Source organism: Lactuca sativa, chromosome 6, assembly GCF_002870075.4.
Source record: "Lactuca sativa cultivar Salinas chromosome 6, Lsat_Salinas_v11, whole genome shotgun sequence".
NCBI classification, from domain to species: Eukaryota; Viridiplantae; Streptophyta; class Magnoliopsida; order Asterales; family Asteraceae; genus Lactuca; species Lactuca sativa.
In genome coordinates, this window is record NC_056628.2 from 84,772,995 (window position 1) to 84,845,083 (window position 72,089).

General features: G+C 38.8%; 1 protein-coding gene and 2 long non-coding RNA genes across 3 annotated transcripts; 2 read left to right on the forward strand and 1 right to left on the reverse strand.

Annotated features, from left to right (window-relative positions):
• The first annotated feature begins 22,269 nt into the window (after window positions 1-22,269).
• Window positions 22,270-23,520, forward strand: LOC128126688 (uncharacterized). Its single transcript, XR_008224695.1, has 3 exons — window positions 22,270-22,402; window positions 22,527-22,574; window positions 23,400-23,520. It is a non-coding gene; the product is annotated as an uncharacterized LOC128126688 (long non-coding RNA).
• A 2,287-nt stretch (window positions 23,521-25,807) lies between these two features.
• Window positions 25,808-29,675, reverse strand: LOC111921896 (uncharacterized). Its single transcript, XR_006183926.2, has 3 exons — window positions 28,985-29,675; window positions 28,074-28,168; window positions 25,808-26,173 (listed from the first exon to the last, which is right to left on the reverse strand). It is a non-coding gene; the product is annotated as an uncharacterized LOC111921896 (long non-coding RNA).
• Window positions 29,676-32,066: 2,391 nt separating this feature from the next.
• LOC111921897 (F-box/kelch-repeat protein At3g06240) lies at window positions 32,067-36,330 on the forward strand. The gene is made up of 2 exons (XM_023917468.3): window positions 32,067-35,925; window positions 36,094-36,330. The coding sequence occupies exons 1-2, from the start codon at window positions 34,897-34,899 to the stop codon at window positions 36,139-36,141; spliced, it is 1,077 nt and encodes a 358-aa protein (XP_023773236.1). The 5' UTR covers window positions 32,067-34,896; the 3' UTR covers window positions 36,142-36,330.
• Window positions 36,331-72,089: the final 35,759 nt, after the last annotated feature.

Genomic DNA, 72,089 nt, shown 5'->3' on the forward strand with positions numbered 1-72,089 from the left:
ATTCGAGAAGCTAAAGAAGAAGTTATGCGAGGCACCGATACTTTCTTTACCCGGTGGAGTTGAAGACTTCGTTGCTTATAGTGATGCGTCTGGGGTTGGATTGGGTTGTGTTTTGACCCAAAAAGAAAAGGTGATAGCATATGCATCTCGACAGCTGAACGAGCATGAAAAGAATTACCCGACTCATGATTTGGAGTTGGCAGCGGTAGTTTTCGCTCTGAAAATATGGAGGCATTACCTCTATGGCACGAAGTGCAAACTTTTTACTGATCATAAGAGTCTCCAATATCTCTTTAATCAGAAAGAGTTAAATATGAGGCAACAACGCTGGCTAGAGTTACTCAAGGACTACGACTGTGAGATACTTTACCACCCCGGTAAAGCTAATGTTGTTGCTGATGCTTTTAGTCGGAAAGTCAATCTTGAAAGGAAAAGGCCAAGAGCGTGGAGAATTGAAGTTGTCTTGACTATTGTGGAGAGTATAAAGAAAGCTCAAGAGGAAGCTTCTGAGAAGAATGACCGAAAGGAGGAACGTTTGGGTAAAACGTTAGTGTTCAGTATAAACAGTCATGGACTGAAGGTGTTCCAAGATCGGATTTGGATACCTAAGACAGGAGGAGTCAGAGATCTTCTGATGGAAGAAGCTCACAAAACCATGTACTCGATTCATCCCGGTAGCACTAAAATGTATAGGGACCTGAAACCCTACTACTGGTGGCCGACGATGAAGCTTGATGTTGCAAAGTATGTGGCCGAGTGTGTGACTTGTGCGAGAGTCAAGACACAACATCAGAAACCGTACGGGAGTTTAGAACCATTGCCTATGCCTATGGGTAAGTGGGAAGACATTGCTATGGATTTTGTCACTAAACTACCCAGAACAAAGAATGGTCACGACATGATTTGGGTGGTCGTTGATCGATTCACTAAGAGTGCGCATTTCATAGCAGCCAAGGAGAAATGGTCTATGGAGAAGCTTGCGAATTCTTACGTGAAGGAAATTGTGAGGCTTCATGGTGTTCCGTTAACGATTGTGTCGGATCGTGATAGCCGTTTCACCTCGAGGTTTTGGAAAAGTCTACAAGAGGAAATGGGTACCAAGTTATGTTTAAGTACAGCTTACCATCCGCAGACTGATGGTCAGAGTGAAAGAACAATACAAACACTTGAAGATATGCTGAGAGCATGTACCTTGGAATTCCTAGGTAACTTGGATGAACATTTACCTTTGGTAGAATTTTCCTACAATAATAGTTTTCACTCGAGCATTAAGATGGCACCTTATCAAGCTTTGTACGGACAGAAGTGTCATACGCCGTCTTGTTGGCTTGAGGCTGGAGAAAAGCAGTTTACGGGTCCCGAAATGGTCTATCAAACCGCTGAAAAGTTGAAAATAATTAGAGAAAGAATGTTAGCAGCTCAAGATCGTCAAAAGAGCTATGCTGACAAGAAGCGAAGACCGATGACTTTTGAAATTGGAGATTTGGTTTTGCTTAAAGTCTCGCCATGGAAGGGACTTATAAGATTTGGTAAAAGGGGAAAGTTAAGTCCAAGGTTTATTGGACCATTTAAAGTTCTTCAGAGAATTGGGAACCAAGCTTACAAGCTCGAACTACCAAAAGAACTGAATGGAATTCACAACACTTTTCATGTGTGTTATTTGAGGAAGTTCACGGGAGAAGTTCCCGACATAATTCCAATTTCTGAATTGAGAATTGATGAGAACAAAAGGTTGATTGAAGAACTAGAGGCAATTGTTGACCGAAAGACTAAGAAGTTGCGACGCAAAATGGTTGGGTTAGTGCTTGTCTGATGGAAACACACGAATGGGCCGAATCTCACCTGGGAGATGGAGAGTGACATGTTGAGTCGCTATCCACATTTGTTTGTTGATGTGTGATTCCGAGGACAGAATCATTCTAAGGTGGAGAGAATTGTAACGTCTGTGTTTCCGGGCTTGCCATTTTTAGCGATGTAATAGTCTAGCTTAACCTTTGTAACCCGTTTTGAAATAATAGAAGTATATTATTTGAGTATTATGTGTTTTGTGCTTAATTGCTTAATTATGTGGTTTGATTAATTAAGAATAAAAATAAGCATCAAAATTTAAGTGTAAAATAAACTTGATATCTTTGGATAATGTTGTAGTAGTTGAAACAAAGGTTTCCGAATATATATAGAACGCCCAAATCTGACTTCGTATGAAGAAGTTATGATTTATTGAAGTTTCGGCTTAGCGGTGTGCAGCCCGAATTACTCGATTTGAGATCGAGCGGTTTTTAGTCGAATCGATCTAAACGAGGATCGAAGGTCTCATTGTTGGTATCGAAGCGATGAAAAGTTAGGCGAGAACGGACGTCAAACGAAGAAGTGATGAATTTATAACGAAGTTTTTCTGTCCCGGCCTATTAAAAAAATAAATAATAAAAATAAATTTAAAATTAGCCAACGGAGTCTAAACGAAAGTTGTAGAGCGTAGTCTCACCTACGCGTGGATATAAAGAACGTCGAAAACGGAGTTCGTATGAAGAAGTTATGAATTTCCAAAGTTTATTAAATAATTTGTATTTAAATTTAATCTTTAATTCGGATGATTATCCGAAGGAGTCACCGATCTGATCCGAGTTACGCCCCGCGTACACCGAGGAATGTCGACACTCGCACTCGAGCACTTCGGATACGTAAGCAATGACGATTTCGGAGCAGTACGCCCCGCGTACTCCGAGGCTCCAGCCTCCTATAAATAGGATGCAAGGGCAGCCGAGTTCTTTTGCTCTTTTCTCTCTTCTCTCTCCCGTTTTGCATCGATTTGCGTGCCAAAAATACCTCGAAGCCCCGGTAATATTCCCGAAGTCCCGAGATCCCGAAGATCCCGAGAAGTGCGGTTCCCGAGCCGAAGCTCTGCCCGCGAGAAGTTCGATTTTTGTGAAGATCTTCCAGATCTGCTGAGGATTACTACTTCTGCAAGTCGTAGTGCTGTCCGATCATCTTCTGATCAAGTGAGTGTATACTACCATTCATAAACACGATAATAATACAAGTATGGTTTGAGTGTATTAAGTATATTGTTGTTTATATGTGTGAATGTGTATTCACTTTCTTTTATCTCATAGATATGATTTATTCTCTATGAAATACGTGTTATGTGTGTGTGTGCCTCATCTGTTATGTGGAATATGTATTAATTAAAGCATGGTATACAGGTTTTCAAAACTATGTATAAAAATGTATATTTTATCTACTAATATGTTGGGTAGAACATGGGTAGATAGTTGGTGTGTAATAAACAGATGAGAGGCCTCGTTGTTGTTTGATTTAGTCATTTAGCGGAGTTTAGATGACGACCATGGACTTTTCTAGACAGTCTCGTGGAAACTTTAGCAGGTATGCCACCTGTAGGTGTTAATGAACTTGGGTGTTCATTCGCTGTACTCCATCCCCCTCATGGTTTCCTTATTTGACTTATATTGCTGAGGAACCCCCGAAGCATGTGTTGTCGCCCCGATGAAATATTCTTAGACTAGGTCCCTTATGTTAGTTGTTTTAGGGACATAAAGTGAGAATAACGGGAATGGGTAATTGGGTTATTGTTGGTTGGTGGAAATTAAATATGATTATTTATTGTGGGTTGAAAACCCTATATGCTCACCAGGCTCACAAGCCTGACCCACTCAGTTTTAATTTGTATTACAAGAAGTGGCGCGAGGGCATAAGATGGATGAACCATCAAGTTGTTTTGTTTACAAGTCTGTATATGTATATATTTGTTGAATGACTTGTAATGTTATCGTTTATGCTTATTGGTCTGTATCGGAACATGACACCCCGAGTTTTGATTATATAATGAAAAATACATTTCTTTCATGAAATGCTTTGGTAAACATTGTTTTATCATGTTTTGTTTTTGGGAACAAATTCCGCAACTCTTTCAAATCAAAAGGATTTACTCTGAAATTATTTTAAAAGCATAAATGAAAATCGGTCTTTTCTGGCCGAGATTTTGGGGATGTCACAGGAGACCTTTAACAGGACACGATCTCCTAATTGGAATTCTAATGGTTTTCGTCGTTTATCATCGTAACCCTTCTATCGGTCTCGTGAATCTTTCAATCGTTCTCAGATATGGATCTTCTCGGTGATTTCGTTGATGATTTCAATACTAGGGGAAGTATTATTGGGAATTTAACTCTCTACGTACCATCTAGGGTCTGAATAGTTCTCACACTCTGTCCATTTGTCTGAGAATGATATGTCATCCTCAAGTCCAACTTAGTTCTGAGAGCTTTCTGAAGGGACTGCCAAAACCTTAACGTAAATCGGCAATCTCGTTCGGAGATAATGGATGCAGGTACACCGTGCAGTTGGATTATTTCTTGGATGTAGGTTCGCGTGAGTCTTTCCATCTTGAATGATTCTTTAATCAGAATGAAGTGAGCGGATTTTGTCAAACGATCGACACTTACTTAAATGGTATTGTACTCACTCGAAGATTTGGGTAACTTGGTGATGAAATCCATAATAATCATCTCTCATTTCCATTCAGGTATCTCGGGCTGCTGGAGCAGACCCGAGGATTCCTAATTGGGCTTCTCGGATCTGTACGGATAAGTGGGAATGGATGGTCATTGTTAATATCTTCACCATGCAACTTGAACTCTCTTTTTGGCTCAGGGCATCTGCTACCACATTGGCTTTGCCGGAATGGTAGTGGATTTCACACTCATAAACACTGCGCATCTTTACCCATTGCCGTTGCCTCATGTTTAAGTCTTTCTGTGTCAGAGTGGTTAAGGGTTTAGCGATTTTGGAAAAATTTTGGATGAACTTGTGATAGTAGCCAGCGAGGCCAAGAATTGACGGATTTATGTGGGTGTCTTCGGTGCTGACCAATTCTCTATCGTCTTGAATTTTGGACGGGTCCACGTGTATGCCTTCCTTGCTTACCACATGACCAAGGAAAGTGATTAGGTCGAAGGGTATCACTACGAACTCGTAGTGTCCATATCGAGTCCTGAATGCTGTCTTGGAAACATCATTCTCGTGAACTCGAAGCTGATGGTACTCTGATCTAAGGTCTATCTTCGAGAAGTAGCTGGCTCCTCAAAGTTGATCGAAAAGGTCGTCTATTCAAGGAAGAGGATACCGTTTTTTTTACTGTCAATTTTTTCAACTCGCGGTAGTCTATGCACATCCGAAAGAATCCATCTTTCTTCTCTACAACAATATCGGGCTCCCCAGGGTGAGGAGCTTGGTCTGATGAATCCTTTGCTGAGTAGCTCATTAAACTGACTGGATAACTCCTGCATTTCTACTGGCGCTAATCGATACGGGGGCTTGACTACGAGGGTAGGTCTAGGAATTAGGTCGATGCGAAAAGGAATGATCGTTCAGGGTAAGGGTACAGCCTATGAATCTATCGTTGGCGTATTCTTTCTCACCGTTAGCCCTCTCGACGGTAAATGTTTCGGTTACTAGACAAGGACTATGTTTAAGAAGACGTTTGAATGAACGACTAATAAAATTTCTTTGGCACTAGATTCAAAAAGGATGCGAGTATAAGAATTTTCGAGAAGAAAAATACTCGCGACATCGGTGGGATCGGCGGCTGCCTCCTCCTGCTTTATAGCCAGAGCTATCTTAGCGTTGCTAGTTGTTGCTGCTTTGGGGCAGTTTCTCTTGTAATGCCCGACTTCGCCGCAACCATAGCAGGCCTGACTGAGGCCTGCTCCGTAAGCTTGATGGGTTGATTGGGTTGGTGTTCTGCAACTTCGCGCGAGGTGACCCTTCTGGCCACAGTTTTTACAAAACTTCTCACGACAAGGACTAGGGATACGATGGTGGTAATTGCATCTGTTGCACCAAGGGAGGTTACCAGCATGCCCAGTGATAGGTGCTTGAGCTGTAGACGCAGCAACAGGAGTAGTGGCAGCTTGAACTGCCACAGATTCATGCCTCTTGGAGGGTCCTTGTGAACTCTGACCCTTTCGCTTTTTCCAGATAACCTTCTTACTCTTATCACACTCATTCAGGTGCTCCTGATCATCTTCATGGTTTTGAGGATAGATGTTACTTCCTGGTCCACTGGACCTGCTAGGGTTTAACAGTGTCATTGCAGCTGTCACTACAGCAGTAACAGCTGCCAGAAATAAGACAGGGTCGAACGGAGGAGAATATGGTGGCGGAGAGTTGTTGTTCCTAGAGATGGGTCCTTTCTTTGGAGGCATGATGATCTAAAATGATTAGGAAAAAGAGGATCGTAAGTCCTCTGAATTGAATCAAGAGATATGAAACAGGGGATATCCCATTATGACAGATATAGGGTTCCATAAGCGATAAGCAAGAAAGAGTTATCAAAGCAGATAAACTATCGCTAAAGAAGGAATGAGTACCAATACTCAGACTGAATTTCTACAACATACTCGGCTTTGGCTAAAATACTCCCATAGTATTTCATGTTTCGCTGCGACAACGACTCGTTGTTTAGGTATTGGGTAACTTTTAGGCATGCTGGACACCGCAGTCACTCCCAAGCACATGTTGGCCGTGTCTCGAATGAATATAGTTGATCAAGCTATATTGACCCTAGACACGACTACATAACTGCCCAGGTTTAACCGCAGCGTACAGCACCCAATTACTTATGTTTTGTTCTACTCGAGGTTACGGATTCCGGCGGTTAGGTATACTTGTATATTTTTCAAAAATACTTATATTTTAAAGTATACTTTTAGTTCAGAGCACTTCGTCCCCTTAGTCTTTATAGTCTTATACCATGTAAGGTTTGGTATACTAGTTCACTATAAACAAGGGCTCTGATACCAATCTGTCACACCCCGAAACCGAAGGCGGAAACGTTCCGGGGCGGAGGACGCCATGAAGTATCGTAACCAATGTACATAGTAAGCATAGTAAACACAAAACATTACATTACATAGATTCATTACATTTGTTTGAAAGTAAAGTAATACAAGTTTTGTAGTTACATAAGTTAATCAAAATAAGACGAGACTTCCATACGCTCCGTCTTCTACAAAAGAACGCGGGATACCTGTCTAAGGAGGACCTGAGAATACAAGCAGTTTAAAAATCAGCATAAAGCTAGTGAGTTCATAAGCTATTTGTTTATATAAAAGATCATGTTTTCTTTTGGTTTTCTGAAAAGTTGTTATCCAAGAAAATCCCATATTTTCTTATAAAGACAGTTTAGTTAAAACTTCTGAATTCCGTTCGGTACAACAATAGATAGTTTAATACGTAAAACTATAGATTGAAAACCACTGGGAATACCATCCAGTACAATAGTAGATATTTTTAATACATAAAAATATAGATTGAAAACCATGGGAATACCATCCCGTACTATAGTAGATATAATGACTATAGATCAAAGATAGATATAAAATCCGTGAATAAACTATATTTTAATATGTATTGTGAGTCGTATAATGACTATATATTTCCTTTACCGTAATTGAAATCCATGTAATTATATTCAATAAAACATCCCTTATGCTCCGCATAATACATAAGGGGTATAGATATCTAAAAGTTAGCCAGATATTTATAGAATTACATCAGTTTTAAGTTTTGAAAACATTTATAATTTGCTTGTATTCCCCCCCCCCCCTGAAAACATTGAAAAACACGGAAAAAGGCGTAGGGGTATGAACTCACCAGACGAGAGATGTGCCGGTTGGATGCTAATTGTCAGTTCGGGGCTTGAAAACACGCGAGGTTCCTATGTAATACGAAGAGATACATAATTTGTATCTAATTAGACCTTGATCTATTAATTAAATAAGGATAAACACTTCTAGAAGCGAAAACACTTCAATTCAAGTGTTTGGAGTGACCCGGGTGACATCTAAGGGGGTGTATGGCTTATGCATGGAGTTTACTCTTCAAGAGTAAACTCTTAGAGGATTTTTCGGCCCTAAACACCACATCCCCATGATTTTACGGCCGTAAACTCATGGGTGGTGCTCTTGGGTGCTAATTGGCCTTATAACATTTGAGGGATGATGCTAGGTTTGGTTCTAGGGCATTGAAAAGGGATTAAACCAACACATGGACCACTTTAAGGAGTCTACGGCAGTAAACTAAGAGTTTACGGCCGTAAGCTCCCTCATACCCATTCCTTTGGTGTTTTGGTGGTCCTAGGTCAATCACATGTGATTCTAACTCATTTTACAAGCCTCGAATGGAATTTAGGGCATCATTTGACCATGTTTTAGGAGTTTACAGCCCAGGACCCTATCCTTGGGGGGTTTACGGTCGTGAACTCCTAAGGGAGTGGTTTTTATCAAGTTTAAAGCCTCTAACTCATGTGTGGTTGCTTCTAGACATTAATTCAAGGCTTAGGAGGTGTTTAAGGTGCATCTTAACACCTTAAAAGGTGTTTACTGCCCATGAATGGGTGTTTATGGTCCAAGCATGATCTTGGGACGTAAACTCTTATTTACCCCCTAAATGATGAGTTTATGGTGTTCCTAGTCCATTCCAATAAGTCCTTAAGTCATTTCCAGGCTCCATAAGTGATTTGGGAGGGTTTTGGGGCTCAAAAACCCCTTTTATGTGTGTTTGCAGCCCAAGACTGTTCTAGGGCTGTAAACACATGATGTTGGTCCTATTCCATGATTTGAACACGAATTTGAAGGCTAAGGATGCTAATCTATGAGTTAGGGTAGTTACCTTATCTATTTGGAGCTTGAATTGAGTGATTTGGGATCTAGAACTTGGATTGAGGGGAGAGAGAGTAGAGAGAGGTTGAAAGCTTCAAAATGAATTGATTTCAACTTTATATATGGTTTAAGTTTGGGACAAGATGGAATTCTACCCGATACTGACTTTAAACGAGGCTTTTGGTCGCACCCGATTAAGTTGTTGTAAGCCGACGTGGTCGAAACTATAAATTTTCTAAATAATAGTTTGGGATGCTTTCATGTGTTTCTAACGCATTTGGATACTTACGAGGTCATTCTAAAAAGTCTTAAATTAAATAACCTAATCCAAAATGTTAACGGGAAAATTGAAAGACAAACGGGTTTTACTAACGGGAATGGGTTACAACGACGGAACAATTTACGGGTTGTCACAACGATCCTCATTAACCGTGACCATCCATTCACTTCACCATATAGGACGCAAAGGCAGAATACCTTTGTGTTGGGCTGAGATGACCAACACCCAACTAGCCTAAGGGCAAGTACCCCGATGACACTGTTACCTGCCCTGAAAACACCAGGGAGGCAACCGAAGAGATCAACCAAACCCGAGCATGACTAAAGGCATCTAGGAACTGACAAAAGAACTATGCAAGTAAGCGACAAAAGCCCTTGGGATCCCAAGTCAATGGCCTTGTACTACTAACACCCCATTTGGAAAGAGATAATATGCTTTGGGAAATTATAGGAAAGCGAACCCGAGATACCCGCATCTTTTCCCTAGTACCTGAAAGCAGCTTGAGAAAAAAATTTGGGAGGAAATTCCCTTTAATGGAGGATGATGTCACAACAAGCAAATTAGGGTTATTATGTTGATGCTTGTACAAAAAAAGTCTCCTTGTGCCATCTTGTAACATTTCATTTAATGAAATTCAAACTTCAATGCTATTAGGATTCTACTTCCATACGTTGATATTTAGCTTGAAACAACCTCATATAAGCCCGAAACTCAACCCATAAGGCATGGTCCAATCATTTTTGGGCCTTAAACATAAATTCTCAACTAGAAACCCACTTTTGGGCCACAATTGGGCAATAAAATCTTTATTTAACACTATTTTGGGCCATAAGACCCTTATTGGGCCTTATTGGACCATGGATAATTATTTCAAGCTTCTTGGGCCGAAAACCCTTTCACTTAACCTCATTGGGCAGAAAACCCATATATGGGCTCTAATGGGTCGAAAATCTTTATTAGGCCCAATATATTCTCGGTTGCCTTCTAGCCCAAAAATCCTTTTTCTCCTTCCTCCTGTGGGCTGATAGCTTAGCCCATATATATAAAAAATAAAAAAAAATAATAAAAAGAAGAGAAAAGAAGAATTAATCTATGCATGCCACCTCAATAATACACCACAAATAACAAGGTTATGTCCTACATACATCCATGAAAATGATTATTTGTCCAACATATATCCAAGCCACCACTCTCCTCCATCTTCTCCCTTATCTCAGCCAACCACCACCATCTCTCCCACTTTTCATTTCAAACTCACCCAAGATTCTCTCATCTCTCTCTCTCAATCCTCAAGAAAATTCTCTCACTCTTGCCTTCTTACTCCAAAAATCGTGAGTTGAGAGGGTGTGTTCATGAAGGTTTCTTCAAAGATCATACATTTGGTAAGTGTATATCCCTCTCTAGATGTTCTATTTCCATCTTATACTAAGATTATTCCTCATAACCACCTCATTTACGTGTTTATACTCTTAGAACCACCACCATTTCGAGATCTCTCCAAGAACTCAAGCTAGGTTCAAAGTTTCATCTTCTTCTTCATCTAACTCTCAAAAACCCTCAAGGTGAGCTTCATACCCCCACTATTTTTCATGTTTTCATACTCTTTTGGGGGGGGGGGGGGGGGGGACACAAGTCAAAGTTTCGGTTAACCATTGGATAATTGCATGGACCATTGTGTTATGTGTTTAACTTTTGGGTTACTACTTGAACATGAAGTTTATCACATAGATCTTCATAAAAATCATGAGAAAAGTATGTGTTATCATATATGTTACATGTAAAACTGTAAATGTGGGTTATATACTCAAATATAGCAAAAATGAGTGTTGTATTCAAACATGCATAACCAAAAACTGATTCACAGCCTTCCACAGAAAAGTTATAGTCCATTTGTGGACTGTTTTGACCACCTTACATGTAATATTTTTCAAAACTGTTTTACTTGCGAATAGATCAGGTTTGTACCTTTCTAATGACTACTCTCACACATTCATACAATTTGTATACAATTTTTGATGATTTTTACAAAATAGTCTATCGTTTCAGGAATAATCACGGACCAGCCTGTGCAGATGAGCATTTTCACACTGGTTTGAGGCTATTAAAAATTATGAGAAAAATTGTGAACAAAGTTGACTCAATTTCCAAACTTCTAGAGATTACGGATACAGATTTCGACTTACGATGATTTTTCTATTATTTTTTTAAAACCAGGGACAGAAAAGTCAAAAAACCAGAAAATTGTTTGAACATACTAAAAGTGCGTATACTTGTCTTTAGATGTAGTTTACAAGGTTGTAACCTTTTGAAAACATCCGGACATGATAACTTGCATGTGATTATATACTTGTTTATATAAATATTTCCAATTACACTAGATACACTCAAGTCGTTTTACAAGAAAGAGAAGTCATAGTTTACGTAAATCGGTTAAGGCTCTTATGAGACTCTCCTTTAGTCGTACCTACCTAGTGTATGTTGTAAGTCCTGTTAGATATAACCAGAGTCTCCTAGAGGGAGAACGGGAGTTTGTGTATAGATCTTTACGGGGTTGACATCCCACACCTAAGTTGATCGCTACAGCTAGATAGGCCAGTCTAGGGTGACAAATATCTTCTCAGAATCCGATGCCTGGAAACGTCAAGACAGGTACTCTGTCATATTAGTATGTTTATAGCGACTCAAATAGGGATTAACATCACCATTTGGTTTACAGGAAGCTTTACTTCGTTAGTTTATTACAAAGAAATACCAAGCCATGTTTCGTATACTTTGTAAACTGATTTCACCACTCGAGTCTTAGGGTTTTAAGACCACAACACCTTTATATACAGGAAATATAGGATTTTCTAGATACATTCAGTATTACTCTACAAGGAAAAGACACATAGAGAGTAACAACATTATTTGGATTTTTAAAGAATTTACACTCTACTAGTTTGTACAAATTACCAAATCATGTTTCGTATACTTTGTGAACCGATTTCACCACTCGGGTCTTAGGGTTTTAAGACCACGACACTTTTATATACAAAAAATATAGGATTTTATGGGGATACACTCTTTTCAATTACAAAAAAAAAGGTAATAAGGGACGTGCATGCAATTATACATGGTTTTGGAACGAAACTTACAAACTACTTTTTATAGAAAATCTTGGATTTTCTGAAGTTTTACACTTATTATAAGAAAAGATATTACAAAGTTTTTCCTACAAACAAGCTTATGAACTCACCAACATTCTATGTTGACGCTTTTCAAAACAACTTGTAATCAAACCTTGAATTGGGATTATTTTACTACATTTTGAGCAACCATACTTTATGTTATTTTAGTGTAATTGATAAACAAGAATAATTTGTAAGTCAAAGGATGTTGGTATATTGTAATGTATGATGTTTGGTTGCTATGTTTAATTCATATTCAATTTTTATGATATATAAAGATGAAGTCACCCGCCCCCGGACGTTTCCATCGTCCCGGTTCGGGGTGTGACGGTAGCGGCGGTGGTTGTGGAGGTTGTGGTGTTGGGGAAGGTAGCGGGGCAAAAGGAAAAAAGCAGTGTTGAATAAACATTTATGACTATAACTCTCCCACCACGCTGGTACAACGATGCGCTAGAGCGGCAAATAAGAAATATATGGGCGTGTTTGAATCTCAAGATTTTATTTTTTTTTCGAAATCTCAACGGCAACTTCATATATATATATATATATATATATATATATATATATATATATATATATATATATATATATATATATATATATATATATATATATATATATATATATATATATATATATAGTAGTAAGTTCAAATAAAAACATTAAATAGTGTGAGAACGTAAAATCATTATGTTTATGTTATTATTCAGTAATAAATATTGTATATGTGTAATGTTGAAGTAATTATAATATCAATATTAACATTTGATTAGTCATATATTCATTACAATGTTATTATTCTATTATAAGCTTATCTATGTGCATTTTGGTAGTAAATTTTAATTTTAGTTTTAATTTGTAACTATTCATTTATTCATTACTGAATAATGACATAAAACTATTGATACAAAATTCATTGCAGTATAATAACATAAAAATAGTGTTTTACGTTCTCACATTATTTACTGTTTTTATTTGAACTATCCCATATATATATATATATATATATATATATATATATATATATATATATATATATATATATATATATATATATATATATATATATATAGGTTTAAGTTCTATGGAAAACAAAAAACCCTAAAAATCATAAAAATGCATAAAAAATAATTAGAAATCACAAACTTTTTTTTTTGAATTTTTTTATAAAAAAATCGTAGGTTTTTGTAAAAATTCACTGAAAAAAAAAAATAAAAAATCAGTTTTTTTTCTGTAAAATAAAAAAAAAAAATTCAAAATTTTTTTCACCGATTTTGTATAAAAAGCTGCGATTTTTTCAAAACAATTTTCAAAAAAAAATTTGTGATCTCTAAGTATTTTTTTATGCATTTTTATGATTTTTAGGATTTTTTTGTTTTCCAAAGAACCCTTCCACATATATATATATATATATATATATATATATATATATATATATATATATATATATATATATATATAACACCAAGAATTTTGAAAATAATTTTTCAAATTTAATAAAGACAACTTCATTTAATATTCATAAAAACATCATGTTTGTAATTCATTTAATAACATATATAAAATCCCCAAGATCATATAATATAAAAATCCCGCGTGTGTGCACTGATCAGGCCGGCACCTTCCCGCGATCCTCACTAGTACCTGAAACAAATAACACCAACACTGTAAGCATAAAGCTTAGTGAGTTCCCCAAAATACTATATAACACATATTAGCCACTCGAGGCTATAACTCTGTGGGTCCGTGCACCCATACTCTGTGAACCCTCAGGTTCTAACTCTGTACACAAGCATAGCATAAATCATATAGAAGAATGCAATGCAACACATAACATACATAGCATACAAATACTCTATCATATAACTCTGGTTACCTACTCAAGGTAAAGTATAGTGAGAAGACTCACCTCGCGTGTCTCGATATCTCACAACCTGGAAATCCCTCGTGCCCGATTCTCCGAGCTCTAATCCTCCTATAACATCATAATGTCCCTAGTTAACACTTTATATCTCTAATGTTGACTATCCCTAAGAAGTCAACACAGGTCCATTCTGGTCAACGGTCAACGGTCAACTTTGACCGGACTCGGCGAGTGCTAGGGCGACTCGGCGAGTCTAGACGTCCTCACCAATTCTCTAAAATTCCCTTTCTACTCGTCGAGTATCTCCCCTGACTCAACGAGTTCCTCCTGGAAGAATCGCGGGGCCACCCCGACTCAACTCGCCGAGTCTGAAGAACAACTCGACGAGTCCCAGTTAATCTTCAAGCTACTTGTCGAGTCTGTTCATCGGACTCGGCGAGTCCATGCCATGCAACCGCTCAAACTGCTTCCTAAGGTCAGGACTGCTCCGACAACTCATAGGTCTGGCCTTCCTAAACTGGTTCATCACGTAAAGGCCTCATTTCGGTGCTCATAATACACCCCAAGACTCATAACTTACATTTTGACCTAAGGCATAAGGATTCCAATCCAAAACCTCCATTGATTCACGAAATGCTCAGGCATGGGACATTCTGGACTTCCAAAGATCCCAATACAGGGTTCCAATCGTTTAGGGGACCAAGGTAACACTCAATCTAGCCACAAAAGGGTCCAATAAACCCTAAATCCATATATACATCAATCATAGAAGGATGCAAATTCGAAATATTACCTGAATAATGTGATCTCTGTGTCCCCAATTCTCATAACGTGGCTTCCCTTGTTGATCCCTTAACCAAGTCTTCTCTTCCTTGCAAAACAACACTTCCAAAATCAACAATGGTCTTCTACCTTGCTCCAGATGCTCACAAACGACTTAGGGTTTCTCTCAGAGGACTAGGGTGAACAATGACGGCCATAAGGTCCCTCATATACGTCCCAAACCTGAACGGTTAGGGTTTTCGCTAAACAGCGCAGACTCGCCAAGTCCATATCCGGACTCGTCGAGTCCAGTCGCGAACCCGCGGCCAGATCCGCGATCCTACTCGGCGAGTCTGAGCTCCAACTCGCCGAGTCCCCTCTTAAAACTCCCAAAACTCATAAATATAATGATACCTGGAATTCCGGGCTGTTACAACTCTCCCCCACTAGGACTAGACTTCGCCCTCGAAGTCTCACTCTGAAAATAGCTTCGGATGCTGCTCCCGCATCTCACGCTCCGGCTCCCAGGTCATTTCCGATTCCTTCCGGTGCTGCCACTGAACTAACACCAGAGGTATCTCCTTATTCCTCAGAACCTTGATCTTCTGATCTCTGATGGCCACTGGTCTCTCGGCATAATTTAGGCTCGCGTCCACCTGAATATCCTCTAATGGAACCATTGCCGACTCGTCGGCTATACACTTCCTCAATTGCGACACATGAAAAGTGTCGTGGATCTGCCCCAACTCTGCTGGCAACTCCAACCGATAGGCTACCCGGCCTATCCTCGCAATCACACGAAATGGCCCAATGTACCGGGGTCCCAACTTGCCCCTCTTCCTGAATCGAATCACTCCTTTCCAAGGAGAGACCTTCAGGAGAACGAAGTCGCCGACTTGGAACTCAAGCTCGGTTCGGCGTCTGTCCGCATAACTCTTCTGTCGGCTCTGGGCAGTCAATAACCTCTGTCTAACCTGTTGAATCTGCTCTGTCGTCTGAAGCACGATCTCTGTACTGCCCATCACTCTCTGCCCCACCTCTCCCCAGCAAATGGGGGTCCGACACCTCCTACCATACAACAGCTCAAAGGGTGGCATACCAATGCTCGAATGATGGCTGTTGTTGTAGGAAAACTCTGCCAAGGGTAAATACGCATCCCAGCTACCCCCAAAATCCAATACACACGCCCGAAGCATGTCCTCGAGCGTCTGAATCGTCCGCTCACTCTGACCGTCTGTCTGGGGATGATATGCGGTACTAAAATGCAATCTAGTACCCAACTCCTCATGAAATTTCTTCCAGAACCTAGAAGTGAAACGCACATCACGATCTGAAACAATCGAGATCGGCACCCCATGCCGAGATACTACTTCTCTCACATACACCTCCGCCAATTTCTCTGCTGAAGAACTCTCACTAATGGCAAGGAAGTGAGCGCTCTTCGTCAGTCTGTCTACAATCACCCAAATTGCATCAACTCCTCTGGCAGTCCTCGGCAATTTGGTGATGAAATCCATAGTGATCTGTTCCCACTTCCACTCGGGAACCTCCAATGGCTGCAACTTGCCATGTGGTCTCTGGTGCTCGGCCTTAACCCTACGACAGGTTAAGCACCTCTCAACAAACCACGCGACATCCCTCTTCATGCAGGGCCACCAATATTCTCTCCTCAAATCCAAATACATCTTTGTAGCCCCGGGATGGATCGAGAATTTCGATCGATGTGCCTCCTCCATCAAAGTAGTACGCGTACCGCCCACAAACGGTACCCAAATCCGACCCTGAAAGGTCATCAACCCTCGATCATCAGTAACGAACTCTGAAACCAAACCAACGACCCATTCCCTCTTCTGCATCTCCGGTTGCATAGCCTCAGACTGTGCCCCACGAATGGCATCCAGTACTGGAGCTATCACGGTCAACCTCAAACATACATTTCGTAGTGGAGTGCTCTCCCCCTTACGGCTCAACGCATCTGCTACCACATTAGCTTTGCCCGGGTGGTACAGGATCTCGCAATCATAATCCTTGACCACATCCAACCACCTCCTCTGACGCATGTTTAGGTTGGGCTGGTCCATCAAGTACTTCAAACTCTTATGGTCAGTGTATATCGTGCAACGAACTCCATACAAGTAATGACGCCAAATCTTGAGGGCGAACACTACTGCCCCCAGCTCTAGATCATGCGTGGGATATCTCGTCTCGTGAGGCTTCAGCTGCCTCGATGCATATGCTATTACATGCCCTCTTTGCATCAGAACTGCACCCAACCCCGAAATAGATGCATCACAATAAACTACAAAATCCTCCATCCCTTCCGGGAGAGCTAACACCGGGGCTTCGCACAATCTCTGGCGAAGTGTCTCAAAAGAGGTCTGCTACTCGGGTCCCCATGAGAATGCAACCCCCTTCCGGGTCAAACTAGTGAATGGCACTGCAATTCTGGAGAAGTCCTTAATAAATCTCCGATAGTACCCTGCCAATCCAAGGAAACTCCTGATCTCAGAAGGTGACTTCGGTACCTCCCAACTCATCACCGCCTCAACCTTAGCCGGATCGACCAATATCCCTTCCTGATTAACAACATGCCCTAGGAATTGAACCTCCCACAACCAGAAGTCACACTTGGAGAACTTTGCATAAAGCTTCTCCGATCTCAACACCCCAAGGACCTCCCTCAAATGTTCCTCATGCTGCTCTCTAGATCTCGAATACACCAAAATATCATCGATAAATACAATCACCGACCGATCCAACATCGGCCTACATACCCTGTTCATGAGATCCATGAATACAGCCGGGGCATTGGTGAGCCCAAAAGGCATCACCACAAACTCATAATGCCCATATCGCGTCCTGAATGCTGTCTTCTGAACGTCCTCATCCTGCACTTTCACTTGATGATATCCCGACCTCAAATCGATCTTGGAAAACCAAGATGCTCCCTGCAACTGATCAAATAAATCGTTGATCCTCGGTAATGGGTAACGGTTCTTGACCGTCAACTTGTTCAACTCCCGGTAATCAATGCACATCCGGTGTGAACCATCTTTCTTCTTGACGAACAGAATAGGTGCTCCCCACGGCGAGCTGCTCGGCCGAATGAATCCCTTTCTCAGCAACTCCTGAAGCTGCGAGGATAACTCTTGCATCTCTGGAGGTGCAAGACGATAAGGCACCTTAGCGACAGGCGCGGCTCCCGGAATCAAATCAATACCAAACTCCACTTGCCTCACAGGAGGTACTCCCGGCAGATCCTCGGGAAAGACATCTGGGAACTCACGCACCACCGGTACCTCCTCAACTGAACTCGGTCTCTCGGAAGTCGCTCGCGTATCCATCACATACGCCACAAAACCCTTACAGCCCTGCTGTAGACACTGCCTCGCTCTGGCGGCCGAACAAAAGGCTGATCCCGAACGCGTACCCTCGCCGTACACCGAAAGAACTCCCCCACTAGGGTCTCGTATAGTCACCAACTGACGCTTGCAGTCGATGACTGCGCCGAATCGGCTCAGCCAGTCCATTCCCACAATGACACAGACATCACCCATCGCGATAGGAATTAGGTCAATCGGAAACTCCACCCCAAAAATCTCTAACATACATCCCCGGAAAACCCCCATGGCACAAATCACTCTATCATCAGCTATGGAAACTCTCAGAGGCCGACTCAATGCCTCACGACTAGCACTGATATGCTGACTAAAGGCCAGAGATACAAAAGACCGACTCGCACCCGAGTCAAATAACACTAAAGCAGGCACAGAATTCACAAGGAAGGTACCTACGCATAACCTAATATAAGCATAATATTTCAACATCAATATAAATATATGAAAGGAAACGTACCAGCCACCACATCGGGCGCAGCGCGGACTTCCTCCGCAGTCAGCTGGAAGGCTCTCCCTCGAGCTCTCGGTGCCTCGATCTTCATAGGCCGACTCTCTGTAGCTCTGATGGCGGCAGGAGCAGGTCCCTAAGGTGCTCCGCGCAGCTGCGGACACTCAGCCTTCCGGTGTCCAGTCTGGTTGCAGTGAAAGCACACTGCAAATCCCTTGGGGCAGTCCTTGGCCATGTGCCCCTCCTTGCCACATTTGTAGCAAGACCCCGCTCGGCAAACTCCGTCATGCCCCTTGCCGCACTTTCCGCAAGTGCGGCCCTTCTGGCTCCCTGGTCTGGGATCAGCAGGCTTGGCCCGCTTGGCGGCCGGCTGCGACTGTGCCGGTCGCCGATCCCTCCCCTGAGACTCCGCCTCCTCCCTGGCCTGAGTCTCAAGCTCGATCTCCCTCTTCCGAGCATTTGCCTGAAGCTCGGCAAATGTCCGGTACGAGGAGTTTGCAGCGAACTCCCAAATATCCCGCCTCAAGACACTCAAGTAGCGGCTCATACGAGCCTGCTCAGTGGGCATGTGCTCAGGGCAGAACATCGCCCTCTCGTGGAACATCCTCGTGATTGCTGTAACAGACTCAGTACCCTGCTTGAGGGTCAGAAACTCCTGTGCTAAACGCTCCCTCTCCACCTAGGGAACGTACTCATCTCAAAACATGGTGGTGAACCTCTCCCAGGTCACCGCAGCAAGCTCGGCAGGCGTATAATGCGCCGTTACAAACTTCCACCAGTCCTTCGCTCCCAAGCGAAGCTGGTTCAGCGTGAATCGGACCTTCAAATGCTCAGGAGACGAGCAAGTGAAGAAGCACCCCTCAATATCAGATATCCACCTCATTGCTGCCACCGGACCCGGGGTCCCATCGAACTCTGGTGGTTTCGTGTTGCTGAATTCCCGGAATAGTGACGCGTCCCCACCCTGCGGCCTTGCAGCAGTCATCGCTACGGTAGCCGCTGCAGCAGCAGCCTCAGTAAGAGCGGCATAACGCTCGTCGAACGTCTCGATCAGTGTGGTCTTTATGGACCCAAACATCTCCGGAATCTCTGCCCTGATGGCTGCAGCTACCTCCTCCTGGATGATCCGGCGGATATCCTCCTCACTGGTACCACTGCTCTCGGACGTGAAACGTGTCCTCACCATGATCTACCGCTGAAATACGACATACAATAAATTTAGAATCCCCACGAACACACTCACACTCACCAACTCTTTCCTCCTTGATTCTTGGCATTCCAAAGATTCTTACTTGAGCTGTACCCCGCTCCGGTGCTTCCAGTAGTACGGGCCCAATACTACTATCCACACCGCACCAGAATACACCCCAAGTCCTCCTCTTCGGATTCCAGGTCTCAAGTACTCTATCATGCGTAGACCACTCTCTAATAGATCTCTCATAAGTCCCTCGTTGCTACCTACTCACTCTCAAGTATCTCATAGCAGCTCACCTCTCCCTAGGCTAAGGCAACACAATCAGGCCAATCTAGTTCTAATAGCAATGCCTAGCCTACTCTAGCATGCAGATACATCATATCAATATTATCATCACATAATGTAAGGGTATTTTGGGAAATCACCGTTCGGGCACGGGCTGATCATACACACATCTCTTGCTCTGCGTCTTTTAAAATCTTTTAATCTTTTGAAAATTACATCTAATTCCTCAGTTTGAGTCCAAATACGCCCGAAGGTGTACTCGAATCCCTCAAACCAAGGCTCTAATACCAAATTGTAACACCAAGAATTTTGAAAATAATTTTTCAAATTTAATAAAGACAACTTCATTTAATATTCATAAAAACATCATGTTTGTAATTCATTTAATAACATATATAAAATCCCCAAGATCATATAATATAAAAATCCCACGTGTGTGCACTGATCAGGCCGGCACCTTCCCGCGATCCTCACTAGTACCTGAAATAAATAACACCAACACTGTAAGCATAAAGCTTAGTGAGTTCCCCAAAATACTATATAACACATATTAGCCACTCGAGGCTATAACTCTGTGGGTCCGTGCACCCATACTCTGTGAACCCTCAGGTTCTAACTCTGTACACAAGCATAGCATAAATCACATAGAAGAATGCAATGCAACACATAACATACATAGCATACAAATACTCTATCATATAACTCTGGTTACCTACTCAAGGTAAAGTATAGTGAGAAGACTCACCTCACGTGTCTCGATATCTCACAACCTGGAAATCCCTCGTGCCCGATTCTCCGAGCTCTAATCCTCCTATAACATCATAATGTCCTTAGTTAACACTTTATATCTCTAATGTTGACTATCCCTAAGAAGTCAACACAGGTCCATTCTGGTCAACGGTCAACGGTCAACTTTGACCGGACTCGGCGAGTGCTAGGGCGACTCGGCGAGTATAGACGTCCTCACCAATTCTCTAAAATTCCCTTTCTACTCGTCGAGTATCTCCCCTGACTCAACGAGTTCCTCCTGGAAGAATCGCGGGGCCACCCCGACTCAACTCGCCGAGTCTGAAGAACAACTCGACGAGTCCCAGTTAATCTTCAAGCTACTCGCCGAGTCTGTTCATCGGACTCGGCGAGTCCATGCCATGCAACCGCTCAAACTGCTTCCTAAGGTCAGGACTGCTCCGACAACTCACAGGTCTGGCCTTCCTAAACTGGTTCATCACGTAAAGGCCTCATTTCGGTGCTCATAATACACCCCAAGACTCATAACTTACATTTTGACCTAAGGCATAAGGATTCCAATCCAAAACCTCCATTGATTCACGAAATGCTCAGGCATGGGACATTCTGGACTTCCAAAGATCCCAATACAGGGTTCCAATCGTTTAGGGGACCAAGGTAATACTCAATCTAGCCACAAAAGGGTCCAATAAACCCTAAATCCATATATACATCAATCATAGAAGGATGCAAATTCGAAATATTACCTGAATAATGTGCTCTCTGTGTCCCCAATTCTCATAACGTGGCTTCCCTTGTTGATCCCTTAACCAAGTCTTCTCTTCCTTGCAAAACAACACTTCCAAAATCAACAATGGTCTTCTACCTTGCTCCAGATGCTCACAAACGACTTAGGGTTTCTCTCAGAGGACTAGGGTGAACAATGACGGCCATAAGGTCCCTCATATACGTCCCAAACCTGAACGGTTAGGGTTTTCGCTAAACAGCGCAGACTCGCCAAGTCCATATCCGGACTCGTCGAGTCCAGTCGCGAACTCGCGGCCAGATCCGCGATCCTACTCGGCGAGTCTGAGCTCCAACTCGCCGAGTCCCCTCTTAAAACTCCCAAAACTCATAAATATAATGATACCTGGAATTCCGGGCTGTTACAATATATATATATATATATATATATATATATATATATATATATATATATATATATATATATATATATATATATATATATATAGAGAGAGAGAGAGAGAGAGAGAGAGAAAGAGAGAGTTAGGTTCATATGTATAACCAATTCTGGACCAATCAATACATAAAGGTATTATAGTAAATTGAATAATTAATTAACTCAATAACCAAAATTATAAGCCTATGCTTATGGAATGAAACCCTTTATTTTTATTGCTCTTCATCCCTCCCTTTTATCGATCGTCCTCACCAGCCGTTTTCTTTCTCTCATTGCTCGTCGATCTTTTTTGCAAAATCCAACACCTTCATCCAGAATCCATGGTTGTCGCCATCAACCTAATGTAATCTATAGATATTGGTTTTTTGTGGTGATTGGTGAAATATTCGATTGTGGTATGTTCCTTTCGTCATAACAATTTTTTTTGGTTATGATTTAAGGTTAGATATGATTGGATGAATTGTTATTATCTACACAACTATCACTTTTTATTCTTTTTGTTTAATGTGATGTGTGTAGGTAGGCTAATAGAGCAAGGAAAATGAAATTCATGGAGATGACCTGGAGGTATTTTTCTATCAATTCTATTGGATGACTTTTCTTCTCAGTTTGGTTTTGTACAAAATAGCACAACGTATTTACTTATTTTGTGGTTACCTTGGCGGGATTTTTTGAAACATTTTTCGTTTACCTCATAGCAAATTTTGCCATATATTTCTCTCAAGAATGTTGAGTTGCCATTGGAATATATAATATTATTCACTTGGTTTTTTCTAATATTTATGTGATTGGTATTGATTTTTGCTCTTTGACACTACAGTTTTGTCCCTAACATTGGAATAATGTGTTAATAATTGCATCTTACATAAATTCTCTTTTAGATAAGGCAAACAAATTGTAGTGTGGAGTTATCAGTTTTGGCTTTGGAATTGAAACCAATAAATGGTTTTAGATGTGTACTTCACATATTATTACATTTTAGAGAAAGTAAACAAATTGCAAGGAGTGATGGTATGTGTTGTAATATAGTTTATATCGATAAGTTATCATTTTTTGATGTATATAAGTCTCTACTGTGTTGAAATTTTAATCTTGTTTATATCAACATAGGTTTGTCAAATTGTTGTCTAATGTTTAATCATTTTAATGTCTTTTAAATTTTTTGTTTAATCTATTTTTTATGATTCGTTTCTTTATTACACTCATCTATCTCTCTCTCTCTCTCTCTCTCTCTCTCTTAGGTATGATCAAAAATTGATGACTGCGTATGTTTTGGATGATCAAGAGCACTTAGAAAAGAAGATGATGACTAGAATTTATAGATTTATTCTCTTAGAATGCACTGAATTTTTTAATATTTGAAGGTTGATTATGTTTTTTTTGTGGATTAAGGTTATGAAGAGGTTGTAATTGATGCGGAAAAGGAAGAAAATATTGAGAACAATAGCGTATTCTAGCATAATGTATTCTATCAAAATGTATAAAATGATTATCTTCTCTTATTTGATTCGACATCATTCTTTTGAATGTTCTTGAGCTATATTACATTATATGATCTCTAATGTTCGTTTGTGTGTTTTAACCGAATAATTTGTATGTTTAGGTTCAAACATGAAGAGGTAATGATAGTGGCATGGAAAAACCATAAAAAATAAAGACAAATTCTTCAAGAATAATGACGGATTCTTAAAGAATGTATTATATATCATAATTTTTTTGTATATCTTGAAAAATTGATGACTTATTCTTGAAAAATATAGTGTACAAAGTTGTATATATTCTTTAAAATGTTGTATATATAATCGTTTTTTTATGTTACTTACTCTCATTCTTAACCATTATTTCTCACTTTTTCTTATTCTCATAATATATGCTATGACGAATAAAAAACATGCTCCTATTCTCATAGAATACTCCATGATTTTTGAAATTTTATGTTATTATCCGGAAAATATGTCAACTTTGCAATAAGATTTTTTATTATTTTGATGCAAATTGTTAATATTGAAAAATATATACAAGCGTATTCTTTAAGAATTTATATTTACAAACAATCATTAGTGCATTCTTTAAGAATGAACGGTTTGTTGATATGGATTTGAAAAAACAAAAAGTAACTCTCTAATTAATAGAAACTTCCGTACTTAGAGTTGAATAAAATGTCTTTAATGCCCTTATATACAAGTGTTTTTAAATAAAGCATTATTAGTGTGTGATGTATGACACAATAAGTATGGTATACCATAAGAATCTTAGTCATTAAGAATTATAATCTAATGGTTCATATCTAGTCATAAAATCACACAATATTTATGATTCATATTAAATCTTAACCTATATATATATATATATATATATATATATATATATATATATATATATATATATACATATATATATATATGGAAAGTTCAATAGAGAACCATTATTAGGGCATGTTCGGCATGCAACGTTTGAGAGCTTCTGGCTTCTAGCCTTTAAGAAAACGCTAGTAGAAAAGAAAAAACTTTGTTCGGAGACAGGAGCGTTTAGCTTTTAACCTAAACAAAATGTTTCAAAATCAAAAGTTATATGGAGTAGCTTTCAACAAAACATTTCAAAATCAAACGCTGTCAGCTACCCGTTAACCGCTACTCGCTATCAACTAGTTTTGGTAAACAAGCCCTTAATCAAGGAACCAAGAAACCAATCCAAAGCGTCGAAATTTAAAGCGATCAACGACAAAAGGAAAGGTTGTAGACTTTTACAATGGACGCACATGCACCAGATTATAACAAAATCCACTTACTTTTTTTTGTTTAAAATTATTTTATGCCATGTTTTTTATCAAAAAAAAAACCGAACATACCGTTGTTCACGATTTTTTGTCCTCTTTCCATAGAGATCCATGATGATATATAAAAAACAAACTTTTTTTTTTCGAAATAAACTCACTTCATTTTTTTTTGTTGAAAAGTTAAGGTCTATTTTTTATAGAAAAAAAAATTAATAAATAAATCAAAATTCATACTTTTTAGTTTTTAAACATAGATTCATATTCATGTTAAAAAAAATATTTCAGTTCAGATTAATATTGTGAACGTGTTCAGATTCATATTGTTAACTTGTTTAGATCACATTGTGAACTTTCTCAGATTCACAGTCTGCATAATACTAAGTCAAATTCATAATGTGAATACTGATCGAACTTTTTCACATTATGAATGTTAAAAATTGAAATATTTACAGTTTAGATTCACAGTGTGAATCTACATTGATCAAAGTTTTTTTTAGTCGGTGTTGTTGTTTATTAACAGAGTATAAAAAATTAATTTTTTTTGGTATAATTAATTTTTTGTTTTGTTAAAAATAAACTTAAATATTGAAAAAACCAACAAAATGAAGTGAGTTTTTTTCGAAAAAAAATATCGTTTTTTATATATCAACATGGATCTCTATGGAAAGAGGACGAAAAATCGAAAACAACGCTATATTCGTTTTTTTCGATAAAAAATGTGGCTTAAAAAAATTTAAACGAAAAAAAAAGGTGAATTTTTTGGTAAGGAGGTGGATTTTTTAGTATAATCCGGTGTGTGTGCGTCCAATATACAAGTGTACATCTATTTCCTTGGCCGTTGATCATTATGATTTCCGACGCTCACAATTAGTTCCTTGGTTCCTTGTTAATTATGATTCTCTATTGAACCTCTCTCTCTCTCTCTCTCTATATATATATATATATATATATATATATATATATATATATAACTTAGGGTATGTGAGACGTTTCTACAATAGATAAAGTTACAAGATACATAATGTACAACTAGAAAAGTGACTCTGCACTACATGGTTGATTGATTATTCAGGAGGAAAAAATGTTTGAATAGCAATGTATTTTCAGTTGAGCAAGAACATGGTCCGCTGCGGGTTTCCTGGATCTAATTTTGTTGCCTAATATTCAACATCAAAGGTAGGAAATAAATTTGGCATTCTCCAAGTCCTCCTCTTCCAGTGAAGTCTACCGGGAACAAATTTGTAAATTTCTCCTTTTTTTTCATTTTTAAGGTCTATCCCATCTGCTGCTTTGTCCTCAGAAGCAGTTGTTTATTCTTTCATACCAACATCGAAATCATTCATTCCAGGGTCACACTCGGTCGTGTGTATTGGCGACCCGACCACATCTCCTGCTTGTTATTCAAAAAAATGATATAAAAGAAACCATTAATTAATGTCTATAAAAATTGGCGAATTCAGTTTTACATATTTCTGTATCATCCTCACCTTTGAACAAACAAATTTGAGTTCCAGATAGGGGTGCAAATGAGCCAAGCTACTCGTGAGCTACTCAGGATCGGATCGTTAAAAGCTCGACTCGAAACCGATTTTAAACAGCCTGAGCCGATCTCGAGCTCGAGCCTATGTCACTAAGCTAGATTAGGCTCGCGAGCCTAAACGAGCCTTTATATAAAATACTTTATTATTATTTTTATATATTGAAATAAAAACATATTTGGGGATTAGGGATTTAGGGTATTAGTAAACGAGCTTCTTAACGAGCTCGAGCCGAGCTTAAGCTTATTTAGGCACGTTAGACCAAAAACGAGCCGAGCCCGAGCCAAAGACGAGCTTGTATAATTATTTACGAGCTCGAGCCGAGCTTAGTACAAGAAGCTCAAATCGAGCCGAGCTCGAGCTCGAGCCTCATATAATTTAAACGAGCCCGAGCCGAGCCTGACCAAGATCGGGCTCGGCTCGGCTCGTTTGCACCCCTAATTCCAGATTTCATTACATTGCAATTCCAACACGCTGGGCTATCCACGAAGCAAGTAAAAAACAAAAATAAATAAAGATAAACCCGGATTACATTCAGTTTGATAGTTTACATATGGATTTCCTAAAACGAAATTGTATTGTATCTCTTTCGCCTCTCATTACCATCAAAAATAAGATTGGATACTGGCATCAACAGAGCCCAAACTTTCAGCAGTTTTTTATACAACTCAAAATAACTTATTAGAAAAAAAATAGCAACTTACTTTCATTTTTTTTTTTTATATATAGTCACATCTATGGTATCTAGTATAATATTAATTTAGTAGTCACATCTATGGTATACAGGTGCCAACCAAAAGGGAATGTCAATATTAAGGTCCTGTAACATCAAAAAGAGATTAATGACTTCCATGAAACCTTGTAATAATATTAAAGTAAACAAAAAGTGCCAATCCATTGATCAATTGATATAGAAGATTAGATTTGCACCAACTGATAAACTGTTAAAATCAGTAACTTTTACCAAAAAAACTGTATGGAGGGGTAGTTTGGTCAAAAACTATAAAATCATTAATTTTTTACCCAAAAAACATTATATAGGGGCATTTTGGACAAATAACGTTAAAATCATTATTATTTAATAAAAAGTAAAAGTATGTAGGGGCATTTTCATCAAAAACTCTTAAAATAACTATTTTTTAACAAAAGAAAACTATGTAAGGGCAGTTTGGTCAAAAGTTTTTAAAATCATTGTTTTTATCAAAAAAACAGTATGCAGGGGCATTTTGGACAAAAAAATGTTATAATCCCAATTTTTTTTACTAAAAGAACGGTATGTAGTGACATTTTGGTCAAAACTGTTACAGTTATTATTATTTTTTTATCAAAAAAAAATATGCATGGGCATTTTGGACAAAAACTGTTAAAATCACTATTTAGTGATTTGTTGTGTTCGCTTTGATAAAAAAAACTGTTAAAATTAAACATACACATTCAGAAGATCTTCTACGCAGTCATAAACTACATATAAGGGAGTCATAAACTACATATAAGGGACACTTATAACGTTTCCGTTCAAAATAAATCACACCAGAAAATGAAAGAAACATAGGTGGAACTTTTAGCAAACACACCTCCACCATTGATTCAATTGTATGGATAAAACTTTTTACAAATACCTAAATTTCAACTATGCATTTTGTCGAACATGTCGTGTGCTTCCTCAGTTTCTTTAAAATTTTCTAATGAAAGTCTTACCAATTCAATTTGTGAGATATGAATGATGGTTTTGATAGTAAATATTATAATTACCATTGTATTGTTTGGCATTGTGAAGCCCGTAGTTTCAAGTCTCCCAAACATGTTCATAAGCATATTTGATTTCAAGTGCACATTGTCAGGCCCACCTGCTACACAAAAAATATGATTATTATTAATATAATAATATTTATTATGATCTAGTTGTAAATTTGCATATATAAAAAGTGTTAACCAAATAGAAAATGTATATCAAACAATGAAGTACATTGTTAACTGAAAGTCAACAGTTAACTTGACCAATAAAAAAAAGATAGATTTTTTCCCAAGTGGGTGGTTGTGTACCAGAGAAAAAAGACTACTGCAGTGTTGTCATTTGCTGTAAATTGTAACAGTAAACGTGATAAAATAGCAAAAGATGATAATAAAATAAAATATAAGTATAAAACTAAGAAACCAATGGATTACTATTACATTCTTACTAATCGCAAATATACCGATTTTCCACATGACATTTAATAACATGAACATTAAACTTGGACCTTTACAACAAAACATCAATAGGCTGATAAGCATATCTATGACATCATGAAAATATTTTTAAGAATAAAATGGGATAAAGAGGATGAAAATATAATTTATAATGCTGTAAAGAAAGCTGAAACAATCACACTCTTAGAAAAAGGACTACAAATCATACAGACAATCTACTATTTAGGAAAACTTTATGCGTATTTGTCGCGTTGAATTGACCATAACCTAACAAATTTTCAAAATACATTTTACGTGCTTGTGTTACGACAGTTGAAATATCATTTGTTTCCGCTTTGATTGGCAATATAGAGACAACAAACATAACAAACACAAAGAAGACAAATATAGGGGATAACTTGCAATTAGGGAGATAAGTCAGGTGGGAAATAAAAAAATAAAATAAAAAGTCGGGTTTAAATCTTGGTTTGCACCTTCACAAAGCCATCTAAAGCAACTGCCCTATTTCTAGTAGTGATTCTGCAAGGTCTCTTTAACGCTTTATCTCATTCAATTCTATCTCCATCTGCAAAGAGATTCAAGGTTATAAAATTATGTTATACTTAATAAGCAACCATGGTAATCTAATGTCAATACATGTTCGATTTTCTGCTCTTTTTCCAACTTACAAACTTACCCTAAGTTAAACCTCAAATTATGGTTTACAAAAAACAAAATCGTTGTTAATACTTTAAAACCCAACCCCAAAATCTGCATCAAGGTTAACAACGATTATCAATCCAATACGCTATGCAAAATGAAGAAACACCCAATGAAGATTTTTTTGAAGAGTCGAACCAATTTTATTGAATCAAACAGAGAGGGAGAAAGAAAGAAGAAAAAGAAGAAAATTGGAGACATCAACTGAACTGTAGGGACAATCGGTGGTGGAGAGCGAGGGTGGGTTGTAGGGGTGGGAATTATTTGGTCCGGAACCAAAAAACCCGAAAACCAAATCGAACCGAAATCGATTTCAGACCGAACCATATTCAAATTCGGTTTTTGGTTTGGTTTGAGACCAAACCGAATTGTAAATTTGATTTTTGGTTCGAGTTTTGGTCTCATGAAGTTTAAACCAAACCGAACCAAAAAACCGAATTTCATAAGTCAATTAATTAAAACAAATATTTTATATTTTATATTAAATAAAAGTATTAACTATAAAGTAAAAATCATTTTAACATATTTATTTTTTGGATCATTTTGTATGAAACTTTAGATCTTTCTGTTTGCAACTTTAGTTTTCTATGTTAAAAATATTTTAATTTATGTTTGAAATTTTTTTAGTTTAATATTTGGTTTCCTCGGTTTTCAAACCTAACCAAATCGAATTAGAATTCGGTTTGGTCTAGAGAATTTGAATTCGATTTGGTTCAGTTTTCAAATTGGACTAAAAAAAATTTCAAACCGAGGAAACTGAAAACCCAAAAAACCGAACCGATTCCTACCCCTAGTGGGTTGGACCATGGTGGAGAGCGATGTTTTCTAATGCAAAATTGAGAATCGGCATCTAAAAAAAGAAGACTCACCCATGAAGCATGCTTTCGAGGGTCGGTGATGGAAGGTGTTAGGAACGAATAAAGTTAAAATCCTCAAATTTAACTCATGTTGTAAAGACCTAAAACAGATGCTTCCCCATTGGGTCACATCCAAGATCTACACCTCACTCATTCTTTTCCACTGGAAAGTTGAAACAAAGAAGATTAGGGCAAACCAGACACGAAACGAGGATGCACAATAAAGGATGAATCGATCGACTCCTAATGCCGACATCGATTGGAATGGGAAGCAAATAGAGTGAGAAGTAGATGAAGAGGGTTTTCAGGCGGTGAATCGATTAACACAATGAACAGTTGTTGGATGAAACATACTCCACAATGTTCCAAATGAGAGGTGAGCCGTGGGAAGCATCGACAACAGCAAGATGACTGAGGGTTTGGATGGAATCTGGAGTAGAGATAAAAGGAAGACGGTGGAGCGTTGAGGGAAGATAAAATGAGCAACGGAAGATCGACATCAGCGTGTAATCGAACTGGGTGTCGTCGGAAATCAGAAGGCGGCGGTGAGGAAAACGGAGAATCAGAAAACGAATATATATATATATATATATATATATATATATATATATATATATATATATATATATATATATATATATAGAGAGAGAGAGAGAGAGAGAGAGAGAGAGAGAGAAATAGAGTAATAGGTAAGTTTTGAGATGCTTCCATGGAAGACCGCTGGAGTAGATGCGAATAGAGCAAACAGAGGGAAGATGGTCAGGGGAGAAGAGGAGAAGAGGCAGTGTATTTTGGGGATCAATTCCATTTACCAGAAAAGCATGTGAATTCAACATTTAAGAAAAACCTCTGAAAATAGAAGATGAGACAGTGAAAAAAGAGAAGAAGACACGTATGTTGGTGGTGTTAGAATGACTACGTCGTACGAAAAAAAACGACACGTGTCCACTAACAATATAGATAATGACAAAAGGACTCATCATGAATACAGATAATGACATAAAAGCATCCAAGACAGAAAAAAGACGTTTTTTTTTTTTTTTTTTAACATTTATACATAAAAAGGGGACCAGATGTGCCAACTCCTAAGAAACTTTAGTGTTGCTAAGGGTGGACATTATATATATATATATATATATATATATATATATATATATATATATATATATATATATATATATATATATATATATATATATATATATATATATATATATATATATATATATATATATCTCGATGCATGAAGTGTAATTTCAATCCCTCAACTTTATATAATTTGTCACTTGTAACCCTTTTTGTTTTGTAAAATAATATTTTCCGTCCCTTCACTTTTAAAAATATTACTTTCACCTTTGCACTTTCCATTTTGTAAAATATCACTTTCATCATTTGTTTTCTAAACTTTCATGTTTATCTCGTAGTATATATGATACGATATTCCCGCTTCTACTTTGTAAAATGTATTTTTCATCAATCTCTTTCTTAAAAACAATTAGTTACTTCGTGAAATACAATTGCAATCCCCCAAATTTATATAATCTGTCACTTTTAACTCTTCTGTTTTATAAAATGATATTTTCCATCCAATTACTTTTGAAAATATCAGTTTACCTCTTCACTTTCAATTTTGTAAAATATCACTTTCATCCATTCGTTTTCCAAACTTTCGTGTTTATCTTGTAGTATATATGTATAATACAACTTTCCCTCCTCTACCTTGTAAAATGCATGTTCCACCTCTTTTTTTTTTTTTTTTTAAATGTTACTTTGACCATCTCAATTTTAAACTTTGTAAATCAGTTCTAATAATAAACAACAAAAACATATAAAAATTGCCGCAAAAAGCTGAATTACTAATATTCTTCTATAATCTAAAAAAAACATAGTTGGGCGGTGAACACTACCGGATTTATATCTTGCATAAGCCTGGTCCAGTCGTCAACTGATCTTGGCCCCTACTTTCGAGGGGTCCAAACTCCAAATACGAGCCCAAATAGATATAACGTTTCTTGATGCCACACTAAACAGGTTTCCTCCCTCTTCCTGATATCTATGCGCTTATCAAAAATTATTTCTAAAATCGAATCGTCCCTCTGCCGCTCTACGCCTACTATGCCGCAATCGATGATGGAAGACTTTGTATTCACAAGGTTACAAAGGTCGAACACTTTAAGGTTGTCTTCCTCAACGTTCAACTAATCCATCCTATCGTTCAGAAAGTTTTCTTGTCTTCTTGAATCTTAGATAGTAAGAAACATCCACATCTCAGTTTCTATTCGGTAAACTCAAATTCGATTCTCTCCCTCTCTCATTATCTGATTTTTGCTTGTTTTAGTTTGTAAAAATCACAGTTTTTTTTTTTTTTTTTTTTTTTTTTTTTTTTTTTTTTTTTTTTAACTCTTGGAATCTGGTTTTTTCTGATTTTTGTTAGAACTCAGAATTTAGATTTCGGTTTGGAATCTGATTTCCTTTTGAAATGACTATCTGTTTTCTGATTTTTCTTGGAACTTAGAAATCTGATTTCTGTTTTTAAAGTTTTAAAGGTTTTTGTTTTGGAATCTGGTTGTTGTTTTGAATTTTGATTTTTTTTTTTCATTCGTTAGTGACTATTTGCATTTCTGATATAGAGAAATATAATTTAGTACAACAAGAATTTTGGGAACGAGCATCATAAGTCTTACCATATTCAACCTTTTCAATTTCAATTTATATAGTATTTTCTTGTAACTTTTTTTATTTTATTTTATTTTTTTTTTTTTACTTTTTTTTTTCATCACAATTTAAGTAATTCATTGAATCAACATTATCCTAAGTCCAAGGAATAGGCTCTTCCCTAACCTTTTGTTTTGCAATCCTCTTCATTGCATTGAAAATTTTGAAACAATTACAAATAAATAACTCGTGAACTGATTGGAATTTTTTTTAATTAAATATAGTATTAAATTGATGAAGAACTCTTACATTTTGTTATTGATGCCTTTAGAATTCGATTGAGAAACGTGATCTTTTGAGTTTGTCAGCCTTGAGATGGAATAAGATATTGTTTGCTCTGATTATTTTATTTGCTTAAACGTACATCTTTATCATTGCTTATTTTGTTGACAGAGTTGACATTATCCACTAATACTTTTGGGGTTTTGCGGATTGGTTTCGTTGATTGGGGGTTTTTGTGGATTGGTTACTTACTGTTCCTCAACTTGACAAAATCAAGATCATAAAACCAATCAGGGATTTGAGGTTTTTTTAGAGTTATCAAGAATCTTAAGAATGTTTGAATTGGGGGGTTGAAGGTAAAAGTAAAGATCATCAAACCAGTCCACAAAAAACCCTAATCCACAAAATCAATCACTAAAACCCCCCTAATTCAAAAGCATCTATAGTGAATGTGTCAACAAAAAGTAAACAGATAAAGATGTATGCTCAAGCAAAAAATCAGGGTCAACAATATCTTATTCCACCGCCAATAAAATCAGAAGATCACAATTTCAAAATCTAATTCTAAAGGCTTCAGTGGCAAGGGTTCTTCATCAATTTAATATTATGTTTAATTACAAAAATATCAAATAGTTCACGAGTTATTTATTTGTTTCAAAAGCTTCGGTGATACATTAAAGAAGATTTTGAAACAAAAAGCTAGGGAAGAGCGTATTTCTTCGATTTCAGATAATGTTGATTCTATGCATTACTTAACGTGTGATGAAAAAGAAGAAAGAGGTTGGAAGGAAATAATGATAAGTTGAAAATCTATCCGTAGAGTTATTCCAAACACCGTTTATAGTCGAGCTCCATGACTTCAGGTTCAACTATTCTAGCTTTTAACTTTTAAGTTGTTTTTGTTTGATAATTTTATTACTGCTTATGTTTGTTAATAGTTATCAAAAATCATAATATTGCGATGTTTCCTAATAAATCATTTATTCTGAAGCAAAAAGAGGAAAAAACACTAAGTTGTTGAAAATTTAATACAATCTCAAAAAGGATCTATGGATAGGTATGTTAAAAACTTTTGTTCTTTTATGTCAAAATAACATGATAATTTGAATGAACAAGATAATAATTTCTATGATCAAGAAAAGAATTTGAATTTCTCAATGCATATAGAATTTTATAACTGTTCTTTTCGCCTTCCGTATACATTATGCTTTGGCCTTTTGTGATAAGAAGTAGTATGCAACTCTGAAATTTGGTTTGGCCTAGTAACTTCGGGACCAAGTCTTCCATCACGAGCCCGCATATGTAGGTGATGATAAAGGCCCATGGGCTCCAGTGTAGAAGAACTTAGGTCAAAGTCCTTACTCCTTAAGCCTAACATAAGTTTCTTCCAATTTTGATGTGAAACATCATTTAATTGAGTGAAGCGCTCTTAATCCTAAGATACCAATTCTACTGATAAAGGTAATATAGTGCACGTCCCCAATAACTTTCCATTAATTTTATTTCAAAACTAACATTGCACCGATGCTTGCTTTATGCATATTTAAAGGGCCGAATAGACTGGATTTTTATGGTGGAAGGCTAGGTTTACAAGGTTTACTTTAAAATAAAGGCTGAGTAATGAGTAATCTAAAATAAAAAGAATTACTGGTAACAAAGTAATTATTGAAGATCATGATGATCTTATGGGTATTGAAGGACTAATCATACATGGCAGATGAGCAAAAGTCAATCTCTCTATATGGTAAAAATATCATGGTACATGTTTGGTATTTATGAGTGTTGGTTGCCAAAGTCCCTAATAAATACACTATAGAAATAAAAATATCTCACTTCCGTGCGGATATCTCCATCTCTTCTTTCCTTTCGGTGTCACCGACTCTAGGGTTTCAATGGCAGAGCTTCATAGCGATGTCCTTGAGGAAATAATGAAAAGATTGGATATGAGCAATCTAATCAAATGCAAAAGCGTATGTAAGTCATGGAAAACTTTCATCTCTAGCACTAGTTTTGTAAACTTCCATATGAACCTTAATTATCATCTTGATTGCAACGAAAGTTATATAGATAGGAGAATTGTTATGGGAAGAATCGCTTCTCCTTATGAGTCTCGTCACTATGAATTTGATGATAGATTCTTTGATCATCGTGATTGTCATCTTTTTGGTTCTTCCCTTGGCCTCGTATGCATCTCTCCATCCCCTTCTGAAATTTTAGTAGCCAATCCCGCAACTAGAGAGGCACAAAGAATAAAAGAGCATGATATCACTGACGCCAAGTTGTTATGTTGGGGTTTTGGCTATGATTCATTTGCAGATGATTTCAAGGTTGTGATAGGATTCACTAAAGGTGATGGCTTGACGTGTTTTCAAGTATTAGCTTCGAAATCAAATGAATGGAAAGTGATTGGGGATGTGAACTATTCTATTGATAGTAGGATTGGTATCTTATGCAATGGAGCACTTCACTGGGTTATGAAAAAAAATAACAAGAAAGTGATTCTTTCGTTTTGTTTATCCGAAGAGGAATTTAAAGAAATTCCTCAACCTGATAATGAGGAGTATGAATCTGAATCTACTAATGCTAGCCTTCCAACTATGCGTTTAGGGGTTTTGGATGAATGTTTATGTGTATTTCATTATGATAAGGTTATTGATAAAATATGGATGATGACGAGCTACAATGTAAAGCAGTCTTGGGGAATAGTTGGAAAGGATTGTGAGAGAAGAGTAGTTTTACACTCCTTGAAGACGTTGAAGCATTACATTCGTTACAAAAAGTCATGGTATCGTGATATTTTCCTTTTCAGGAATAGGGATTTTATTGGTGCCCCTATCTATGTGGAAACTCTTGTATCTCCTTATGTTAATGGGAGTCCAATGAAAAAGAGGCATCTAGGTGATATCAAGAAACGTTGTAAGGTATGTTTCTACAAACTGTAGACTTTCATGTTTTCTTTCGTTTATCACATAATACAAACTAAAGGAATACATCTGGCTTCTGAATTATTATTAATGTTTATGTACTATATACTCTTTGCTTATAGTATAATATTTATTGTTTTACTGATTTCCCATTTGATTTCTCAGTTGCTTAAGGGAGATCCTTCAGTTGCAGGACCAAGTTCCAGAGTTTGAGGCTGTTGAAGATAATTTCTTATGGATTTTAGTATCTTTTGTTTTATGGTTCTGAATAATTTGGATTTGGTGGATTTCAATAACTTATGTTTGATGGATCGTATAAGTGTTATTAACTGTTACTTTCTTGTGATATATTGTGTCTGATAGTGTTAACAATGTTTTAAATACTATTGCTTTTAGTTTTAAGTATCTAGTTGGCTAGTTTTCAAAAAGGAAAAAAATGCAAGTATTTCTCATTAACGCATATGTTTTCATTTAGATTTCAGTATTTCTTCATAACATATTTTTATAATTGATGCTTGTCATTGGTATGATTCTTCTAGGTTCCTCCTTGTACTTCTACTTTTGTGTGCTTTATATGATTGAAATGGTTTGCCTAAATAACATCTTCCTCTTTATATAACATTGCACCTCCTCAGCAGTAGCTGAGATTAATCTAAACTAACTGCTACAATTTCTCTTAGAATAAAACTTTGTGACATAATATAAGTACATGGTGTAGGCAGATTCTTCAAGATACTTCCACTATCTTCATAAGAACTCTTAAAATCTGTAGAAAGCTTTTGATGTGCATACAATATTCGTCAATGATGGTGTATGACACCAGAGGTGCACAAGAAAATTGGTTTGTGGTGTGAAACAGGTTTTAGAACCAATCCGCATCCGATAAACATACTGGTCCGGTTTCGACATAAACCATACCAGTTTCAGTTTTTCTAGACGTTGAAACCAGTTTGTTCTTGCAAGTAGCTGTTAGAAAATGTTTGTTTATTTGTTTTTTTTTTTTTTGACATAACTGTGGTTTTGATCATTTCGATGATGCAGAAGTCATTTTGATATACGATTTAATCTTGTTCTATTTTATTTATTATCTCTAATCTGGAAGTCATATTTTCCTTTCCTTGGGCAGTACCTCCCAAAAAGATTGATCCCTTTGGATCTTGGTCCATAAGGACCTCTTTATTCTTTTTATTGATTTTGACGATTGGATCTCCTTATGAATGGAAAAGGGGAGCTTCGGATCAAGAGTAAACACTAGTTATATTACATAAGTAAACACTAGTTATATTACAGGGGAAAAATCAGGGTGAAGGACAAAAGAAAGGAAGAACGACTTATGCCAACATTAAATCAATTAATTCATCATGGTAAAGAAGAAAAACGGCGCACGAACCGTACTACATATTAGTGTGCCCATAAGCAAAGAGTAAGCATGCGTGTACCAACGACGACCCATTTACCTTCATTTGCTAATGTAAATATGTGTTGGATGTGTTAGCTTTGTCACACCTCTCAAAAACTACTTACTAGCTTTCTTTATTTCTCCTTGTGACCAATAGCATCCCAATATGTAACATCCATAAAATTCATGAAAAATTTAAACTTTTCAAACAATTCCACAAACCACCATCGTTTACAAAATAGTTTTCAAAACATGTTTTTTATCAGAGTTTTCCCAAAATCATAAAACAAAACACGAGGAGGTACATGATCACGCCTTTGCCTTCCCGTGATCATCTGAGGTACCACCTGAAACATAACTCAAAATTGTAAGCCCAAACCTTAATGAGTTCCCCCAAAATACCAACCCAACACAAAACCAGAATAATAACAATAAACATGTATACAAAGCCTTCAGTAACAGGAACACCCTACCGGCCTGCAATGCACTCACAGAACCTACAACATGACTGGCATGCCACACTGGGCCTTCAACCTATCTGGAATGTTCTCCGGCCCTTCGCCCTGACTGGTACTCCCCACTGGCCTTCAGTCTATCCGGGACGCCCCGGGTCTGTTGGCCTTCAGTACAAAGTCGGACCATCTCAACCCAACCATACATAAACCGTGTCGACACACATATATAACAGATACTCATACAATTAACCAGACAATAACAAGCAAATAGATCTTACAGATCACTAAGCATAGCATCATCCTATCTACCAGGATACAAATCTAACAGATTAGGACTGTACTCAATCATATGATAATCAGGATAACAATCCAAAGGGCCGGCCTTGGTGCCTTCCACCCATAAGTATAGTGAGGAAAACTCACCTCGCACTGTTGAATCACACTGAAAGTCTTTGGTTGCTGGCTTACTAAAATCTCCGTGCTATCATAACAAAATAATCATCCAATTAATAATTGGATTACAACCAAGGCTAATAGTCCATCATTAGGGTAAAAAGGTCACTTTACCCTTTCCTTAGTTGGGCTAAGACCCAGGCCCAAATCTTAATCCAAAAGGCCCAAAACTAAGTAATCACACAAGGCCCACAATCTGCTAATTTACCAAATTAGGCCCAAACTCCTAATTGGGCCTTACCCTAAGGTCCATCTCTTTACATAGCCCAAAACACCCATACTCAGATGGTCCAATAAGGGTCCAAGAATCCAAGCCCAAAAGGTGGCCCAAAACTTGAAGCCCAAACTCCTAAACCCAACAGAATGAGTATGCAGGGCGTACCTATTTGTATGCTTAGTGTACTCGGCCTTGACCAAGAACGCGATGCCGACCACCTACGCCCAGCGTACGTGGTGGCCATGCAAAACTTCGAAAAAGAGCTTATTCCATTCAGTCCAAATGTCCAATAACAAGATCCAAGTCCAAGAAGGCGCTCTTAACCAAAAAGTTTCCAACTTTATGGTTATGCATGCATCATTAAGACCCAAAAGCAACCTCCTAGTTGGTCTTAACCACTAAGGACCTCTACACATTTCATGCAAGCACTAAATGAGTCAAGAGAGAATTTTTATGACTTAACACAACTCAAATCTTCTAAAATGGTAGCTCCTTTGGTCTTAGAGTAGCATTTACTCATCAAGTCCGAAAAAGGGGACAAACTTATAAAACTCCAAATGGCTAGATTTCTAAGAAATACAAGTAAAGTTCAAGACTTTATACTTTCTGGAGCTTCCCAAAGCGATGAAGATCTAAAATCTACAAGCTTAAATCCTACACCAAAGCTTCTCAAAGAATCCCTTCTTCTTTCTTCAACACTAAGAACACATACACACACACACTCAAGCTCAACACACACAAGGGCTAGGGCTTGAAAAATCGACTCAAAGAGGGTGGAGGCTGAAAGGGTGAGGGAAATAAGGTTATAAAGGGGATTATATGGGGATCAACCCTAAAAATTAGGGTTTTCAATGTTTGATGAGTACGCCCCATGTACTAGGCCGCACCCTAGTACGCTAAGCGTACATACGTACACACGACGTATTCCTATCCTTTCAAAATTATGGTTTCACCACTAGGTCTTCTCATGGCTACTTCTTCTATCACAGGGACCAAAATGACATAAATAAAAACCATAAGGATAACTTTGGAGATAGTTGCATATCAGGATGTTAAACCCCCCCCCCCCCCCCCCACCTACTTGAACTAGACTTTGTCCTCGAAGTCTGCTACAATGAACAACTCGGTATAACGCTCCCGCATCTCAGCCTCCGGCTCCCAGGTCCACTCAGAGCCCCTCCGGTGTTGCCACTGTATGTCACACCACCAAACCAAGGATGGCGGAAACGTCCGGGGGTGGAGGACTTCATGTATAGTATCACAACAACGTGTATAATAGTGCTCAAAGTAAATACAACCATCATAAATATAATTGAAAATTTTACACCAAAGTATATGTTTACATGTTTCAAAATCAATTACATTATGATGACAAAAGTAAATTGTTGACGGTTTAACGTCCCATCCTCAAAGCGCTGAAGTTTTTCTTGTTTCACTGATTTCCTGAGAATACAAGTAGTTTTGAAAAAGTGTCAACAATTAAGTTGGTGAGTTTATAAGAGTTTTGTTTGAAGTAGAAATCGTTTTCCTCGTAAAATCGATAGAGTTTGATTTCCAGAAAATCCAATATTTTCTTAGTTAAGTGTGAATAGAATATTCCTATATGATGTATTAATGAACCCTAGAATGACCCGTAGATTTCTCCTATAATCGTCCAGCGTATATAAGTTATATAAGATTTAAGTTAGATAAAACGTTGAATATAGTGGGTCTGCCCTAGGTCCACAACCAAACAAGGAACAGGAGATGAGGCGGACCCACCAATTCTAAGCCAATCGAGACTAAATTCTTATACGACTCAAGCATATACGCTCAGCGATTATAGTTGAAGTCTAACAATTCTAGATGAAATATAGTTTTAATATCGTAATAACTATTTTATGTGAACCTGGTACTTTGGACTGTACCCCATTTATATGAAAACTCGGTACTTTGGAATGTACCCCATTTATATGAAGACCCGGTACTTTGGAATGTACCCCATTTATATGAAAACCCAGTACTTTGGAATGTACCCCCTTATATGAAAACCCGGTACTTTGGAATGTACCCTATTTATATGAAAACCCGGTACTTTGGAATGTACCCCATTTGTATGAAAACCCGGTACTTTGGAATGTACCCCATTCGTGTGAAAACCTTTTGTAATGTAAATGATCATAAACTATACCTATTATAGTTTATCAAAATGTTTGAAATGTATATGCAACCTAACTATACTTATTATAGTTTAGTATGTTTATTTGTGGTGTATAAGAACCCTTTCTATGTAAGTCAAAAGTATAGTACAATATAGCTATGTTTATCTTGCTTTGTTTTGTACTAATGATTATGATAGAGGATTCTTATGATTCAGTGAGTGTTTTCTATTATATAATTGTACCACTACAAGAAATACTTGTAATATATGAAGTTATCAAAGATTTAACACTTTGCTTAACATGTTACAAAGTGTTTTGAAAGTTGTAAGCTGATAACTAGTTTTTAACCTTTCTGCGCTGTTTTAGAAAAGTCAAAGAAAAATCATACGAAGTTGAAAACTAAATCCGTAAATTCTGAGAGTTCCTAAAATGAGTCTAGTTTACTCATAATTTTTATCATGATTTTTGGAAGCCTTTAACTTGCATTAAAATGCTCATATTCACAGACTGGTCTGGATTTGTGTTTGAAAAGACAGGCTGTTTTGTAAAAATCACCATAAATTGTAGAAAAATCATGTAGAGATGTGCAAGTATTCATTTTAAAGCTAAGAACTGGAACTACTTGCAACTAAAACAGTTTTGAAAACTAAAATATTTAAGTTGTCCAAAACAGTCTGTGAATGGAGTTGAACGTTTCTGATGAAGGCTGTTAGAAAAGTTTAGTTATGTTCTTGGTGTTTTAACTTGTATTCCCCCCCCCCCCCTAAAAACTTGAGAAAACATGAAAATGTGGGGGTATGAACTCACCTTGAGTGATTTCAGTAGATGGATGATGGAGAAAAGAAGTGTTCAACTTAAGAACACTTGAAGGTTCGAAGATCTAACAAGAATGTGATGATGTTTGTGTAAGAAGTCAATGATTTGAGTAGAAAGAAGTGTAATAATCACAAGGAGGATGAATTATACTTACCAATGGAAGAATAAAGCTTGAAAATCAGCCTTGGAGTCTTGAAATTGAGAGAAAAAGTTTGAGAGAAAAGTTGTGTTGTATTTTTGGTGAAATGAGAGCAAGTGAAAGAAATGAGGAGAGAGGATGAATGTCCAGCTCTCAAAAACGTGGGAATGACTTGTGAGTGAGTTAAAAAGGACAAGGAAGTGACAAGGTATGGTGGGGAGGAGTGTGGGTTAGTCATGGAGTGGGTATGGTGGTTGCTTGTGTCATAGAATAAAGGAAAGTCAACACTCCACCTCTTGTACTTCAACCACTCTTTTTGGATAAGGTTTTATCCTTAAAAACGTGATAAATTAATAATTATGGGTCCTTATATGTTAAAATAAAGTTTTGGGTGAAAATCCCGCGTTAAAACAATTAAAAATGAAGCTAAAATGAAGTCGTAGTCGAAAACCAGGAGAAAAGACATTACAGCGAGGCTTCTCGGAAGGGGGCCGAAGGTTCGGTCCCTTTTGATGCTGGGTCCGAAGCGAGGCGATGCAAAACAGGAGGCTCAGTCCGAAGTCATCAGAAGCGAACTAGACCGAGGGCAATACGGAGCGAAATGGACCGAATGAACAGTAGCTTCAGGTTCGGGTCTTGTGCGAGGTTCGGGCCTGAGAGGACCCTTCGGGTTCGGTTCAGCAGCCTTCGGCTCAGAAGGGTTCGGTCCCTAAGAGGACTTTCGGGCCTAAGACGGGTTTCGGCTCCTTAAGAGGGGTTTCGGGTCCTTAAGCCTATTTTACTCGTTCTTACCCCGTTTCAAGCCGTTTTTGACCCGGTTAAGGGTCGGAATGACCCGAATGACTTCAAAAAGTTACGGAAACTTTTGAGAGAGATTTGGGAGAGATTTCACATTCTTAGAGAGATTTCTCATACAAAGAGAGATTTGGGAGAGATTTCACATTCTTGGAGAGATTTCTCGTACAAAGAGAGATTTGGGAGAGATTTCACATTCTTGGAGAGATTTCTCATACAAAGAGAGATTTGGGAGAGATTTCACATTCTTGGAGAGATTTCTCATACAAAGAGAGATTTGGGAGAGATTTCACATTCTTGGAGAGATTTCTCATACAAAGAGAGATTTGGGAGAGATTTCACATTTTTGGAGACATTTCTCATACAAAGAGAGATTTGGGAGAGATTTCACATGCTTGGAGAGATTTGGGAGAGATTCTCGATTAAAATGAGATAAAGTGAAAACGACTGAGAGAAGTTTCGTTTGTGACCTTTTTGAGTGTCCGACTTCGCAATGCAAGGTCCGTAAACCCTGTTAAGCCTTGTTTAAGGATCTTACACACTCCCCATGAGTATGCAACATTGTTTTATCGGTTTGAGCTTGTCACTTACCGCAGTTTTAGGTTAAGGAGATCTAGATGTACGTACTTTTCAATTTATGATCTCTCATTAGAATAGCGAGTTGTTTAGGAATTACATAACGTAAGCCCTAGTACACAAGGGTTAGTTGAGTTGACCGGTTTGACTTGTTGACTTAATTTGACTTTGGAATTGACCAGAATTTGACGGTTGTCACACTGTACCTTTTACCAAAGGTACTTCCTTGCTACGCAAAACCATTACCTTCTTTTCCAGGATAGCTACTGGCCTCTCAACATAGTCCATGCACTCATCAACCTGAATATCATCAAATGAAACCACCACATCCTCATCCAATACGCACTTCCGCATCTGCGAAACATGGAAAGTGATGTGAATCTAACTGAGCTCCTTAGCAAGATACAATCTATTAGTAACCTTTCCAACCCTGGCGAACACTCAAAACGGCCCAATATACAGGGGAACCAATTTTCCCCTCTTCCTGAAGCGTATCACACATTTCCAAGGTGAGACCTTCAGTAACACCATGTCGCCACCTAAAACTCCAACTCGGATCTACACCGGTGGGCATAACTCTTCATCCGACTCCGAGCAGTATGCAATCTCTATCTGATCTGCTAAAATATCTCTGTGGTCTAGAGGACCACTTCGGTCCACCCCATAACCCTATGAAAAACCTAGCCCCAAAAAATTGGGGTACGAAATATCCACCCATACAAGAGCTCAAAAGGCGGAGCACCAACGTTGGAGTGATAACTGTTGTTGCAAGACAACTCTGCAAGAGGTAGGTAGGAGTCCCAACTCCCACCAAAATTGATAACACAGGCCCGCAACATATCCTCAAGGGTCTGTATCATCCACTCACTCTGGCTGTCGGTCTGCAGAAGATAAGCTGTGTTGAAGTGCAACCTTGTAACATCCATAAAATTCAAAAAAAAAAAACTCAACTTTTCAAGCATCCAAAAACCATTAATTATTACAATTTTTTTTCAAAATAGTTTCATTTTATAGTATCCCAGAAACCAAAATCATAAAATGTCAGGAGGTGCAAGATCAAGCCTTCGCCTTCCCGCGATCATCCGAAGTACCTGTAACAAAATCCAAAACTGTAAGCCCGAAGCTTAGTGAATTCCCCTAAAATACCAATGCCATACAAACCAGAACAATATCATAACAAACATCATGCATATAGAGTCTACAGTATGACTGGACCGCCCTCACCGGGCCTTCAATCTGTCTGGTCCACTCTTAGAACCTTCAGCAAGTCTGGTCTGCCCTACCATGCCTTCAACCTCCGCGCCTTCGGCCTGACTATCCGGCCCACCCTAGGTCTGTTGGCTTAGAGCACAAAGTAGGTCCGCCTCAACCCACCCCCAAACACATAATCAACACATAGGTATCAAACGCTAGCTAGCATGTAAAACAGTCAGACATATCTAACAGATTACTAATCATAGCAACATCCTATATACCAAGATACGACCTAACAGGTCACTAAACATATTATCATCCTATATACCATGATACAGATCTAACAGATCACTAAGCATATTATCATGCAATAACCATGATAACAATCCAAAAGGGCCTACATTGGTGCCTTCGACCCTGTTAGTATAGTGAGGAAAACTCGCCTTACAAGTAGTGCCGACCGATAAAATCGAATCCCAACTCACAGCTCCAAACTCAACTTCCTGTAACTACCATATGACTGATTCCATTAGAATCCCAAATTACCGAAATACCCTCAGAAGTCAAACTTGGTCAACTATTGTCAAAGTCAAAGTCAACGGTCAAGGTCAACAGTCCATGTTGACCCAACTCGTCGAGTTCATCTACTAACGTGTCAAGTTCTTTCACATCTCAGAAGATCTTGAAAAGGTCGAGACAACTCGTCGAGTTCTTTAGTGTTCTGAAGACCGGGAAAACACTAGTCAACTCGCCAAGTCATCTCACCCACTCGTTGAGTTCACTCAGTATCCAGAAGGCAGGTAAACCCTATCCAACTCGTCGAGTTGGCTAAGCAACTCGTTGAGTTTTCCTATTTTAACGTGTTCAACCCTTTCCAGTTGACTCCAATGCCCTAACCTACAGATCTAGCCCCTTAGGACTGAGATACCATGTAAAGTTGCTAACTTTACGTGCATGCAATGCATCAAAGGGATTAAAACACTAAAACTAAGCTTAATAAGATTTTTAGGGTATGGAGGAGGGCCAAGACTAGATAAAGTGGGCAACTTTATATCCATGGAGGCCTAGAGGTGTCCAGATCTGACACCACATCCTCTTGACAAGCTCAAATCCAAGAATGACTCCATTTTGCACAAAAAATGACCATATACTTTCACAAGAGGAGAGCTAAGCAATAAGAAGTCAAGGTATCAAATTTATGCCTCAAGATGGTTGCCAAAACAAAGTAGATGTCGGATCTAAAGCCTCATCCTCACTCCAGTCTCTTCAATCTTAAAGTTTCCTTCTAAAAGAGCACCAAAAGTCACCATCCAAGCTTTCATACACACACATAATGAGATAAGATGCACAAAATAAGGTTTCTTTGGGTGATAAATGATGGGTTTAAGCCAAAAGAACATCCTATGTGCTCATGCAAACCCTAATGCTTGGATCTAGTTTTCTCTATTATACATGCAATTCATCCAAGACTTAAGAACCCTAATCTAGCATATGCATTTTGAAATTATCACATAAGAGCAGATCTAGATGATTAGCTCTTCTTCAATGGCTAGAATCTTCTTGTCTTTGTAGCTTAGAGTCACAAGTGTCACTCCTCTAATGGCTTACAAACACCACAAGCAAGAGAATCACTTATGATAAAGAGGATGATCACCAAAAACGTCCTAGGGTTCTTCCAAAAGAGTTCACTTCGTTTTTGGGGCAATAAGGGTCTTTATATAGTGAGGCTATTAGGGTTTTCAACCAGGAAACCCTAATTTGAATGCTTAGGCCCTAAGCAACCCATAGACTCCCTTTAGAACACCCTTTGGACGATTTTTTTATGGGCTTCCCATAAAATTCGTCCAACTTATATTCCAAGGTGATCCATAGCCCAATTGCAATTATCTTATAATTAGAATTTCAGTCCCCTAAGTTTAATTAATGTCTTTTAGTCACAAAACTAACTATCAATTAATTCTTGACTAATATTAATTAAACAATATGATTTCTCCTTTAATATATTATTCATATAATATATTAATAAATCTAAATTAATCCTCTTTGTCCATAAATCATCCTATCAAGTTGCTTTGGTGAAGGTAACCCAAAAGGACCATGCACAACCGGGTCGAGTACATACCAAATATAGTTATGGGCTTAGACACTAATCCAACAGTCTCCCACTTGGATAAGTCTAGTAACTATAATGTAAGTACAATCTGATTAGCAATCGTAGCTCTTAAAGACGTTGTCGAACTCTGATCTTATCAGTAACTTGTCCTTTAGATAAGGGATCATATATTCTTCCATTCAAAATATCGCATGAACTGAGACATGGATTTTAATCATACTCTTTGTTCATGTGTTGTTTCTCGATTTCCGATTTATGACGACTGACAACTGGCTACAATTAAACACATCAACTTAGTCCCGGCTTGGCCAAGCGCTTAGGGGGTCATCACTAGGGATGAACAGCGGAAGCGGGTACCTGCTTTCGGAACCGGAACCGCCTCGGAACTGCCAGTTCTGGAACCGGAACTGCCTTAGGCAGTTCCGGTTCCGGTTCCTAAAGTCTCAGAACCGCCTTAGGCAGTTCCGGTTCCAATTCTCATTTTTAAAAAACCGATACCCGCTGGATACCTGCCGGTTCTGGTTCCAATACCCGGTACCCGGAGCCGGCGATTAACCGGAACCGGTACCGCTGGGTACCCGCCTCTTTAATATATATATATATATATATATATATATATATATATATATATATATATATAACATTTATATTTTGGAAAACGAAGTGGCATAAAGCGTAATTGCCTTATTATTTTTAGGGTTTGTGACTGAGAATTCATTCTTACCAAAAAAATGCAGACACTCACACTCCCCTCTCGGCTCTCACAAATTGTAATCGTAAGATGCCGACACTTGGATTCGTTATGAAACTCACTATTTCTCGAGAATTTTACTCGTTTGATTTGCTGGAGTAGAAGATGAATGTGGACTCGTTCGATTCTTAGACCCCTGCTAAGTCACTGATCGCCCAAGTTGTTCCCGCTGTTCAATCGACGAACGAAGAAAGTCAGAAACCCAGTTGCCGACCCAATCGCCGACCATTGCTGCAAGCCTGTAACTATAAGTCTTCATCTTCAAGGTTAGATTCTCGAAGTCTCAAACTGTTACCCTATCTATTAATCTCTCGAAACCTGCAACTAAAATGTCAATTTTTTGACTGGTACCTCCATGACTGGTACCATCTGTTCTCTATAATATATGTTCTGTTGATTTTCCTCCATCTATAAATTTCGAAATTGTAACTATCGATTTACCTTCATCTATCAAAATTGTAACTATTGAAACTGTAATATATGTTCTATTGATTTTCCTCCATCTATAATCTGTTATATCTATATTGTAAGTTGTAACTATCGATTTACCTGTTGATTGTAACTAGTCTGTACGAAATTGCATTTATTGTAATCTGTATTATGTAATCTATTATATCTATATTATGTAATCTATTACTACATTAAGTAATCTGTTACTGAACCAGATGTTGAAGGTACAATTATCAGAAGTTCAATAATCAGAAATTCCCTGTTTTTTGTGTTTTGTGGTCTCAAAAGTTCATTGTTGTCTTTTGGTTGTCTGAAAGTTCATTGATGCTCCACCCGAAAAAATGAATAATGAAACAATTGATATTTTGAAGTGGTGGAGTGAAAAATGCACATCATACAAGGTGTTGGCATCAATGGCAAAGGACATTCTAGCCATTCCGGTTTCTACGGTTGCTAGTGAGTCCACTTTTAGTACATCCGACCGTGTGGTTGATGACTTTCGTAGTAATTTGCTTCCAAAGATGGTGGAAGATTTGATTTGTACTCAAGATTGGTTGAGGGCATCAAATGTTTGTATTAACCTTGAACAGTTATTGGAAGATGTGGAAAAATATGAGGAAGGTAATATGGAAGATACACTTTTTTTTATGTTTCTTGTATAATATTTAGTATTCTAATTTGAATTTTTATGTTTAATTCCATTGCAGAAATCAGTCGCAATATGGAAGATACACGTGGAGGGAATTAGTACTTGCTGTTTTTGATGTTGGGATGTTGCTGTTTTTGCTGCCTGCTGTTTGCTATTGTTACTGTTTGCTATTTTGCTGTTGCTGTTTGGTGTTGTTTTGCTGTTTTTTTGCTTGCTGTTGGTGCTGTTTTGGTGTTGCTGTTTGGCTGTTTTATGTTTCCTGATGAATCTGTTTTCCTGCTTTTATGCTGTTTTGAAATTTGATAAAAAGTGTTTGCTGTTTTACTATTTTGTTGTTGCTGTTTTGACTTTTATAAGTTTGTTATTGCTGAAAATTATCATTTTGTTATATTACTTGATAAAATCCAGTTGTGTTTTGAGATCAAGTTTTTATGATTATTTTAGTTTTATATATTGCAGTCCTAGTTTTCTATTGTTTATAAAAGTTTATTTCAATGAAATGTATACAATAAAAGATGTAAATTATCAAGAAGCCGGGTACCCAGAACCGGAACCGGTTCTGGTGGTTCCGGGAGCGGTTTCAATTTTCTAGGAACCGGTGTAGGCGGTTCCGGTTACAATACCCAAAAACTAAGAACCACCGGTTTCGGGAGCGGTTCCGGTTCTGGCTAAAATAGGCGGGTACCCGGTTATGCTCATCCCTAGTCATCACTAAATTGTTGAGGGGCCCACATATATCGCTTTTATCCAACTTTGGGTAAAAGGAATAGATAAACTTTGACTCAATGCTCGCTTGTACTCACTCACCAAATCACACACAACAATACGTTTTATAACACCAAGTTACTGGTGCATTTACATATTATCAATGTGTAACTGACTCGTAAGATACAACTCACACATCTCTATTTCAAGAATATAAGATATTATCATCTCACCAATCACTCATGATAAAATCCATGAAGCGATCCAAGTGAGTGTGAGTTTAATCCAATACTCTAATCTTATAGCAGCACTCATGAATTCTGCAGCAAACTTGTGCTATGTCTAAACACTTTAGACAATCTACAAACGGATTCATGATAGTCTTCATTCATTCCTACTTCCAAAGAATGAGCGACTGTGGAGGGTTTGGATAATCTTATTATTCGGGAAGTCAAAACATGCAAAGTGAAACACAAGAATAATACTAATCCTATATGGCCCCAAAGTTTTGAGTATAAATAAAACACCTTTTATTTAATCACCATATTGATTACTCGTTATTCGTTGTTTCAGGTAATCAACTTCTTACTTGAATTATAACAACAATTGTCCCATGCTCTTAGCATGCACATTATGTTTACCTATGGTCTTACTTAGTGAAATGGTATAATTGAATAACATTTTCAATCACACTCATTTCACAATTCCCAATCCTTACCACAAGTGTGAGAATACCAAATTCTTAACACTTATAGAATATGTTAGATTCTAACATTTAATGCAACGGTCCTTTCGTAATATCATAGCGCCAAAGTTACCAAGACTTTGCTAATGAAATTACAAAATGCTCTACTGGAGATTGTTAGAAGACAATTTGATTGTTATGAAGTCTCACATTCAAAGTACATTCCTTTGAACATCCTTCTTGCATAAAAGTTTCTAATTTAGACATTGATTCTTGATATCCAACTCCCAATATGGAAACATTTCCATATTTGCCATATGACAACACATTCTAAATAGAATCTTATCTATTCATAATAATGTCAATATGTTCCATCCATGACTATACTTCCAACTGTCCACAAGCGACCAGTCCTTGGTGAACCTTTAGATTGTCCTTGACAGTTGTTTAATTATTTTAGTCAAATATGGTTCTATTCCCTTTTTCCTCTAAATGCCCTAGGCATTTGGAAAATTTTAGAACGGTCAAATATTACAGCATATGCAATCGATCCTATACCCGAAATGTGTGGGATACGATTCATAATGAAAAACGTGATACTTTACTAGTTTCTTGGTATAATATTGCCATAATATTTCTATTTGTCGTGTTCTCAAAATTCGAACTATGAAGAGGGATGCCGTAATCATAATCGAACTTTGAGAATGTAATTAATAAATATTACTTTGACTAAATTCAATTAAAATTTCTCGATCTAAGCTTTTAGATTGGAAACGAAGTACAACATTCTCTCCATTAATTATAGCAGAAAAACATTTCAACCCCTACAACTTTGCAAAGTGAAACTTTTTGTTTTTCTATAATTAGTATTGCCAACTTGCAATACTTAAATTAATAATAATCATGCTCCCACTAACATGATGATTATATCCATTCCAGCATAACATTTATACTCCCAGTAGCTTTGACACGTATTCAGAAAACAGTTGGACTTCTAAAAGCCAATACTTATTGTCTTCCAAAGTTCATATTTCCAATACGATGTGCTTCGATAAACTCACACACCTTTCCTTAGACAGTTCACATGTGTGTCTAAACTAACTCAGAACTTATATTACTAAGTCCCAAATGTTCAGACTAATTGCCAAATCTCACAATTCGAACTATGAAGTGGGATGCCGTATGTAACAGCCCAAAATCTTAAGTATTGTTTAATAGCATTTTGGGGTGTTTTAAAGGGGGGACTCGGCGAGTTGGAGCCAGACTCGCCGAGTAGGGTCGCAGTTGTGGTCGCGGGTTCGTGGCTAGACTCGACGAGTCCAGGTATGGACTCGGCGAGTCGACGTTGTTCAGTGGAAAACCCTAGCCGTTCAGTTTGGGACGTATATAAGGGATCTTATGCCTCCATTGTTCGCCTTTTTGGCCGACTGAGAAGGACCCTAAATCGGTTGTGGGCATCCAGAACAAGGATTGAAGATCATTGGTGATTTGAGGAAGTTATTGTCCAAGAAGGAGAAGGTTTTGGCTATTGGGACAGCAAGGGAATCACGTTTTGAGGCTTGGGGACACTGAGAGTGCATGATTCAGGTAACCTTTCGGATTATTTTCTGTTATGTGAATGTGTGCATGGATTTAGGGTTTGTGAAACCCATTTGGAGATTAGATGGATTGTTGTGTTGTTATCCAACGTTTATAACCCTGTATTAGTACCCCTTAGAGGTCCAGAAGGTCCTATGTTTGTATATTCGGGAAAATATGTATCTCAGGAAGCAGTTTGATCGACTGCATGGCGTGGACTCGCCGAGTCGGATGATCAGACTCGGCGAGTAGCTTGAAGATTCACTAGGACTCGCCGAGTTGTTCTTCAGACTCGGCGAGTGGAGTCGGGGTGGCCCCGCGATTCTTCCAGGAGTGACTCGTCGAGTCAAAGAGGATACTCGACGAGTAGAAGGGGAATCTTAGAGGATTGAAGGACGACCAGACTCGCCGAGTCGCCAGGGAACTCGCCGAGTCCAGTCGAGCTGACAATGGACTGTTGACCAGAGTTGACTGGTGTGATTTCTTAGGGTCAGTTAACGTGGAAGATAGAAGTATTAATAAGGGATATATGATGTTACAGGGAGCTTGTAGCTCGGAGGATCAAGTGCAAGGGATTTTAGGAGTTGCTATCTTCCAGTGTCCGCGAGGTGAGTCTTCTCACTATACTTCACCCGGAAGGGTTTGATTGTGTGACCGGAAGGTCAAGTATGTTATGTGTTATGTTTATATGCTATAAATGGAAAGTTAGCTGCTACGCGTGATATACATGCTTATATATGGGCCGGAAGGCAAAGTATTATGTAACAGAAAGGTCAGGTATGATATATGGGTATGTGCTTTATGTGTTAGAGTATGTTACGGGCCGGAAGGCAGGTTGATATATGATATATGTGCTTTATGTGTTAGAGTATTTGTATTATGTGTTATATATGTGTATGGGCCGGAAGGCAATTAATTTATGGGCCGGAAGGCAATTATCTTATGGGCCGGAAGGCAATTATCTTATGGGCCGGAAGGCAATTATCTTATGGGCCGGAAGGCAAATATCTTATGGGCCGGAAGGCGAGTATCTCATGGGCCGGAAGGCATTGTACAGTTGACCGGAAGGTCAGGGCCTGGAAAGGCGTATGTGCGTAAGGTATATTGGGGAACTCACTAAGCTTCGTGCTTACGTTGTTTATGTTATGTTGTTTCAGGTTCTTACAGTAACGCGGGACGGCAACGGTTCGATTGTACACACCGAAGAAAGAGTTGTGTTTTGGAGGATCCTGGTCTTCTATTATAACGAAAATGAAACTATGTTTTGTAATTCGAATGTGAATAAGATTTTAAACAAGTGTTTTTAATATTAAATTGATTATTTAAATGAAAATTTTGTTATTGGAAATCACGGTGTTACAAATTGGTATCAGAGCCTTGGTTTGAGGGATTCGGACGCGCCTACGGGTAAATCTGGACTCAAACTGAGGAAGTAAGAAAAAGTTTTCCAAATAAATGGTTTTCTAAAAGTGAATAAGAGTTCAAAGAGAAAGCAAGAAAGAGCAGTGTGTACAATCAGCCAGAGCCAAACGGTGATTTCCCAAAATACCCTTACTTTTGTATTATGAAATATCTATTATGCACTTTATGAGACATTATTGCATGCTAGAGACAGGCTAGGTATTTAATATCTTAGGACTAGAGTGGCCTGATTTGTGATGCCTTAGTCTAGGGTTTGATGTTATATGTGCGTTATGCTTTTGTGTGTATGTGATGAGTGAGAGCATCTAGTTAGAACGCACAAGGGGTAAAGCTACGGGGTACAGAGGTACTTCCGAGGATGAGCCGAGAAGGTGGAGCTACCACAGATGGGGAGTCCTATGTATGCTTCAATGCTCGAATGCTGCTTGCTTTGTGCTTTGTGGAGTTATCGATGATGGGAGTCAGCTACTAAGTGAGTATGACGATACTCAGGAGGTAGAGGGCTGGCATCATTAGGAACTCTTCAGCAGCTGATAGCAAAGAAGTGGGAGGACAGCGGAAGGGACTAGGGAGTAAACCTAGCCAAATGAGTGCGCTGGTAAAGTAGAGGATTTCGCTGGAAAGCGAGCACGCGCGATGAGATGGGTGAAAGAGCAGGTTTATCAGCTACTTAGGAACTCTGGGATGGTCCGTGTGGAAAGTATGGGTAGATGTGGCAGGTAGTATGGGCCCGTACTACTGAAAGCAGAGGACCCATACTTGATACAGGGGGCATTCTGAAGGTCCTAAGGAACAGATTGAGGGGTGATGTTATGGTTCGGATACCATACATCGAAGCGGATACAGAGTGATGTTATGGTCCGGGCACCATACATCGGAACAGATTGAGATAGATGTTGTGGTCCGAGTGCTATACATTGGAGCAGATTGAGGAGTGGTGCTATGGTTCAGGTACCATACACTGAAGCATGTTGAGGAGGGATGTCATGGGATGAGTACCATGGTTCGTAGTGGATGATGCTTGTGGCTATCTTGTTATCCGGTTATGATCGATGAGGTAGAGATTGGACGCTATGGGTTTCAGGCCTGTAGACCATGATTGAGTACGGAGAGGCGTTCCTCGAAGGGAAAGGCGAATGCCTATCAGAGTATTTTGGTAAGAGTCAAAGACAGGGGAGAATTTCAGTTGAGTCGAGCAATCAGACGACAGAGGAGAGGTCACCTTTTGGGTGGGTAGTGTCATTTATGCTCGTGCGCAAGACGCGAGAGGTCTGGTGTTTCAGTTCTGGATTTGGGAGTACACCCTGCAGGTAGTTATCGATAATGACTTCCCTCAGAGCATCAGGTAGCGGGTGTACCGCGAGACAGAGATTTACCGTGAACAGACAGTCAGTTGGGGCTGAGGTAGTCGAGAACTACACCACACCTAATTGAGAATAACAGGTTGGGTTATGGTGGTAGCAGTGAAGAGTTCAGACGAGTTTTGCAGTGCGGAGAGTTGTCGTCTATGTTGAGAGTAAGTCCCTGTTCTTGGGACAAATCCGGCGTTGGATACGGATTGATGAGTTGAGATGAGAAGAACGATGATGCTGCGGTGCAGTCTACGAGCCAGATATGCTATCGAGCAGTGCAGGTGCTTAGTATTAGATCAGTATGGGATGTGGAACGATTAGAGGCAGCCGTGATGAGAAGTTCTTGGAGAGTTAGCTAGAGGTTCAGAGTATAGGGGATTGATTGACTCCATAAGGGGAGGGACTATCGGGTGTTGCACAACATTTTTCTGGAGCAGATACGACTTCGCTGGTGAAAGATAGTCGTGGGTTGATTATATACTAATTGGTGTTGGTTCGAACCTTAGTGGGGGAGAACCGGGTGCAGTATGTAAGAAAGCAAGAATTGTCAAGAGTAGTAATAAGTGGAGTATAGAGATGCAGTAGGAAATCATGAGACCATAGGTGTCGATGATCGAGTAAAAAGAGGTTACATCGGAGCTTGCGGGTCCGGTGGTGCATGCCGCAAGTGCGGAAAGGAGGGGCACTGTGCACGGGATTGTTGGCAGTCAGTGCCAATTCGGGATTTGAGGAGGACAGGATGAAGCGGAGCCCCAGAGGGCTCAGGGTCGTGTTTATCTGCGTGCGACAGAGGGAGACGGAGCAGTGCCGGAGACAGCTGCGGGTATGATGCTTTCATGATGTCTTAATTGTCTGGCATTGATTTGGCGTATTGTTTGTGCTGGTATCTTGTATGGATTTCGATGCGGTATTCGTTGTTTCGCGGGTCTGGCATGGTTATGGATTGGTGCTCCAGGTTTTCGCTTTGGCATTCGTTATTCCCTGATGGTTGGGTATGGTTATAATTGGTGTTTTAGTGTCAGTAGTCTTGTGCGGTTTTCGATGTGGTGTTCATCCTTTGGGCAGATTGTGAGTTTGGTTATGGGTTATTGTCGAGGATTCCTTTGGTTATCGTTCGTGGGGGTTGTTAGGGGAGATGCGGCACTGGGTTGATTGTCGGGTAGCATCTACAGTCGTGGAGTGGATGATTGAAGGACTAGATTCTTGTGAGTGGGTTGATCAGGGAGGAGGTGTGTTTTGCTGAGGGTTGCTTGTGCTTGTGGGAAGCAGTCAGTGTGTAATTGTTCTCTTTGTACAGGATTGTTCTGTAAGGTCGTTAATGACGATCGGTGGCAGTTAGTCAGTGCTTTAGTGGGGGAGAATTAGAAAATTCTCCGGGAGATCGATGAGTATGTGAGGGTGCTTAGCTGCCGGGATTCAGCAGTGTTTGTCAGCGCAGAGTATAGGCCGACGAGAGCGAGTGTCGGGTATACGGGGCGGGATACAGACCTAGGACATTTGACTGTGGAGGCCTGAGAGAAGGCCGGGATCAAGCTTGAGTAAGTAACCGGGGTTATGCGATCAGAGTATTGGTATGTTGAGGTACGTGATGGGTTGTACTGCGTTAATCCCACGGGATTTATGTTGTGCAGGTTTCTAGAGTTGGAACCGGAAGGTTCCCAGAGTTCGAACCTGAGGGTTCGCAGAGTTGGGTGTACGGACCCACAGAGATATAGCCTCGAGTGGCTAGTATGTGTTATGAGAGTCGGTCCAGTCATGCTGGAGACTCTGTTGGTATTGCTGGATCAGTTTGAGATTACGGATGGTGTATGTGCAGTGTGATTACATTGGAAGGTCGGGCCCCGTGATTGGCGATCTTGTTTAGCTGAGGCAGTGATTTTGATGAGTGGAGTGAGTGCATGAGATTGAGAGCCCCTGCAATGAGAACGAGAGTATGTGGATAGCGGTTACGCGAAAAGGGTGGTGTCGCTTGGGGCGAGCACCGTGGCACCGGGTGGAGTGGCATTATGGCCAAGAGGGTTCCTTGGAAAAAGGAAAAGAGGAAGGTGTAACTCCGAAGGGGTGCAAGTTCACGAAAGTGAAAGCTGCAGAGCAGAGTTATGGTTAGAGTATTTCAAGTATGGTTTCGAGCATCGTGTTTGCGGCAGTGAAGTAGGAACCCATCCGGGTTGGGGTGACTGACGAGACTCAGAAAGGATGCAAGGGAATAGAGAATCTTGAATTCTCAGTGTGATTCTGATCAGGGTATAGGACGGATATTAGTGGTTCGTCTTGGGAGATGTTCAAGGATATCATCAGTGTATCGGGTTTTTCAACCTGCGAGTGTTGGGACTAGTTCAGTATGTGTATGTGATGGCAAGAGGGAACTTGTGAGAGTTGATCTGAGAGGGAGAATGGATCTCTCAGTCGGTCCGGAAGGGGCAAAGTGGGCTTTGGATCGGGGATCCGGTGGTTCAGGGTCTCCTAACCCTTATGGGTTGAGTGATCGTTGAGATTTGGAGCAGAGTGCATCTTGGGTAATTTCCGATTACAGAGAGTGATGAGCAGTTCAGAGTTCGTGCTTTAGTTGGCAGAGCAGACTCAGCAGGTTAAAGAAAGTTAGTGATCGTCTAGAGTTAACAGGAAAGTTATGCAGGCAGACGCCGTTACGAGCATGTGGTTCAGGTCGGCGACTTCGTATTCCTGACAGTCTCTCCCTGGGAAGGGGTGTTTCGATCCAGGAAGTGGGGTAAGTGGGGGCCTCGGTATGTTGGGTCTGTGTGTGAAGGTGCGAAGGTAGGAAAGGTGGCCTACCGGTTGGAGCTGCCAACGGAATTGGGATGGATCCATGACACTTTTAGGTGTCGCCCTTGAAGAGGTGTATAGCAGATGAGTCAGCAGTGGTTCTACTAGAGAACGATTAGGTGGATGCGAGCCTGTGTTACGCCGAGAGGCCAGTGGCCATCAGGGATCGGAAGATCAAGTTTCTGAGGAACAAGGAGGTACCTCTGGTATTGATTCAGTGGCAACCGCGGAAGAGATCGGAAGTGTCTAGGGAAGCCGAAACGTGTGGTGCGGGAGCAGCAGCCAGAACTATTTTTCAGAGTGAGACTTCGAGGGCGAAGTCTAATTCCAGTGGGGGAGAATTGTAACAGCCCAAAATCTTAAGTATTGTTTAATAGCATTTTGGGGTGTTTTAAAGGGGGGACTCGGCGAGTTGGAGCCAGACTCGCCGAGTAGGGTCGCAGTTGTGGTCGCGGGTTCGTGGCTAGACTCGACGAGTCCAGGTATGGACTCGGCGAGTCGACGCTGTTCAGTGGAAAACCCTAGCCGTTCAGTTTGGGACGTATATAAGGGATCTTATGCCTCCATTGTTCACCTTTTTGGCCGACTGAGAAGGACCCTAAATCGGTTGTGGGCATCCAGAACAAGGATTGAAGATCATTGGTGATTTGAGGAAGTTATTGTCCAAGAAGGAGAAGGTTTTGGCTATTGGGACAGCAAGGGAATCACGTTTTGAGGCTTGGGGACACTGAGAGTGCATGATTCAGGTAACCTTTCGGATTATTTTCTGTTATGTGAATGTGTGCATGGATTTAGGGTTTGTGAAACCCATTTGGAGATTAGATGGATTGTTGTGTTGTTATCCAACGTTTATAACCCTGTATTAGTACCCCTTAGAGGTCCAGAAGGTCCTATGTTTGTATATTCAGGAAAATATGTATCTCAGGAAGCAGTTTGATCGACTGCATGGCGTGGACTCGCCGAGTCGGATGATCAGACTCGGCGAGTAGCTTGAAGATTCACTGGGACTCGCCGAGTTGTTCTTCAGACTCGGCGAGTGGAGTCGGGGTGGCCCCGCGATTCTTCCAGGAGTGACTCGTCGAGTCAAAGAGGATACTCGACGAGTAGAAGGGGAATCTTAGAGGATTGAAGGACGACCAGACTCGCCGAGTCGCCAGGGAACTCGCCGAGTCCAGTCGAGCTGACAATGGACTGTTGACCAGAGTTGACTGGTGTGATTTCTTAGGGTCAGTTAACGTGGAAGATAGAAGTATTAATAAGGGATATATGATGTTACAGGGAGCTTGTAGCTCGGAGGATCAAGTGCAAGGGATTTTAGGAGTTGCTATCTTCCAGTGTCCGCGAGGTGAGTCTTCTCACTATACTTCACCCGGAAGGGTTTGATTGTGTGACCGGAAGGTCAAGTATGTTATGTGTTATGTTTATATGCTATAAATGGAAAGTTAGCTGCTACGCGTGATATACATGCTTATATATGGGCCGGAAGGCAAAGTATTATGTAACAGAAAGGTCAGGTATGATATATGGGTATGTGCTTTATGTGTTAGAGTATGTTACGGGCCGGAAGGCAGGTTGATATATGATATATGTGCTTTATGTGTTAGAGTATTTGTATTATGTGTTATATATGTGTATGGGCCGGAAGGCAATTAATTTATGGGCCGGAAGGCAATTATCTTATGGGCCGGAAGGCAATTATCTTATGGGCCGGAAGGCAATTATCTTATGGGCCGGAAGGCAAATATCTTATGGGCCGGAAGGCGAGTATCTCATGGGCCGGAAGGCATTGTACAGTTGACCAGAAGGTCAGGGCCTGGAAAGGCGTATGTGCGTAAGGTATATTGGGGAACTCACTAAGCTTCGTGCTTACGTTGTTTATGTTATGTTGTTTCAGGTTCTTACAGTAACGCGGGACGGCAACGGTTCGATTGTACACACCGAAGAAAGAGTTGTGTTTTGGAGGATCCTGGTCTTCTATTATAACGAAAATGAAACTATGTTTTGTAATTCGAATGTGAATAAGATTTTAAACAAGTGTTTTTAATATTAAATTGATTATTTAAATGAAAATTTTGTTATTGGAAATCACAGTGTTACACCGTAATCATAATTGAATTTGAGAATGCAATTTACATAATCTCTGTCTCCTTAAAATCTCTCTTAGTGAAAGCATTTCCTCACAATCATTTTCATGAAAAAGAGAAACCTTATGACACTTAGATTTTATGGTGCATGCGTTCCTATCCATGTGAATTTGTCATAACCATAATCATAAGATAATGTTTGTGACAAATCCAAACTCTTATGGACAGAACTTGTTTATACTTGATTCTTGGCCATCAAGGGTCCCACTATTGCTTCCAAGTTATTTAGCAACTCACCTATGCCAGTCAATGGACTTTCATTAAATAAGGTGCTTGCCTTATGCAATCTATTAAGAACTTGCAGAACTCATATGCATAATCAACTCAACTGGATTGGCACAGATCAAGAATACATCAACACAATAGTTTACAATCCTTAAGCCGTGTGCTAGTGTTTAATAGGTTTACTTCTTGATTTGTTCTTAAAACTTTTCAAGATCTTTAGAATCCCACTGACCTCTTGACATATTAGATTCTCTTATCAAGAGACATATCTTGACAAAACAAATATCCAAGAGTTAGTGTGTGTCTATATCAAGACAAAACCTACACATAATTTGTTACTAGTTGTTCTTCATTTTATTCAAGACATCACACCCTACCAAAATGTGCAAGTGTAAGAACATTCCTACTTAAGATTATGTCACTCAAGTCACAATCTTGGAGTACGACTCTAAGATTTGATTTTGGAATGGAGTACGATACATCTTATTGACTTAACCACTACAACAATTCTCGATTCCTCTTCTTAGCCAAACTAGTGCACTAAGGTATCCTTAGAGGATGAATTGTAATATGGTGCCTACGATAACCAAGATGATCATAAAAACACAATACAAAAGTACTCTCCCTTCTTCTTAGATTGGAGAAACATTTTATCTTTCTGCCTTCATTGATTCTACTTATTCGTTCTACCATTCATTGAAACTTTTCAATGATTCATAATTACACTCAGACTTGTAAGTATAACCACATTTACTAGACTTTTAATTAATCATGACGAATAATGTTATTGTTATTTATGGTGAACTTGACTAGTGCACATCATTATATACTAGTTCCTTTAGTCCTTCACTTGACTCACATACTTATGTGAACAAGGAATTAGTCTTAATTACCTAAGTACCAATATTTCCATACATAACACAATACAAGTTGAATGATTCCAAGTTTCTGTCCAATTGAAACTTGGGCGATGAGAATCTTTCCTTACTTAGAAAATTATGACACTACCATAAACAACATAACTAAGAATCACATCCATTTCAACATTTCTAATAATAGAAATACACAAACATTAATTTTTCATACCTGTCATTGCAAGGATAAATAAATAAGACAAAATCAAAATTTATTTTATTGAGGAAAAATTTGTCCTTACAATGCAACTCAAATGAAAAACTATGCTATTACATTTCTTAGGAATCTATCCTAACTCTAAAGGAGCAGCTTAAAATCTGAGTGCGATCAAAATCCATTTCTTCGCAATCAGACTCAGTTCACTTCTTCCTTTAATCTTCCTTTCTTTTCTTCAATTCTACAAAACATCAAAAATGTAATCTTATCACATAATGTATCAAGAATCAAAAATAAGAACTTATAGAGTTAGTTAATGGATTTTACCTAAAGTAGAGCCATACGTCTTGACTCTCTAGTCTCTCTTTGATCTCTCAGGTAGACAGGACAGCTTTGTCTCCAATGCCCCTTCTCTTGGCAATAAAAGCAAATTGACTCTTTTGGAACAGCACACGAAACTACTTCAGACTTTGCCTTTCTCTTATGATCAAACTTTTCGACCATGGCATGCATTTCGTTGCCATTGCCTATGTCCATAGAGGTTTCGAAGGCAGATCCATCTATCAACCTTGCTTCTCCAGTGCGCCAAATCATTACTAGTTTAGCAACAACAAGCAAATAAGTGAGATCGATGAGGGTCGGTCGTGGTCTATCATATAGTACTCTCTTACGAACTCACTATATGAGTCAGGAAACGATTGAAGAACCTTGTCAACAACCAGCTTCTGACAGACAACGACTCCTAACATTCTTAACCTATCAATGTGTGACTTCATCTTTAAGACGTGTGTACACACTAGCTTTCCTTATTCATGTTTAATTGCCAAAAGGGCTTAAGTGAGCTTGAAATTTTCAAGTCTTTGAGCTTGTGGGTTAGGGAGAACAATAGGAGGAGGTGGAGGAAGTGAAGCATGATTTCTTGTTCCTCGATCAAATCATGGAATATCATCTTCTTGTGGAAAGCTTGTTCCACGGGAATTGGGAAGACCATATTTGTCATACTTTGACATCTACAAAGCGGGAGAAAATTCAAGTTAGTCGATTAATTGAGTCCTTAATAAAACACCTAAATGAGATATTAAGGCTAGGACCCAACACAATACTCTACAACTTGGGAGAGGGATGCCGTAACCCAAATTGCAGAACATTTGAAGATATGTGAATGATGATTCACTAATTTTCCATTATGAATAACAAAAAGAGATTAAGTTTTAAATGTATTGAAAACTCCTAGATCCTTTGAGATTCATTTAACTTTTCAACGACATGTTTAAATCTCGATATGCCCCTCGATTTGTGACTGGGATGCCGAGGATCACAAAATAGGGTGTGAATAACCATGTAAACTTACATGGTGCTCCCAATGTTACAATCACCTATTCGATGTGCCGGTTAACCACACACGCTCCACCGAACTATGACAAACATCGAGTCACCCTTTGCTACCTTTTCTTAGAACCCATTTAGTGTGCCAGTTAACCACACACGCTCCACTAACGTCTTAGCAATGGTACAAAGTGTAATTTCATGGAATTGCATCAATTCACTTTTTCCTAAAGTAACTAAGATTGGGAGTTTTTGTAAAACATTTAGTTACTTTAACATTCATTATACTTTTAATGAGGAGAGGGTTTGCCGTATCCCCCGTTCGGCTAACGACCCTCCACTAATCAAGGAAGCGGTGGGTGAGAGTGGACACCCATTAAACGACCATTTTATAGGCCATAACCTTATACCCCTTTATAGATCGGCTTCATGAATGAGACCTACTAATGGTAAGACTAGCAGTTTAAGTTATACATATATAATATTAGACTTTTAATGTTATATATAGTATAAGGGTGTATTTTACACTTTTAAAATACTATGTGGTCTAATTTAACAAATTACACTTTTAATTTAATTAAATGTAAACCATATATTTAGGGATTTATTAACTCTCTTTTAATTATACGCTTAATTAATTTAATAAAACCATAAGGGTGCAATTTGAACTTTTTCAAAAATTAGGGTTTAAGAATTTAACATTTTAAAATTAAAATTTAAATTCCAAAACTTGAGGCCAAGTTTTGAAATATTTCAAATCATTAGGGTTTAGAATTTAAATATTTCAAAATTAAACTTTTTAATCAAAAATTTAGATTCCAAAACTTGAGGGCAAGTTTTGAAACTTTTGAAAACACAAACGATCAAATAGCAAATAATTTTAAATTAAACAATTAATTTAATGAATATCTAAATTTGACCTTATCAAGATTATTTACAATATAATTTACCAAATAATTTAAATAATAAACTTCTATCATATAAGGAAATTATTATTCAAACAATTTGAAATTATCTTTTGTTTTGGTAAGGATAATCACATAGAAATAATAAAATTCGGATTTTATCATAAGAAAACGATTTCAGCAGTTATCCTTCAGCAAAACAACAATAAATCCCGAAATATCTTCTGCCTGACTCCCAGACTCGCCGAGTCACTACCTGGACTCATCGAGTTGGGCTGACTCGCCGAGTCGGTTGGGTAGAGGCCAGAAACTTGATTTTCAGCAGATAAACAAGCATTGCATCACATACAACAGAAACCAATCAAGGCTCTTGATACCACTAATGGGTTTAAGCTAAAAGAACATCCTATGTGCTCATGCAAACCCTAATGCCTGAATCTAGGTTTCTCTATTGTACATGCAATTCATCCAAGACTTAAGAACCCTAATCTAGCATATGCATTTCGAAATTATCACATAAGAGAAAATCTAGATGATTACCTCTTCTTGAATGGCTTGAATCTTCTTGTATTTGGAGCATAGAGTCACAAGTGTCACTCCTCTAATGGCTTATGAGAAAGAGGATGATCACCAAAAACGTCCTAGGGTTCTTCCAAAAGAGTTCACTTCGTTTTTGGGGCCATAAGGGTCTTTATATAGTGTGGCTATTAGTGTTTTCAACCAGGAAATCCTAATTTGAATGCTTAGGCCCTAAGCAGCCCATAGACTCCCTTTAGAACACCCCTTGGACGATTTCTTTATGGGCTTCCCATAGAATTTGTCCAACTTGTATTCCAAGATGATCCATAGCCCAATTGCAATTATCTTATAATTATAATTCTAGTCCCCTATGTTTAATTAATGTCTTTTAGTCTCAAAACTTACTATCAATTAATTCTTTACTAATATTAATTAAACAATATGATTCCTCCTTTAATATATTATTCATATAATATATTAATAAATCAAAATTAATCCTCTTTCTCCATAAATCATCCTATCAAGTTGCTTTGGTGAAGGCAACCCAAAAGGACCATGCACAACCGGGTAAAGTACATACCAAATATAGTTACAGGCTTAGACACTAATCCAATAATAAGGTGGTAAGGGAGCCTGGTGAAGGGACTTAAGGTCCTTTAAATAGGGTGCAAACCCTAAAAGTTAGGGTTTTCATGCACAACCTCAACTCATTGACTTGGGCTCCTCCAACTCGTCAAGTTGGTTCCAAAAACATGCGGCTTTATTAGTATCTACACGACGAGTTGGGGCCTCCAACTCGTCGAGTAGGTCTTATGTGTTATACATAAATCGTTAAAGTTTCATACCTAAGATTCAGGATGTTACAATTCTCCCCCACTTGAACTAGACTTTGTCCTTGAAGTCTGCTGTGGTGAACAACTCTAGATAATGCTCTCGTATCTTGGCCTTCGGCTCCTAAGTCCACTTTGATCCCCTCTGGTGCTCCCATTGTACCTTTACCAAAGGTACCTCCTTGTTACGCAGAGCCTTAACCTTCTTCTCCAGAACGGCGACTAGCCTCTCCACGTAATTCAGGCACTCATGTACCTGGATATCATCTAATGAAACCATTACATCCTCATCTAATATGCACTTTCACAATTGCGATACATGAAAAGTGATGTGAATCTGAATGAGGTCCTATAAGAGATCCATTTTATATGCCACCTTGCCAAACCTAGCGATAACTCAAAAGGGTCCAATGTATCGGGGAACCAACTTCCCCCTCTTCATGAAATGAACCACACCCTTCCAAGGGTGAGACCTTCAGTAGTACCATGTCACCAACCTGAAACTCCAACTCAGATGGGCACCGGTCGGCGTAACTCTTTTACCGACTCTGAGTAGTTTGCAACCGCCGACTGATCTGCTAATCTTCTTGGTAGCCTACAGAACCACCTCGGTCCAACCCATCATCCAGTGACCAACCTCACCCCAACAGACTGGGGTACGACATCTCCGTCCATATAATAGCTCAAAAGGCGGAGCACCAATGTTGGAATGAAAGTTGTTTTTGTAGGAGAACTCTGCAAGAGGTAGGTAGGAGTCCAAGCTCCCACCAAAGTCAATAACGTAATCCCGCAACATATCCTCGAGGGTCTGTATGGTACGCACACTCTGGCCGTCTATCTGCAGATGATAAGTTATACTGAAATGCAGCCGCATGCCCAATTCTCATGGAACTTCTGCCAAAAACGGGAGGTGAATCGAACATTACGGTCTGATATAATAGAGACTGGTACCCCGTGGCGAGCAACGATCTCACAGAAACACATATCGGCCAGCTTCTCGGCTAATGAGTTCTCCCGAATGGGTAGAAAATGGGCGCGCTTGGTCAATTGATCCCCGATGACCCAAATAATTGTTGGATTAGTGTCTAAGTCCATAACTGTATTTGGTATGTACTTGACCCGACTCAGCATGGTCCATTTGGGTTGCATGGCATCATGCATTTGGATTAACTAAAATGAGAGAAATAACACTTAAAGTTTGGTAATATATTATAAGTTCTAATATATTAATAAGATTACTTAATTAGTATTGACCAAGAATTAATTTGGAATTAATTAAGTGATCAAAAGGAGACTAATTAAATATATGGGTTGATTGTGTATATCATCCATACTTGTATAGTGGGCTAATGCTCCATGGATTATCAAGTTGGGCTAAAACCCATAGGATGCTCCATGGATGCTCCATGTTGTTTTTGTACCCATGGATCATGGAAATGAAAGGCCATGACAATTAGGGTTTACATGATGTAACCCTAATTGTGACACACTATATAAGCATCTTATTCTTGTCAAAATCGGCCACCATGAGAGACTATGAAGGAATGGCGAGTGCTAGCCGATTTCATGAAGTGGATCATTTCTCTCTAAGTTATTCCAAGTGCATTTGATGTTGTATGAACCATTTGAGGTGTCACACTTGGGGCACTAGGCTCTCAAGCTTCATGGAGTTAAGCTACATCAACAAGGTATGTATTTCTATCTAGGTTATTATTCAAGTATCAAAAGATTGTATGCTAGTTAGGGTAATACCTTGGAATATTCATATTTCCATGTATAATAGAGAAAACATAGATCCAAGGTATTTAGGGTTGCATGTACACTTAGGAGTGTTAGAATGCTCATAACCCAACAGTGGTATCAAAGCCTAGGCTTGTTTTCTTGTTATACATGCAAAATCTACTTAAAAATCGATTTTTTTTTATGTCTGGACAACGGACTCGGCGAGTCCATGTCACACCCCAAAACCATGAATGGCGGAAACATTCTGGGGCGGAGGACGTCATGTACAGTATCACAACAATGAATAGTAGTAAACAAGCAACAACATCATCCATTGCATTAATAATATAATTTCATACATGTGTGTTCTGTCAAAGTTATAGACACCAAAAATATACATATCAAAATAAAATATGAGTCTTGAACGAATTCCATCTTCTCAAAAGCCCGACACCTGTACCTGTCTAGTGGTGACCTGAGAATACAAGTTATTTTGAAAGAGAGTATCAACTTAATGCTGGTGAGATCATAAGCATATTAATGTCTGAGTTTGTATGAAAACGTTTGAAAGATGTTTCTGTAAGATGTTTTGTATAATGTTTTGTGTAATGTTTAAACTCTCCTAGAAAACCCTATGTTTCCTATTAACTGTAGCCTTCTACGAAGGCATCTTGTGTTTGTGTGTATGTCTCTGGTTAGAGTGTGTGTTTCCCAATTTTGACTATCATTAACCAAAAATATAGTTACTACATTACCGTGCATCGTGTGAATATTCACGAAGTGAATGTAATGGGAATATATGATCGTACCGTAGTATTTGTAATAAGTGACTACTATAGTACTAACTACCTTAAAACAAAAGGTTTTCCAAGTAACATGTGATCGACTTGTATCCTGCTACCGACTCTAGTAAAACAACGATGTAAGACGCCGTAAGAAATGACATTTGGCACCCGTAGACTTGCAAGTCCCACTGTAGCAAGCAGCAAGGTGTAGGATAGTCAATCCAGTATAGATCTATACGCAAACTCATACGCTCTCCAATTAAGGAGATTCGGGATACAAGAGCGGTCATGGTATTAAGTGCCATGACCCACTCAATGGTTCACATAACTGCACGAATGTATATGTAATAAATGTGCTAACTGTAAGTGTAATCTTTCTCTGTCTAGCCTGTATGCGCTGAAATGTTCTGTGTGTGCTAGCTGTAATGCATGTTCTCTCTATCTAGCATGTATAGTAATGTACTGTGTGTACTACTTGTAATGTATGTTATCTCTTTAACTAGCATGTATAGTAATGTACTGTGAGTAAATCAAGGCTATTGTCCAAGGCTTTAGGAGTGATTAAGGCACTCTTTGGCCTTTGAGTTTGGAGTTCACGGTCCAAGAACTTCTTGGGCCGTGAACACCTAAATCGTGGTGTTCTTGGATGATTTCTAGTCTTAAAAACACTAGCATACAAGCCTAAGGTGGTTACATATCACGGGGAAAGGACTAGGCATCATATTAAGAGTTTACTCCCCAAGGTGTTCTTGGGCGGTAAACTCCCGAATCTAGTTGTTTTGTTATGAAATCAATGTTATTAAGCACATTAAAAGCCCTATAATACAACTAGAGAGGTACTCACGATTTGGGATGAAAACCCGAAGATCCGTGAGAGAGAAAATGGCTTTTCTCTAGTTGGAATTGGAAATAATGAAATAATATTTCTAAGATTCATATATATAGTCCTGGGATTTTTGGCAGAAAATATTTTTATTCACGCAATGAACTCTAATATAATAGAGTTTTGGAATAACAGAGTTGCACCAAACCCTAGTGCATCCACTCTCTTGATATCTCCTTAAGTGTAAATCCTGAAATACTCAAACTTATATGGAAAAGTCTGAAAATTTACAATGACTGTTCTAACTTCTATTGACTTGATAAAGTTCGTACATAATGGAAATTTCGGGTTGTCACATCATCCCCCCGTTAGAAGGAATTTCATCCCGAAATTAGAATTTAAGCAAATAAGAAGTTACAAATAACTAAGCGAAAAGATGAGGATATTTTAGTTTCATCTGATCCTCTCGTTCCCAATTAAATTCAGGTCCTCATTTGGCGTTCCAGCGAACCTTCACTATCGGGATATGGCTTTGTTTCGTTTGCTTAACCTCTCGGTCCATGATTTCTACTGGTTCCTCCACGAAGTTGAGGCCCTCGTTGATCTCGATCTCGTCGAGTGGAATAACAAGAGTCTCGTCGGAGAGACACTTTTTCATGTTTGAGACATGAAAGGTAGGATGTACGTTACTGAGTTCACGCGGCAAGTTAAGTTTGTAAGCTATAGGGCCGATTCTTGCAAGAATCTCAAAAGGCCCAATGTACCTTGGATTTAGCTTTCCCCTCTTTCCGAAGTGTATCAAGCCCTTCCATGGTGATACCTTCAATAGAATGTGGTCGCCCACCTGGAATTCCAACGGTTTCCTACGTTTATCAGTGTAGCTTTTCAGTCGGTCTCTGGAGGCTTTCAATCGTTCACAGATCTAAACGATCTTCTCCGTCGTTTCCCGTATGATTTCCGGACCTATGAGAGTGCTTTCAGGAACTCATCCTTTAGCTAACTGGGTATCACCCACCTCAGCCCATCACAGAGGGGATCTGCACTTTCGGCCATAGAGGGCCTCGAATGGAGCAGCCTTTACGCTCGTGTGATAACTGTTGTTATAGGAAAATTCTACAAGGGGTAAATGAGTATCCCATGCTTTCCCGAAGTCGATCACATAGGCTCGCAACATATCTTCCAAGGTCTGGATAGTTCTCTCACTTTGCCCGTCGGTCTGTGGATGGTAGGCTGTACTCATGTCCAACCTAGTTCCTAAGGAACTTTGTAACGACTGCCATAACCTCAAAGTGAATCTACTATCTCTGTCCAAGATAATGGATAAGGGGACACCGTGCAGTCTTACAATCTCCTTAATGTAAGTCCTTGTAAGCTTCTCCATCTTGTCTGTTTCTTTGATCGGCAGGAAGTGTGCAGACTTGGTCAGTCTATCGACGATGACCCATATGGAATCAAGTCCACCCATCGTCTTGGGCAACTTGGTTATGAAATCCATAGTTATCCGTTCCCACTTCCATTCTGGTATCTCCGGCTATTGTAAAAGACCGTAGGGTTTCTGGTATTCGACCTTGACCTTTGCACAAGTAAGGCATTTACTCACGAAGGTAGCAATCTCTACTTTCATGTTAGGCCACCAGTATAACTTTTTGAGGTCCAAATACATCTTATCTGATCCCGGGTGCACGGAATAACGAGTGTTGTGTGCCTCGTTCATGACCAAGTCTCTAAAACCACCTAGGTTCAGGGTCTAGATCTGGTCCATGAAATAATAAGCTCCGCCACCCTTAACCTCCAAGTTCTCATCCATCCCTCTTAGGGATTCAACTGTCACATTTTCAGGCTTCAAAGCATCAAGCTGAGCTGCCTTAATTTGGGTGGACAAGTGTGAATGGATAGTCATAGTCAATGATTTGACTCTACGACCAGAATATTCCTTCCGACTCAGGGTGTCAGCTACTACATTGGCTTTACCCGGATGATAACGAATTTCGCATTCGTAATCACTGAGTAGCTCGACCCACCGTCATTGTCTCATGTTGAGCTCCTTCTGGTCGAAGATGTCATGTAAGCTCTTGTGGTCTATAAAGATAGTGCTCTTCGTTCCGTACAAGTAATGTCTCCAGATCTTCAGAGCAAACACAACTGCTCCTAGTTCCAGATCGTGGGTTGTGTAGTTGACTTCATGTGTTTGTAGCTGTCTCGAGGCATAGGCGATGACCTTACCCCGCTGCATTAGAACACATCCGAGCCCTTGATTCGATGCATCACAATAGACTATGGAGTCTTCTATTCCTTCGGGAAGGGATAGTGTTGGTGCGATGCACAAGGCTCGTTTGAGCGTTTGGAATGCTCTTTCCTGCTTCTCTTCCCAGTCAAAGGCCACGCCCTTCTGGGTCAGTGTTGTAAGAGGTTTCGCTATGCGGGAGAAGTTCTGAATGAACCTGCGATAGTAGCCAGCGAGGCGTAGAAATTGACGAATTTCCGTAGGCGTCTTCGGTGCTAACCAGTTCTCAATGGCCTTGATTTTGGAAGGGTCCACGTGTATTCCCTCTTTGCTGAGCACGTGCCCTAAGAATTCGACTCGTCGAATCCAAAATTCGCATTTCGTAAACTTCGCGTAGAGCTTCTCCGACCGTAAAGTTTCGAGGACTTGTTGCAGATGTTGACTATGCTCCTCCTTACTACGAGAGTAGATAAGTACGTCATCAATGAAAATGATGACGAACTGATCCAAGTAAGGACGACACACCCGATTCATTAAGTCCATGAATACCGCGGGTGCGTTTGTTAATCCGAACGGCATCACTAGGAATTCGTAGTGCCCATAACGAGTGCGGAAGGCTGTCTTCGGAACATCCTCCCCTAGCACTCGTAATTGGCGATATCCGGATCTTAAGTCAATTTTTGAAAAGAAGCTTGCCCCTTGCAGTTGGTCAAACAAATCGTCGATCCGAGGTAAAGGATAACGATTTTTGACCGTCAGCTTGTTGAGCTCTCTGTAGTCGATGCATATGCGAAACGATCCGTCTTTCTTCTTGACGAACATCTTTCTTCTTGACGAACAAGACTGGAGCTCCCCAGGGTGAGAAGCTTGGTCTTATAAAGCCCTTGCTGAGCAGTTCGTTAACTTGACCGGACAGTTCTTGCATCTCTGCAGGTGCTAGACGACACTACTAGAAAAACAGCCTTTTACGACGCTCATTGCGTGTCGTAAAACACTTAGACGACGCGCAAATGCGCGTCAAGGAAGGCCCTGTCATAACGAGAGACGACGCGCTTTTGCGCGTCCTCTATAGACGACGCGCTTTTTCGCATCCTCTATAGACGACGCGCATTTACGACACACAATGCGTATCATTAAATCCGCTGTCAAGAAAGGCTATGTCATAAATGAAGATGACACACATTTTTGCGTATCATAATTTTAAATTTAAAAAAAAAATTATTTGTAGATTTACTAATTTTCAAATTAAATTTGCATTTCATGTCTCATAATAGAAAATAAAATACCATATACAAAAAATACAATACATTGCACAAAAGTTAATGTCATACAAATAATCATTCCAATAGTAGATAAATGGATAAATCTCAAAGGGTTCAAAAACATGTTTGTTTTCTAATTAAACTTATACACAAGAAAGTACTAAATTTGCTATTGAACTATCTTTCCATTGCTAAACTCCATCAAGAAAACAAAACAACCAACCACCATTAAATAAACCTCAAGACAATTTTATGACTTATTTTTCAGAACATGGTGCTAACCTTCTTCAACATCTCAACCATATCTTCTCCTGACTTGAAGTTTTGTCCTGATCTATTAGGAGATTTATAATCCAAATCGTACTTTGTACCTAATACAAGAAAAGAAATAAATATAAATGTCAACTAATCAATCACATTAATCCTTCTCAATGGTGCTAACCTTCGGTGAATGTTGACCAAATAAACACAAGTCTAAGCTTCTGTTTGGCATGTACTCATAACAACTTTTAATCTTCTATATGACAATTATGGGCCTTTTCTGGGCTTTTTTTTAGACCGGGCGGGCTTTATCTAAAGGCATCTTATTTTTTCTTTTTGTAGTTTTTTACAATAAAACTGATAAGAAACAGCTAAACCCTAAACAATACCTGTGCTATGGATGTAAAGCACTCCAAAAGTGGGAAAAGATCTTTGTCTGAGCTTGAAAGCTGTTGCCATTTTGCAATCAATGGTGGCATCAAAATTTCAAGGTATTTAGGCTGCAAATCACAATCATGTTTACCATGTAAATGAAATTAGATGAGAAAATTTAGCAAAATATAGCCAACAATTGAAATCCGATGTAAATCTTTGTCAAAGGACTGTACACAAGGTCAACTACCTGAATACCAAAATGCTATATGGTGGTTGTTGTTTTGACCCTAAAATAAGGTGAACCTTCTTTTCAATTGAAATAATTCGATAAATTAATGTTTCATTTTTAAACTATAAGTTGCAAAAAAAAGAATAAATACTAAAAGGACATAAAATAAGATATGACCAGATTAATGTTAACAATTACGGAACCTATCTAGATATTGCTTTGTTCACCGTTGTCTAAGGAATTACCTCAGTTGCTGAAATAATAATTTGAACAATTTTATCAAACCAGCTTGTTTTTTCTTCTTCAAAATATTTCCAATGGAGAAGGCATTTGTATAGGGTAAATTCTAAAATAGGTTTGCCTTGACCTGCTATTTATACCAGAATCTAGATGACTCTGCTGTCAAAAGACCAAACTGCCCTTGACAGATTTAGTGACTTTTTACTAAACTGAATACTACAGATCAAAAATGTAATAGAAATTCAAAAAATAAAATAAAATGGTATTTAAGATGCTATTTGGAGTTAAAAAAAAACATAAAGATTACCTGTTAAGGAGTAACGAAAGGAGAAGCAATAAAAATCTTCAAAATCGTTTGGCTTAGCAACCTTCATAAAGAACATGGACAACAAAAAGTTAGATACTAGATACTATTTGGAGTTGAAATATAAATATTTATACAAATGATTACGAGGGACAAACATGTAAAATACCTCTCTCTCAACCTCAGAGAGTTCTTTGTTTAGTTTTTTAAGAGTGTCAACACGAAGAGATTTGAGGTTTGTT

Excerpts from the sequence above, each read along its gene's own strand:
- LOC111921897 (XM_023917468.3), top strand. The coding sequence starts at position 34,897 with ATGGCAGAGCTTCATAGCGATGTCCTTGAGGAAATAATGAAAAGATTG. Across the intron at positions 35,926-36,093 it reads ATATCAAGAAACGTTGTAAG|TTGCTTAAGGGAGATCCTTC; the intron begins GTATGTTTCTAC and ends TTGATTTCTCAG.